Consider the following 70,236-nt stretch of genomic DNA (forward strand, 5'->3'; position numbering starts at 1 on the left):
ATAACAATAAAGGTCAGGGAGACAGACAAATGCCAGGGCTGGGAAGACAGCACAGTCAGTCACTTTCTGAACACAGAAAAGGAAGCCAGGTGTGTTTGTGTTCCATGGCTGTGAGAAATGCATGGCCAAGAGTGACTTGGGGAGGAAAGCATTTATTTCAGCTTACAGTTTGTAGTCCATCGAGAAGAGAAGTCAGAGAAGGAATTCAAGACAGGAACCTGAAGGCAGGAACTAAAGCAGAGGCCATGGAGGAACATAGCTTAATGGCTTGCTCTCCATGCCTTGCTCATCCTTTCTTATTCAACCTGGGCCTACCTGCCCAGGTAACGCCCAGAGTGAGCTGGACCCTCCCACATCAATCAAGAAAATGCCCCTACAGACCTATTCATAGACAATCTGACGGGAGAATTTTCTCAGTTTCCCTGGTTATCCCAGCTTGTATCAGGCTGACAAAAACTGAGCAGTGCAACTTCTTTCTCATGAAACGAAGGGGTTTTGCACAAGTAGGGGCTCCACATCTTGTCTACTTGGGGTATCAAGGATTCAGAGCACATGCCAGTTGGAATATACCCTCTCCACTGCTGCTTTGTCATGACAAAGAGGCACGCTAAGGGCAAGTGAGGCCCACTGAACCATGTTACCTCTGGGTCCTGGGAATACAACGCAAAGCTGGAGCAAACGCTGTCCTAGCCTCCTATCACACAAGATACAGAGAGCTCAAAAGCACAGGTCACCTCCTCACCACCTCCTCATTGCTCCACTGCAAAGGCAAGTTGAGCTGCTCCAGCAGCCCAGACTTTCACTTGCAATTGCCCCCTAAGGGACATCTTAGGGTGGGCACAAAAGGCTGCGGATGACACCCCCAACCCCCTTGAGGGGCACCACAGTGTCAGTAAAATTGATAAGAGGAGTCTTTCTTGTCCTCCAGATGGTGTGCCCCCCCTTATAGTTGAACACCCCAGAGTTTAAACAAAGAAGTGACTAGGATTCCCTGTTCCAGATTCCCTGTTCCAGAACCTTCTCGCTTCCCCATCTGAGAGAGAAGCGAGAAGGTACAGTTTAACATCAAAGCCTAACTGGGAGGTTAAACTATAACTGTGAGTTAACTAGCTGGCTACAGAAGGCTCTGAGTCCTACTGCTGTGCAGTTCTCCTTCAGCTGCAGGGGGCTGGCTTCAAGATCCCTGCTGCCAACAGACACCAAATCCTTAAATGCAAACTGCCTTTTATAAAATGATGTACAGCATTTGCGTACAACCTACACACATCCTCCCACAAACTTTAAAGTTCTTTCTCTCTTCCTGAGCTTTCCCCCAGCCTCTCCCCTACACTTTAGTGTAGAGGAATTTTAATTCAGAACATAGCTGTTCTGGCAAGAGATCACATCCAAAGCTTCTAAGTCTGTGTGTTCCAGCTGGCATACAAATATGCCTTCAATCCAGGAGGCAGAGGGAAGCAAATCTGAGTTCAAGGAGAACCTGGTATAGAGCAAGTATCAGGTAAAGAAAAGCTCATGTCCAGGTGTAGTGGTAGAGGGTAAAATTAGTTTGTAGAATAAAGCACCAATGTTTGAAAGTGATGTTTAATTAAGTGGGAGAAAAAAGTGATGAATCAGAGAAACATTTGACAGACTAGAATATGCCCAGCTCTCACAACAAGAGAGAGGAAAGAGAAGCTACTTAAAGGGCAATGCAGAGAGAGAGGAGGCAGTTTTACTGGGACATTAATAGAGGGAAAGGTTGTAGAGAGATGACTCAGGTGAAGATTGAATGAGCTAGAGAATGAGAAGGAGCCAGGAGATTAGAGCAGATTGCTGGAGTTAGTTTGAGGCCATGCAGAGCAATTCAGGGGCTGAGAGCAAAAGACTGAATAAGTCAGCTGGGAGAGGAGTTTGAGCTAGAACAGCTGAGTTGAATCAGCCAGCTCAGTAAGAACAAGAACATAAGAATGAGAAAGGGTGAGCTTATTAAGCAGTAAGTCTCAGAGGCTGAAAACATTCTAGGCCCAGGTTAAATTGTATGGAGGCTAGAAGCTTCCAGGACTAGGCCTAGGTTAGCAAATGAAGTCAGTAATTCTCCCAGACAACAACTGAACAGGGGAATAAAAGTTACTTTTACACTTTAGATTAAACCAGATTCCTTGTTGTTTTTAACACAATCTCAGCTATTAGATTTTACCAATAAAGACTTGGGAGCCAGATGCTGAGGTGAAAGCCTGCTAGCTCAGAGTGGCAGAGAAAGTACCTAACTGACATTCTTCCTCAGCCAATGTCCCAAAAGCAAAAGGGGAGTTCTCCCTCTCCACGCTGCTGTCTCAAAAACTCCTCAAAGCCAATGTCCCTCCCTTCTGCTTCTGGTGCGTCTCTCTGTCCATCCACCTGACTTCCTCTTAGTCTCTATGATTTTTTTTTCCTATGATTACTCCTTGTCATACTAGTTGCTTGCTTAGCTTCTTGACTTAGGGTTCACTTTATTTAATCCAGTTTACAATACTCAATCGGAAAGCTCTTGGATTAAAGGTGTGTGCTAGGGCTGAGCCACACCACAACTAGAAACAGGTTTTTCCAGTAACCAACACAATCTGAAAGTTCACAGTGTGATCAAATATCCTCCAACACGTTGCAATACCTAATACAAATGCTACCTCAGTAATTTTTGTGTTGTGCTGTTTGGGCACCAATGACAAGAAAAGCAATCAGTATATGCTTGGTACTGGCATAATTTTTATTTCTACAATTTTTAAAGACTTATTAAAGAATAATTTTTTTAAATTTTTAAACATTTTATGTATATGAGTATCTTGCTTGTCTATATGTATGTCTACCGTTTGTACCCGGTGCCCAGGGAGTCCAATAGGGTATCAGATCTCCTAGAACTAGATGGTTGTAAGTCATGACACAGGTCCTCTGGTAGAGCAGCCAGTGCTCTTAACCATCTTTCTAGCCCTAACCCACACATATGTTTGATCCAAGGTTGACTGAGCCAATGGATGCTGGAGTCCAGTGAGAGAAGTCTGTCTTATATAACTGGATCTTTTATAACCTACCCTGTAATAAACACTATCTTTTGGCAACTGTTACAATAACTTTACATTTAATGTCAGCAACTTGAAAATCAATTTTAAAGATTTATTTTATTTTTTAATTATGTGCACATGTGTCCAGAAGAAGGCACTCAGTTCCCTGGAACTGGAGTTGCAGGTAGTTGTAAGCCACCAATGTGGGTGCTGGAAACCGAACCTAGGTCCTCTGCAAAAGCAGCGATAATTCTTAACCACTCAACACCTATCCAGCCCAAATTCTAGCATTTTTAAAGTTAATTTAAAAGTTAGGTAGAGAGAAGCTGGGCAGTGGTGGTACATGCCGTTAGTCCCAGCACTTGGGAGGCAGAGGCAGGCAGATTTCTGAGCTTGAGGCCAGCCTGGTCTACAGAGTAACAGCCAGAGCTACACAAAGAAACCCTGTCTCAAACAACAACAACAAAAGCTAGAGAGACAGTAATGGATTTCTCTATGGCTCTTTCAAACATATATCATTATACTTGGTGCTTATTCACCTCCTCCCCCTATGCCGTCCTCCTCCCTCCCTCCCAGAAATTCCTTGAGCTATATAAATAAGTTTATCCTCCATTTCCCAGTGAGGAAACTGAGGCAGCAGGAAACTGTATTGCTTCCAATACAGTACCTGAGCCTGGGTTTGGATTCCAGAGCCAGAGTTTACAGCAACTGGTCCATGCTATACCATTTAAAGATTTTATAACACGTAAGTGTCTGGACCAGCCATGTTGTGTTTAGGCTGAGACTGTTCAACATGGGCTGTGCAAATATTGCCGTGTAGCTGTTTCCTTCTCCCTGAAGCTCTCTGCTGGGGGGAGGAGGGAGGCGAGACCCTGATTTTCCAAATTTTCAGGAAGCTCAGAATTTTCAAGATTCACAGGATTATGGAAGCAATCGGATGCCGGGAGAAAGGCCCCTCTGACAGCTCTAGCACTGCCACCAGTTCTGGAGGAAGTTCCCGGGGTGCTGTGAGTCATCACTGCCTGTGAGTCGCCCCCACTTCTCCAGGCAGCCTCACGCGACTCTGTGGTCTGCCAATCTAGACCTAGGTGGACACGTTTTGGGTGGACACGTTTCTTTGGTCTGCGGTTGGTGCCCTATTTGGAATATTTACTTGCATATCCCCAGGAAAAGTCGGACAATAAGTACCCACTCTGGGGCTCTAAAATTCCCCTGCCTAGGAAGTGTTGGCTCTTAGGGTTCATTTTTCATTTTTTGTTCTCAAGTTCGCTGAATGAGCTGAAAAGCATGTTTTCTCTCTGAATTACATGCCGCATACAAATGACCTCATTATTGACAAGACAGTCATTGTTGAAGGTTAAATGTTTGGCTCAGCTCTCTCAGTCTAAAAGTTACTCTCTATAAAATATTAATCTGCTTTTGTTTATTTTTGAGATCCAAAGATACTTGAGTAGTCAGACACAGCTTCCTCATCTTATATAAGAGAAAAAAATGAATTTATTTTTATTGGCAAAACGTATCACAGCTTATCTGGTCCAATTCCTCAACTGATAGAAAAAGAGGGCTCTAAAAATAGCCGGACAAAAATAGAAATTTTATAAGCTGAATCACATTTTTTTTTCACTTATCCAGCCAGCTCGCTCTCAGAGCCCATGTAAATGCTTCTGAAAGGGGAAGTGTGACTTGTGAACAATCAGCAGCTATTAAAGCCTTCCCTGCAGGAAGGGTCCAAACTGCTCGCTGACAAATCACTCAGCTTTTGAAGCGATCTGTTTAGAAATCACAGCTTGACTGAATGCTCACTATATACTTCAAGGCCCGAGCTCGGCATGATACTGTACTCCTCCCATGTCCCCCTTGCCGCAAACCTAAAGGCAAGTGCTGTGAGTGTCCTGCTTGTAAAAATGGGGCTATGAGCTTGAGGAGGTTAACGAAGGAGGCATTCGCTGTTAGCTGTTGTTTGTTTGTTTGTTTGTTTGTTTGTTTGTTTTGAAATGGGGTCTCATACAGTTCAGTCTGCCCTTGAAGTTCTGGTCTACCTGCTTCCTTCCCTTCCTCTTTACTAGTCCTGGGATTGCAGAGATGTGCCACCACATCCAGCATAGAGTATGATCTTTTAAACAGCAAATCACACACAACAAAATTTCTCATTGTAATGTGATTAATCTCACTTAGAGCTTAGAGTCTTTGTTTGACTAGGAGTAGAGTGGGGGAATTCCACTTGTATACTGAATCTAAAATCCTGAAACTCTTAATTAAAGGAATATGATAGAGAATTAACTAGTGTGAACGTTAGGTTGTGAGACAGATATTGGGAGCCTTGGAGGTTGCTAAGAATGACCCTTCCTTCATAATCAGCTTTGGACCCCACCTCTCATTTACCTGGTACCCCTAGAAAGGGAAGCTTTACAATTGTCCCTCCTTAAGATTCAAGATACAGGGGCTGCAGGATGGGTCAGAGGTTAAGCATATGGCTGCTCCTCCAGAGTTCAGGTCCCAGAAACCACATGGTAGCTCACATCCATCTACAATGGGAAATGGGATCTGATGCTGTCTTCTGGCCTGCAGGTGTATGTACAGATAGAGTATTCACATACATTAAATAAATAAATAAATAAAAGTCTTTTAAAAAAATACTTAAGCTACAGAACTGGAGAGATGGTTCAATGGTTAGGAGCACTGACTGCTCTTCCAGAGGACTGCACTCACGAGGCAGCTCACAACTGTCTGTAATTCCCATTCCAGGGAATCAGACTCCCTCACAGAGACATGCATGCAGCCAAAACACCAACGTACATACAATGAAAGTAAATTATTAAAAAAAAGACAAGATACAATATGACAACGTAAGGGGGCTTGGTTGAGTCCTGCTGAAAGGAGAGCTGCTCCAGGCCGGGGTGATGGCTCAGTGGGTAAAGGCATGTGCTGTGCAAGGCTCCTGAATGTGTGCCATCGCCAGAAACCATCCTGTGTGTGGCAGACGTCTGTAATCCCAGCACTCCTTCCCTGAATGGGGTGGTGGAGACAGGAGAATCGTCCAGAAGCTGAGAACCAGCTAGCTTAGAGTAAATGGCTCAGTGGCAGAAACGAGAGACCGTGCCTCCACAGGAGGGACGGTGAGAACAGTCCTGACGTCCACACAATCACTGTGCCACACACACAGTCAATCAGCTATAGTAATAATAATGAAACTACTTCCCCCTGATCAAAAGAACAGGATTTGAGTTTCTACCTCTGACTCTAGGTGGAGCATGACATCCTAAACTGGCCAAAACAATATATCCAACCATCTTCTCCCTTAACAACGAATCCAACTGAACCTGTCAGTCACCCGACCAAGAGACCATCCTCAGAGAAGCTGATTCACCATAGGCACACTAAGGAGATGGGAGGAGTAATTGTCCCTTTGATGGCGTAATGCACTTATACACCCAGGAGCCCTCCCTCTGGGCAGTTGCCCACAGTTGCTTCACTCTGTCTCAACTCCCTCACCCCTAAAAGAAATGCTAACTCAGTTTCCCTCACTTCCCCTCGATAAGAAGAAAGCGACCCCAGAAAGGCCAAGGGTCTTTCCCATAGGTCCAGTGAGGCCAAGACTGCATCCAGTTCAGCCATTCAGCGTGCAGGGTGCTAGGAGCCCTACCCTCAGGCCCCTGTCTGACCAGGGACAAAATGAACTATACAGTCTCTGAGGCCATCTCCCAGTGAGATAAGGATGGTGACACCGCTGTCTGTCAATCCGAAAGCTGTCCTGCCATCTTGGAATCTTAAAGGCTGAGCTCATAGAGGGCTTGGTAGGAAAGAAGCTGGTTTGGGGTGACAGGTTGGGCTGACCTTCCTGGGGAGCTCAGTCATTTCAGAAGAGAAGGGTGTAATAGAAGTTGGTTTTTGTTTTGTTTTGTTTTAATTCAGTTATGTTATGTAAACATGTTTTTGTTTTAATCCCAAGTGTGGGGTTTTAGTTTGTCCCTTAGTTTGTCCACATCTGATAATTACCTCGTGCAGGGGCGTGGTCTTTGCCAGTTGGATTTAGTTGACTTCTAAGGACCCTGAGGGGTATAAATACAAGAGCCCAGAGAGAGAGGCACAGTGGCTTGGAGGAGATGGGCAGAGGACACCTTGTTGCATTTGCTGGTTTGCTGGTTACCTGGACTGCTGGATTTCTTGACAACTAAAAAGAACCCAATGACCCTACCCAAGTAGGAAGAAGTAAAGACGTCTATGTCACCTTTCCCCTCTAACCTTTTTTTCCCCTACCTAGAGTTGGGGGGTTGGAGGGAGAGGCTTTAAAGAACCTCAAATAAAGTGGATTTTGAAAAACTAGCACCAACAGTGTGACATAATGTCTTTTTAAGGAAAAGAAAAGAGGAGAGAGAGCAGGAGTCTCCAGGCCAGCATTTCTGATAGACGTGTGTGCCTCCTGGTGGCCACTAGAGACTCCATTTCACCTACATCCCTGGTTGTTTGGTCATTCAAGACAAGGAAGTACCCGGATGTACCTAGATATATGTGGTTTGTAAAGATGCAATCAAACTGCGGAGCTCATGGGTAGCCTCCATCACTGCACTGTAGCCTTGGTACTATCATGCTGGCACCTGGGTATCCAAAAGGCTGATGTCACTGCCCGGGTCATTTCATCATCTCTGCACAACACGGGTGATTGACTGTCACCTCTGACACTTTGTGGGACGTTTGCCTTGGTCTCTCTAGGCTGCCCCTGAGCAAGGCTGACATAGTTTTCCCTTGGCAGGCACACACAGAGCTGCACCTTCTCTGAGCAAAGCCCAGGCCCTTGGTCCTCCTCCAGCTGGCTTGCAGGAGCTTACCTAGCCACCAGTGTAAACTGAGGTTAGGGTCCCGGGAGGATGGCACAGGCAGTATGCAGCTTGCCTGACTTCTAAGCCACCTATGTTTGGTTGAATGTGTTATCCTAAGCTCACAGTGGACCCTGGATGGACCTGATGGGCCTTATAGCTTGGTAGACGTCACCAACCTCCAGATCTTAATGGATAGTTTGCGCTGGATGGTCACTTGACGCCCTGTCAACATTTTCACTTTGTTTTACAGTATCGAATATATATTATTTAGTGAGGGAGGGAGGCATACATGTGCCGTAGCCCAGGTGTGGAGGTCAAAGGTCAGATTGCTGACTCAGTCTTCCTCTATCAGGTGGCTCCTGGGGGCTGAACTCAGGCCATCAGTCTTGACAGCAGCACCTGCTAAGCCATCTTGCTGGCACCATATTTTATTTTTAAATTAATCTTATTTTTATTTTATGTGCATTGATGTTTTGTCAGGTCCCCTGGAAGAGAAGGTACAGACAGGTGTGAGCCCCGCTTGGGTACTGGGAATTGAGCCCAAGTCCTCTCAGAGAGCAGCCATTGCTTTTAACTGCTGAGCCATCTCTCCAGCGCCTGTATTTTATTTTTGACAGATAGCTGTCTTCCATAGATAGCTTACTTGCTGGGTGGGGTGGGCCCACCATTTATCCCTTCAGTGCTTTGGCGTCTTCGGGGTCGAGGCTCAGCTAACGCACGGCTTGGAGACACTAACAGAAGGCAGCCTGAGCAGCCGAGCTCTAGTGAATGCAAGAGGGAAAAAAAGAAAACAGAGCTGTCCCCGGCTGGATTCTCGTGTCTTTTAATCTTTTTCTTTTACGTTTATCACTGTTGTCTCGAGGATTGTTTTGTTTGAGTCCTGATCTCCCGGCTGGCTTGGAACTCACCGGACTGGTCTTAAACTTGTGGTGACTCTCCTGTCTCTCCTCTCACGTGCTGGGATTACAGGCCTGGGCCACCACGCCTGGCTTATTTGGGGTCTTCTGTGACCATACCTGCCTAATAGCAAATTTCTCCAGGGCAGAATGGGAATTCTAGCTCCTCCACCCACTGCTGTTTGAGCCTTTCCACTTTCCGTCATCCCTGAGCCTTCTTGTCCTCCCTAAGAAGCTGGGACAGCAATTAGCCCACAGCGCGGTGGTGGGCAGGTCCTGCCCTGCCCGGCACTCCCGAGAGCCACGCTCCTTGCCTCTGACTCTCTAACAAAAGCTCCCCCCAGCCCAGCCTCAGCACCTAGTAAATCTGTCCATGTGCCCGCGGGTATGGACGAGTGCGTGAAGCCCTCGGGGAACATGTGGTTGACACATGTGTGTTTTAATGGGGCTCTTTTACAGCGGTTCCGACGTTGTCTGGGGCCACGAGGCTTGTACTCTCGAGTTGTAAACGCACCGCTACCGGCTCTACATTCTTCCTGAGTCTACGCAGCAGGATGTTGGGAATGCGGCGCATGCGCGCGTGTGCTGGTTGATTGGCTTGATTGGATTTGCAATCACCTAGGAGACACTTTTCGAGGGCTGCGAGGGTGTTTCTAGAGAGGTTTAACCGAGGAGGGAAGACTTATCCTGAAAGTGGCTAGCGCCATCAGATGGACTGCGGTCCCAGATCAATCAAAAGAGGGAAAGGAGGAAGCAGGTTGATGATCCCTCTCTGCTTTCTGACTGCCTACGTGACGTGACTGGGAGCCTCACACTCCCACAGCCTTGCCTTCCGCGAGATCACCGACTGCACTACTCGGACCGAGCCAAAATAAGCCTTTCCCGGCTTAAAATGCTTCTTGTCGGACCACAGCTAAGAAAAAAAGTAATAGTGTATATTGTTCACGTGATGCGTGCAAGGACGCATGTCATTTGTATGGTGCATTTGTATGTACATATGTGTATAGATAAAGGAAGTAAAAAAACAAAACAAAACAAAACAAAACAAAACAAAAAAACAAAAAAAAAACAAACAAAAAAAAACAGCCTCCGGGGCTGCCTCTCTGGACTCTCAGTCCCCCTTTGGACTTACCAGTGGGCAGTAGCTGTGCCCTGACCTCTGCGTGTCAGCACTTAGCCTCCTGCTTTGTGCTAAATGGGTATTTCTGCTCACTGAAGGTCGGGGGCGGGAGGGGCTGGGAGAAGAAGAAAAGGAAAGCAGGGCCCAAAGCAGTAGGAGAGGTTTCTCAGGGCAGTGTTGGGGTGCCCTCTAGTGAATTTTCTCTGAATTATTTCTCAAGGCTTGTTTGTGGCTCCGGGTCCTTGAGCCCTGGGAATCCAAACGCTTCTACCTAACTCTCTGTTAGTCATTCCTCTGCCGGGCAGCTGGTGGGACTCGGTAGACCTGAGCCTTCGTGAAACTATGTAGAGGGCTGATCTGGGGGAAGCAGACTTTTTCTTGTCATTCCCTTTGTGGAAAAAAAAGGCTCCCACCGTGCCTGTGTAGAAAGAGAAGGAAGAAATAAATGTTTACACGGTCAGATATTTTTAGAAGCGGTTTGTTGAAAAAAAAAATGCAGTAAAATATGAAACAAAAGGGTAGAAACGGGGGGAATGGCTCAGCGGTTGAGTGCTCATACTGCTCCTGCAGAAGATCAAAGTGCAATTTTCACCGCTCCTGTCAGGCAGCTCACAACCTCCTAGACTCCAGCTCACTTTAGGACCCCCTCCATGGGCTCATAGCCACATTAAAACCTCAGCAGGCCTAGAACCCCTGCACACATGTAGCCCATGGTAGCTCAGTCTCCAAGTGGATTCCCTAGTAAGGGGAACAGGTACTGTCTCTGACATGAACTCAGTGGCTGGCTCTTTGATCACCGCCCCCTGATTGGGGGGGGGGGGAGCAGCTTTGCAAGGCCACAGAGAAGGACAATGCAGCCAGTCCTGATGAGACCTGGTAGGCTAAGGTCAGATGGAAGGGGAGGAGGACCTCCCCTATCAGTGGACTTGAGGAAGGGAACAGGGCAATGGGAGGAGAAGAGGGAGGGAGGATGGGATTGGAAGGGCATGAGAGAGAGGGCTACGGCTGGGATACAAAGTGAATAAACTATACTTTAAAATTAATAAATTTAAAAAACCTTAGCAGGACAGGAGTGTGGAGCCCAGCCTAGCACCTCACCACCCGGGAAAGTTGCCATACTCATGTGGCCAGAGGCCAGAGCTCAGAAGTGAGAACAGTCTTTGGTGATTTTTATAAGACTCCTAAATGGAATACGAATGAAGTTAAAGATGCCTGTTTTAGTTTTAGTTTGGAAGTGTTATTCCTGAGATCCCTGGATCAGAATCCCACTCTTATCCCTCAAGAGCTGAGTGACCGTGCGTGGCATCTATCCTGTGAATGGGCAGAGGCAGCAGACAGAGGAGGTGAAGGGCAGGAGGAGAACGGGGGGGGGGGCATCCTGAGCTCTGCACCTGCCAGGAAACACCAGGAAGAAGCAGGGCTGCCTTTGGAAATCTGTAAATGGGCACATGTCACCAGCTCACTCCAGATCTGCCCACGAGACGTGCCCCAAGTCCTGCTTTCACGTCAGGGTTTATTGCAGAAGGAGCCAAGATCACACTTTCTGGACAGAACACACTAAATATCTGACAAGCAAATGTGACAGACGTTGAGGTGAGCACTGTGAGAGCCCCCATTCCAGAGAAGGAAGTTGTCAAGTAATCATATCTAAAGCCACCGGAAGCCAAGATTCTGGAAAGCCCAAGATGAGCCTTGTGTGCCCACCACCAGCTAAGACAGAAAACACTCCAGACAACCCACGGCCACTGTATTCTTCCTGTTGATCCCCACACTTTCCCGTCTCCCCACAGCCACTGCCCCAAATCTAGTTTGTTTCTGAAAACATGTTCAGTATTGTTGCGTTAGCCTAGCATGTTTCTGGACCTTTCAGAGATGACAATAGTATTGCCCAGCAGGGATCCTCCCTCAACTACGCTTTCCTCTGAAGCGTTCCCGACACAGGTGGACCCACACCTTGTCAGGATTTGCTGTTATCTTTATTTTGTTGCTGCTCTGGGCACCTGCTCAGCTTCTGAGCTCCACCTCCGGCTTGCTGATGGTTTTCTGAAGCCGTGACCCTGTTAAGGGCCTTCAGGTTGCCGGGTCTTTATTTGCAAATAACGCTGCTATGAAGGCAGGAACCCTGGAATGCGCAAGAGCTCTGCCAGGGCACACACGCAGGAGGGCCCTCTGGGCTGCGGATAGGTTCTCTGGGTCTGTCATGAAATTGACTCTCATGCCAGCCGCATGCCAGTTTCTGCTGCTCCATAAGCTCTGGATATCGAGAGATCATGTAGACAAGCCATATTCTTTCACACCACTTAATCGTTCTTTGTGCTTTACCAAACAAAATAAAACAAATAAAAAACAAACAAACAAACAAACAAACAGAGATCCCTGGAGAACAGCAGCACGGAGATGCACACATGGGCTGTGGTCTGGGTGATCCGAGGCTCAGCAGGTCTGGATGGAAGTGACTAAGGCAAACCGCCGCTGTTAACGCTGCATCCTGTATGAAACCTGACGCAGGGACTGTAGTGGGGGAGCGGTTTGGAAAGAACTTGTTGGTCAACTCAACCAACGACCTGCTTCGAGGCACCATCCCTCTGTCTTGGACGTTTATCTGACCGATGAGTAAGGAGTCTGAACCGGGTTCGCCTCAGGTGGTGGCTGTCCGAGCCAGTTGGTCCGGTGTGACCGCCACTAGCGCCTCCTTCCACTCTTCAGGTGTTCAGGCTTGACAGACGATTTATATAAGTCGTCCGCTAGAAAGGGGGCGATTCAGCTGCATTCCCCCATCGAGTGAGGCTTCGCTGGCGTCTGCTCTGACTTGATGGTTGCGTGGAGCTCGTGGGACACAAAGCACGAGAGACAGAGGCTGGAGGCTTTGGACCCTACCGGAACTCATCACGGCCTGAGGAGCCCAACCCTGAAAACGCCTGGCTCCATCGCTCTGAAGCCCCAGCCATGCTTCCTAGTTACTTCCCTTCCACTCACGATTCCACCTTATTCTACATCTCCTCCAGTCAAAATTCATTCCAGGCCCCTAAACAGAGCCTCTTGCCAATCCTTTCCTGAGAGCAATCCCTGGGTGCACTACGCAGAGGATGGCCAAGCTCTTGCGACACCTGGAATAAAGGGATCCTCTGTGGGAAGCGGGCTCCGGCCAACCGCATGTGGATGGCTGGACTTCCTCTGACACATTCTTTTCAACACACCCACCCCTACCCTGTGCGTGCCCCGTCCAGTTGGTTTAAGGCAGTCTGGAATCCTCGAAAACAATCCAGCTATTTGATCAACCTTAAGAGGAAGGTTAGAACGGGCCTTCCAGCATCAAAACTTCCAGAAGGAATGGCATGACACAATGGGAGATGTGTGGGAGCCATTCCCGGTGTCAGCGGTGTCCCGTTCCCTTCCAGCACTGTGTGTCCACGGGACAAAGGCTTGTCCTTAGAAATAAATTCACCAAAGCTTCCCGCCTAGGCAGCCTCGGAAATCTAAGCACTTACTTTGAAGAGTAGGTCCATTGAGAATTTCTCCTCCTAGTGAAGTTTCAAGACTCCTCTGCGGGTCATCAGCTCAAAAAAAAAAAAAAAAAAAAAAAAAAACCTTTAAACCTTTAGCAGTCTGACCTCTTCTGATGCTGCCTCAGATAATTGTACCATCTGCTGTTAAGGCTCTTGCAGGGAGAGGGGGCAGGAGCACACACATGAACAGCATATGTATGCATGTGTACATATGTGTATGTTCTGTAACAGCATAATCAGTCTCTCAGGAACAGTGAAGCCACTTTACTCTTTTTTATATTCCCCTTCATGTTCTAGTAGCACAATATTTTTTTCCACAAACAGTTGGGTTAATCTTCTGATAGTGGGGGAGTTTAGACCCAGAACCAGACTGGACAGGAAACTCAAATGATCCTGTTGTCTTTTTTCCATCTCCATTTCTCCTGATTCTGTTATGATAAATGAGTTTCTTTGTGTTTGGAGAAGGTGGCCAACTCCAAATTAAATCACTTCAGTTCTGGGGGAGGAGGCAACTCAGTGGGCTCTCTCCTGTGTCCCTCTATCACCCTTAAGGCTGTGGAGTAGATAAATACCTAGACGCTCCCTACTGAGACCCAAAGGGCTCTGCTTGGCCTGAGCTGCCTGTGACTGGGGATCAGACTGTGGTTGTGTAGTTGCTGAAGGACAGCTGAGAGGAGGAGAGGGAAACAGTAGCCATGGTACTTAGAGCTAACGGTCCATCGGTGCTATTATTATCTCCATTGTTCAGGCTAGGAAATGAGCCTGAGGAGGCAACATGACTTGCTTGAGTTTGCATCGATAGTGAGCGAAGGCCTATAAGCTCAGTTGGCAGAGCCCACATCCTTTTTGAGGAGATTGGGCTTCTGGATTGTTGAAACGATCCTGCTCTGTAGCCGGGGCTGGCCTAGCACTCACCACCCAGTCCTAGCTGGTCTCAGACTCAGGGCAATCCTGTTGCCTCAGCGTTCCAAGTGCTAGGATGACAGGCCTATGTCACCACTCCTGGGGGAGCCCACATCACTGTGAGCTGCCTGCCCAAAAAGAGATAGGGGGCTTGCAGGGATAATTCATTTCATCACTGTGGCAGTTTGAATGAGAAATGCGTTCTCTCCCTCTCTCTCCCTCCCTCTCTCTCTCTCCTTCATGCCAAGGTTTCAAGCTGTGAGCTCTCAGCTTCCTGTTTCTGCTGCCATGCCTGCCAACCATGAGGGTCCTTATCCCTCGGGAACCGTAAATCCAGATAAACTCTTTCTTCTATAAGTTGCCTTTATCGTGGTATTTTATCATAGCAACAGAAAAGTGACAAATCGGGTCACAAATGCTAACTTAACAGCGTCAAAGCACGCAGGAACCAGTTAAAAGGAAGTTGTAATGCAGCGTGCAGGAAAGAAGGGATAAGCCACCAAGGCAGTAGCTATGGTGGCAAGACTCGGACAACTGGAGGCCAGCGAGGAAGAAAAGGATGCTGTGGAGCCACACTCTGCCGTGCTTGATAACTAACAGGGACGGGGATCCTCAGCTGTCTGTTTGGGGCACTGTGTTAGAGTAATCTTTCACCAGGCCACAGAAACCTGGGGAAGAGAATCTGAGGTGGGGATATCACAGAGATGGATATGATTCACACATGCTTGGTTTGAGGGACCTGAAGGATGCTCAGATGGAGATGCCCAGGAACAAGGGGGTGTTCGAGGTCTGGAGCATGGGAAAGAGCCTTTCATGTAGCTGTTTTCCCCAAGGGTAGTGTGTAGCATGAAACTCAGAGGACTGAGGACAGGGTGTGGGGACCACAGCCTTAAAACCTTGAAACAGTGTTTCATTCATGCGAGTCAGTGTGACGCTCCTCTTCCTGTCCTACCTACTCTTTCCACCTGCCTTGCCCACGTCAGTCATTCCTGACAGTTCATTCTCCACAGTGTTTCCCCCGGGTCACCTCATCTGGCCTCCCTTTGTAAACGAACCTTGTTATCACTGTAGTCTAACAAGTTGATGGTATCAGCAGCTGCATGAGAACAGAGAGCACACCAACCCTGCTCACTCTGCTACCCTCTTAGGAAGAGGAGAGGGGCCTTCTCTTAGCCTCTTCCCTTGCACCACCTCCTCTAAACACGTTAAATTGCCCACTCTCTGGGGAACATAAGGAGAACAGAGTCACCATCTATGAGAAGTCACGCGGCCGTGGCCTTCCGTCTCCATCAGCCCCACTGGGTCAGTTCTTGGGTACAGAATTACACACTGTGTGCAGGGAAGCTGCGTTCTAGCCTGCCCTAGAACGTCTGTCAGCCAGCTGAGCAGTTAGCCTGTTACCTAACCAGGAGTGGAGCTGGGAGGTCTGACAGTGACCTCTAAATGACCCTCAGGTCTAATTAAGTTCTCTTAAACTGCCTGCATGGGGGGAGTTCCCAGCAGCCCTACCTGCTATATCCAGAACCTCCCCTTTAATGAATGAATGAATTAATATTTTAGGTAGGAGCCAGGCAGTGGTAGCACACACCTTTAATCTCAGCACTCAGGAGGCAGAGGCAGGTAGAGCTCTGAGTTTAAGGTCGGCCTGGTCTAGTGAGTTCCAGGACAGCTGGGGCTACACAGAGAAACCCTGTCTCAAAATAACACCAAACAAACAAACAAGCAAAACAAAACAAAAAATAAAAAGTAAAAAGATTTCAGGTAGAGAGCCTTACTCTAGTTGAGGTTGCCCTAGAACTTACTCTGTAGCCCAGGCTAGCCCCAAACTCACAAGAGCTTTTTACCTCTACCTCCTGGAACATTGGAATTACAGGCATGAGCCACTGCACCTAGCTCCTCCTCCTTCTTCTCCTCCTCTTCTTCTTCTCCTTCTTCCTCCCCTGCTCCTCCACCTCTTCCTCCTCCTTCTTATTTGATAAAAGAGAATGCTAAAGCTCAACTTTTCAGAGCGCCCAGCACAAGCAGGGATAGTGTGTAGCATTAACTAACAGTAATCAATGTAAATAAATAGTAAACGGCATTATCTAAATACTCTGGCCATTTGGGGCATTATCTCTCCTATAATCCTGACATCTGTGTCCTGAACTTGGTCTCACTGTTTCACACACGAGAAACGGAGAATTACGAAGATGAAGGGGTCTGGAAATCACCATGGGCCAACTTCCCCACCCACCCATCTCTGCACCTTCCACTTCCTCCCAGCTGGTGGCTGAGATGCGGCCCCAGGCCCACAGGCCCGAGGAGAGAAAGGTGAGCAGGAAAAAGCAGTCAGGCTTGGCCTTGGAAGCTGGGAAAACAGAGAGCGGCATCTCCCTTCTAGTGTGCACACTGGAGGGAGAAGCTGTCCTTTTTGTCTGTGCTGGGAAAGAAGGCCCAGATGGAAAGACTTGTGCTTGGGCAGGTGCTGGGGAGTGGGGCCAGGAGGGGAGAAGGAGCAGGCACTGCAGAGGACCTTCGCCAGAGGCACTCTTCGCCAGAGGCGTCTGCAGCGGACCTGAGCTTCCAGAGACACAGGCAAGGGTGGCGCAGGCTGGCCGCCTCACCCTACCCACCACCGCTAGGAGGCTTCCCCGGGCAAGAAGCTAGGCATGGAGCTCTCGAAAGCCCCTTTAGCCCCGATGGTCCTGAGGGAACATTCTAAAGGCTCCTACACAGCACTGAGGGGAGGGAGAAAGAGGAAATACAAACTGAAAATTCTCCTACAAGCACTATTTTACTAAGCAATAAGCTATCTCCTGCCTCCGCCTGAGGCCTTAGGACCTGTCTATTGTGGCTTCCTGTGTCCTGACCCAGAGGACATGCTACTGGCTGCTGTGCCCATCTGAGCTACACCTCCTACCCTACAGCATATATTTTATGGGTACTCGCCTTTTGGTTTTTATTTTGTTTGCTTGAGTGTGTGCGTGCGTGTGCGAGCACATGCACTCATATGAAAAGACCAGAGGTCGCCATTGCCTCCGCTTTAATTTTTGAAATAGATTCTCTCGCTGAGGCTAGAGGCCAACAATTGGCGATACTGGCTGCCCAGCCGTCCCCAGGGGTCCTCCCGTCTCTGCCTCCTCAGTGACTGTATCCTGGGCACACAGCTTTTTAAAAGGGTGCCGGGGATTCGAACTCAGGTCTCAGCTCAGCCCCAATCCCATTTTTCTTTTCTTTCCTTTCTCCACCCCCAACATTAAAATGAAAGGGCAGCTCACAGAGCCTGCCTCAGAGCAGAATCAGCATTCTTCCTTCGGGACCTACCAGTGAGTCTGGGTGCCCTGCGGTACAACGCATGCCCTACCTGCCTCCTCTGAGTCCCTTGCCTCATTCAGGTTTCTTTATGCTGCCTCTATCCTGAGGAGGCGTCCATGGACCTCACAGGGAGCTGGATTTTGACTAGATCGGGTGGCTGTCTATACATGCTTTTTCATGTGGTGTCCGGTGTTTATTCTGTAAATTCAACATCCCACCACCCCACCCCCAGCTTCCCTGACATAAAGTCCTTTGTCTCCTGGTTCTTAGTCACATTTCTGTACCTGGCTTATGATAACTGTTTAATGAACTGATTGAATGTTAAATATCAGGTTGAAATCTGTCTTTCTAAAAACTCCCTCTAGTCCCTGGCATTCCCTCCTTCTTAAAATATAAAAGCCCAAGCCTTCTCCAGTTCTTAACTTTCTTAAGTGGTTATGGGTATTGGTCCTTTATTAGCACCTCTGAGTCCCCCTGGGTTCTCCCTGTCCTCCTGAGCAGGTATCTCTTCCTTCAAACATCAATATTTCTTCAAATAGCTCCTAGGAAAAAAAAACAAAAACAAAAAAAGCAATGGGCCTCTCTGCACAGACCACTTGCAAACTGCGCAGGCAGATTCAAAGGCCCCCAAGGTGCTCTCCTCTCAGGGGAAGATGTTTAAAGATCCTCTATCCAAGAGTACAGGAAAGTTCTATTGATACTCAACCATTTCCTTCTTTGCCTTTCCTCAAGGGAAGCCCAGACTGAGCTCTTGCTTCAGGAGTAACACACAGAATAACTCGAAGAGAGAGTGGTGAGGGTCAGCCAGGTTGGGTGGGGAGGGGAGAAAGGCAAGAAGCTGGCACGAGGCATTCGCAGGCTTTGGAAGAGCCAAAAAGCCCCTCACCCAAGTGACTCAAGGCAATTTTTAAAAGTAACTGTGCAGGGAGAGGCCTGTGTCACCTCCTTTGAATGGATGGCTAGGAAGTAGAGAAAAAGCTAGAAATGTCCAGGGCCAACTGCTCAGAGGCTCTCAGGAAGCCAGGCCATTTGCTTGGAAACCATGCTCGGGTATAAGGAAATGCTAGCCTTCTCATCTTATTCTCATGAAGGAAGAGTTGATCGACTGGTCTGCAGCTCAATTAAATGCCAGATGCAGTTGGCTGCTCTTTGGTGGGTTTGTGGCTCCGTGACTGACTTTTCTTTCTCTGAGGTCAGTTTCCTTATCTAAAAATAAGGGGATTTTTGAAGCAGATATCAAAGATCCCTTCAGCCTTTCCTTTAGGAGAACTGGTGATAAAACAGCAAAGCAGAAAAGCCCTGGAGTGGGTATGACTCAAGAGGATAATTGGACCTGAGCCCACCTCCCATCTTGGATATAATGCTTGTCAACACAGTAGTGTCCAGACTTGGGGTTCAGATACAAGGGAGAGGTGAAAAGGTTATCCCCAAGTTCTGTATGAGGTGTTAAATGGAGGCTGGTGAGGCTCAAATGGATTTCAAAAGACTCAGGCAAGGCTATGTAAGGAGCAACTTGGATTAGCAGGTGGTTACAACTTCATACGCCAGTCCTCTGCAGGCTGGCAATGGCTGTATGGAACAGCACATGGATAAAAGAGTCTGGGATTAATTAAAAATGTCTGCCTCTAGTTTGGGCCAAGGAAGTGGCTAAAACTACCTGGTGCTTGCATATGTACAGATTCATATAGTAAGTTTAGTGAGCAGGTGCTTTATAAGTATCTGCTTGTTTAATACTCCAGTATAAGAACACTGGTTTTTATACTGGAGATCAGTGGCAAATAAGTAAAGTCCTTACCCTCAGAAAACTCATGTTCTATCAGGGAAGACAATTATGTGTAAGCTAATGGTTTACACATATGTGTAAATTGTAAGGGCTTTTCTATGCCTGCCCTTGCTCTGAATAATGACATGGAGACCTTTATATCTATTGAACGCTTCAGACACTATAGCTGGGAAGATTCTCAGCTACTTTAACCTGATAATACTGGCCTGGCCTACTTCCCAACCTGCTGGCCCATTACCTACCATCTTAGTCTTACTCTGGCTGCTCCTGCTTCATCCGTGTCTCCTTCAGGCCCCACCTGAGACCCTCTCACTGGGATTGGAAGTACCGCCTTAATTCTCCAGCCCGGCTATTGGCTTTGAATATACAGTGCACACACACACACACACACAAGCCTCTAACATAGTACTGTAATCTTAACCAGCACAAATCATGCCATTGACTACCCAGTCATGGTGTGAAGAGGAGGGAAGAAAAACAAGGGACCAGACAGGTGACAATTAAATGATATCCAAATACTAAGATGGAAGTACCCCCAGAAAAGAGCTGAAGGAAGAGCACCAGGCAAAGGGAACAGTCAGGGCAAAAAGCCTGAGATAGAACTTCCAACTACCAGGGAGACTGGATTTGGCTGCTCAGAGGACAGAGAAGGGTCAGTAGAGGAGGTGGGAGTGGAAATGTGCCCGTATAGTTGTCTGAAAGCCCCCCCCCCAGCTCAGCTAGCACATACAGAACAACCCCCCATCCTCGCCTGCATCACCACGTCATCTTCCTACAGCGAAGCCCGCTCATTTTCAGATCCTTCTATCTAAATAAGGCTCCCATCTGCCTTCTCGTTTGGACCACTGTGGTACAGCCCCAGCCCCGTCTCCAGCAGTTCTCATACCACTTTTCTCCACTGCTCCACTCTAGTCTCTGATGCCCTTATCAAACTAATTCCAGCACCTCTTCCTGCCTCTTCTCTTTCTCTGCATAATCCTTACAAGCAAAGAGCAGAAGCGTTTCCACCTCTTTAAAAAAAGGCTGGGGTCGTTGACTGCTGCACACTTTCCTCTAGTCGGCTCCAACACCAACAGAGTTTGCAGAGAGGATCTGGGAGCTGAGCACTTGTTATCAGAGGGGCCACTTATTTTGGTTTCTCAGTCAGGGCATCACCTTAGCCTGGGAGGAAGGGAGGGAAGATCTTCACTTGGATAGTCGGGCTCAGAAAGTTCAGCCTCTTATTATAGACCCCACAGCTGCTGAACGTACGGGCCTGCCAGTTTGGACTCAGGTCCTTCTGAGCATCTAGCTTCATCCTAAAATCAAAGGGGCATACGGTGACGTGGCCAGAGAAATGTTTTTACCACAGCCTAGCTGTTCCCCCTCTGTCTCGAAGGCCAAAGCGGGGACCTGTTCGCTGGTTCCTTGGCACCTTAGCTTGGAAACACGAGAAAGTTAGGATCTTCTGTGTATTTGGCTTTCAGTTCCAGTGTGTCCACCTGCCCCTGTCTCCTGTACCCTTTGTAGCCAGCTCATCACCTTTTTACGGTGGCTGCTGCCGCCAGAACTTCGGAGCTCTCCAGTCTGTCAGGAAGCATTCCCGTGGGAACCGTGGTGCCAACATCCGGTGGGGACAGGCCCCCATTCCCTGCTTTTGCTATCAGACCCGAGAACAAAGGAGCTTGGTGCCTGCCGCCTGGTGGGCTGTTTGTCCAGGGCGAGGCCTAGCCTGGCACAGATGTTGAGTAAACAGAGTGCCAAGCTCACAGCTCTGCCTTACAATAAGCAAAGCTCTAAATGGGATGTGTCGCCCCCAGGCCACCTGCTGAAGATCACAATGGTCAACACAACCAGCTTTTTCCCCCGGCAGAGAAGGCTACAGGAGGAGCCTTTCTCCACCTCGGGATCTCCAGCCCCACAACTGAGAGTTGGATAAGATGGTTTCTAAGAGCCCATCTGTGCGCTAGAGCTTTGCTAGAGGTTTCCATAAGCTTTTGGAATCTAACAGACAGGCCCTCTGAATAAGGCATCCCCTCGCCCTCGCCCCCACAGCTCCCACACACGCCTCAGTGCCTGCCCAGGGAGACTAAGCTCTTTCAAAGCAATATCCTTAGGCTCTGGACTCATGACCTCATCCACCTCACTGGGGTTTGTCTGAACTGGAGTCTTAGGGTGCTTCATGGTCAGAAGAACAAGCTTCTGAGGCCATCTCGAACCTAACTCTCATTCTTTGGCCCAGAAGACAGGAGCTAGGTAAGGAAGTCTCTGAGGGACCATGGAGCGATGGTCCAGGACGGTGAAAGGATGCACGCGGCCATGACTTCAGAATTCAGTACACTTCAGAAAACCGCCCGCTTGCCAGAATGTGGAATCCTGCGCTCAGAAATTCTGAGTCCTGACAGCTGACCTGGGGAAGGACACACATGCAGGTGTGCCTTGGTGCTTCCGTGAAGTGTCCGTAGCCATGCAGTCCTGGGTCCAGCTCCTACCTCCTTTCAGCTGCACGACTTGGGACAAGCTGCCAACCCTTTGTACACATCAGTTTGTCTCCGTATTTCCTTTCCTTTCTTCAATTTTGTCTGCAGACTGAGGCCATAATAACACCTACCTTTAATAAGCGTGAGCTATTGTCTCAGGGCGTTTATGGCCCCTTGTAAATGTTCTAGAAGGGAGCCGGCAGAAGTCCGCTGCCGGAACCTGAAGGTTCTCCTTGATGTCTCCGACTGCGCCTCTCCCGCTCACCTAGTCACAAATACCCTTCAAACGTGTCCGTGCTGGCTCCTCCCTGTGGCTCTAGTCCCAGTCACCACGCTCCCCACCACTGAATAGGCCCCGGCACTAGCCCCCCAGGATTCTACCATTGCCTCTGCCCGTTCATCCTCCCCAGGTCAGCCACGCCAATCTGATAAGGTAATGGCCCCCTGTTTCAAACTTCAGCTCTGAGGAACGCTATCCCGCGAGGGCGAGTCCAAAACTTTATCCTCCGGGCCCCTCCACCTCTGCTTCTCTTTCACCCTCTCTGAGCACCCAAGCTATTCTGAATTTTCAGAGGCCTCAATTCTAGATCTGAACACGAAAGTGCATGGCCTCTGCCTGGAGCACTGCCTCCCACCCCCTAACGCACTAGTACTTGTCTCTCATATGTCATTTTCCTTAGACCTAACGGTTGTGCTTCGAAAAACTAGGTTCTTTCCCGGCAGGAACGCTTGTTAGCCCCGGTGTGAGCTTTAAACCCACCTCCACCGCTCACAGGGCTCACGCCGCCATACAAGCTTCTCTGCCTCGCCACTTTGATACCTGTGGGTGCCTAAGTGTCTTTATTAAGAAACGAACACATCCGAATAGACGAATCAATAAACCCATGAGAATCTCTGGGAGCGGGCTCTGCCGGGGTGTGTAACCCCCACCTCATTCCCTGCCCCACTCCCTAAGGCCTATGCTGGGTCTGGAGGTGCATGAGAAAAAAACGCCGCTTGACAGAGTCCCAGGGGTCTGCTAGCCACAGGGGGGCGCCCCCAGCTCGTTCTATCTGGTTCTCACCTCCTAGGACTCGAGCTGGTTACTAATCGCCAATGGGCGAAAGGGGCGGGGTCATTCGGCTGATGGACGGTGTGGCTCCGCCCAATCTAATTCATCTTTTCCGTGGCTCCTCCTGCTGCAAGCCCCAAGACGCCGAGGGTGGGCTCGGTGGAAGAGCGGCCAACTGAACTCCAGCAGAGCGCCCTCGCAGCAGAACCAGCTGTCTGGGCGTCCTGTGAGTGGGCGGCGGGTCTCTGGGGGTGTGGCCGGACCGTTGACGGGCAGTCGGGAGGCCCCGCCCCTCTCGCCCAGAGCGGCCGCTCCAACGCGAGGACCAGCAGAAGTGAGTACGTGAGCGGCGCAGCCAGGACCCGGCTCCTACCCCGGACGGCGCGCGCACCCGGAGCCCGGGATCCGAGCTTGGCCCGCAGCGGACGGTGCCCCGAGAACCGCGACCACCTGCGCCCTCTGGCCCCGGAGTCCTCCAGCGTCGAGCCGCCCTGCTCCCCGGATCCTCCTGGACCGGTCTGTCCAGATTCCCGCGGGACCGACCTGCCGGCATCTCCCCGGAGCGCCGGGTTAGGCGACACCTCGGTGGCGGAGCCGCCCGTCTGCCTCGCGCGCCCTCCCTGCCGGAGTCTCTTGGACTGCGCTCGAGCCTTCCTCCTCGGGCGCCCCCAGCCCCGCCGGCGCGGCCCGGCTCGGCCCCCCGAGCGCTCCGGGCTATGGCCGGAGCCCGCCCGCCGCCGGGGCTTCTGCCGCTGCTCGCTCTGCTGCTGCTGCTGCTGCTGGCCGCCGGCTGCTGGGCGCTGGAAGGTGAGCGGCGTCGGGGTCCCGCGCGCTCCCGGGGAGCCCGGCTGTGCGGGGCCGCGGGCTGAGCGTACGTCCGGGAGGCTCGGGGCTCGAGCCGGCTCCGCAGCCCTCTGTGGGGGACCTGCTGGCGGCTGGGCTCGGCGCCGGCTCCCGGAGGCTGCAGGTCGGCCGCGGGTGTTTTCGTGGGAGTTGCCTACACTCGCAGCAGAGAAACGAGACCCTCGGGGAGTCGCACCTCCGGAAAGCGAGGAGATGTGGGCGACGCGGCGTCAGGGCGGTGTGTGCGGGACCGGGCGCTTGGGTGGGGTGAAGCGGAACTCCGCGGGTCGGGGGGTTTGCAGGGGTTGGAGTTAACTGTGAGCGTGATTGTGTGCACCCCGCTTTGTCAGGGGACGGCCGCAGGGGCGGAGAGGCGAGGGGCCTGTCATTGTTTAGGGCTCCCCAAGCGCCAGCAGCGCATGAGGTGTTGTGTTCTGTTGTGAACCTTCTCGGACCCACCCCCACCCCCGCTCCTAGCAGGACCCTCGGACGGCTTGGGTTTCCATTGAACCCCACAAACGCGGGTTTGCCCCGGTAGCACCTGAGCCGAGCCATTACTAGTCATCGGCGGCGGGAGGAGGTTAGCCTTGTGTGCTGGCTCTGAGAGCTGCTAAGACTGCTTGCTGGAAAGAAATCGAACTTGGACAAACAGCCTGAGGAGTGTAGCTGGCCCAGACAAGAGAGCTCACTCCTTCCCCGCTTGACACAGCCCCATGGGAAACACGGGCACAGGTCACTAATACAGGCACACGCAGTGCCCTGGTGTTATAAAAACTGCGAGCCCATTAAGTAAGCGGTGAAAACCCTCTCTGATGGGAAGGGAGGGCCGCACAGAATTTGAGGGAAATTTGGAATGTAGGCAGTACTTAATGTTTGGTATCTTGGACAGATCTGGAAGCCTTTTTAGTTGACGAATAAAAACACGAGCCTCGTGCAGTGAGGTTCCTTCCTTAAATTCACAATGTAGACTTAAGGGTTGGGAGGAAAAAGAAAAAAAAAAACAGTCTCTAAAACAGGTCAAAGAGGTTTCTGGCCTTTGGGATTTTCTCCAGTGGGGAAAATACCTCTTATTTTGGTGCCCACTGTGCTGACAGATTTATTCATATGGGTGGACACATGCAAATTTAGAAAGATACACGGAGGTTGCACCCACACTTAACACACGCTCACCCACATGAGTGTGATAGGATCTCAGGCGTGAGAACCCAGTGTGAGGCTTTGTTGTTGATTGTCTTAAGGGTGTGAGCCAGGCAGCCTATTGAGTTCCCAGGTCTGTGACCGTCCCAGGTCAGGAGAGACAACATTGGCACATGAACCCCGGGACTCACACTTGACAGTGCTGTGTGTCACCCGCGTGTATCAGCAGGCCCTGTGGCCCCTTTTGTAGGGTGTGGTAGGTGTAGTGCAGAGAGCAGGGTGCTTTGTGGGACATGAGCAAAAGGCTACCTGAGGGTCTCTTCCATTGCTCTCTTTCATCCCTCGCAATCCTCAGACCCCCTGAAGCAGGCCCTAGCTGGTCTCCAGGTTGTCTGGGCCAAGGAGCTGACGGTGACAGAAAGGTCCTTGTGATCAGCTGTGAATGGGCGTCAGAACTAGTGCCAGACTGAGGGAGGCTAGGCCAGTGAGGGTGTCTCTGCAGAGTAGCGGGGCCTACAAGTGTGGCTTTCATCGTTTGTTCGTTGGTTCGCTTTGCAACACCTCAGATCCTTATGTGAGAGAGAAGAAAAAAGGCACCGGTGCCGGGCAGAGCCAATCCTTACACCTACCCGCTTTCCACTCCTCTGCTCTGACATGGAAAAGGTACCAAGCAGATTGAATCGTTACTGTGTGTAAAGGGCTTAGCACAGTTGCTGCTACACAACCACGAGCTGCCGTTATTACCATTATTACCCTAGGGGCTGCTCTTTGGGGACCAGTGAGAAGTGCCTCTATCCTGCTGGAGGGGCGGAAAGGAAGGAATGATGGGGGAAAAGGCTGACTGGAAAGTTGGGGCCTATCTCCCTGCAGCTCCGAGGAGGAAAGAGGGGGAGCGAGCAGGGTCCTGCCTAAACATCAGCTGTCTTCTGGGAGCACGTGATGGGTGGACTTCAGGCCTTGGAGGCTGTGTCCGAAGAGCAGGGCTCCGGGATTCCTTAGGCTTGGTGGTATGTCACCAGCTCCCGTACTTTTCAAGCCGTTTGCCCTGGGTTATGGCTCTCTGCAACAGTGTCATTGTCGGTAGACTCCGAGACCCTGAGCTGTGGGTGCTGCCCCTAGCGTACGCACGGGCTCCCCACACACACACACACACCTGGTTCCTGTTCATTCTCTGCACACTTGGAGCTTACCAAGATCCCAGGATGTCATCTCCGTTTTCCACTTGGGAGGAGTTGGGATGTTATCAGTCCTTCCTAGCTGAAAAATTACCACTCCCGCCTTGCTCTTGACTAACACACACACACACACACACACACACACACACACACACACACGAGAGAGAGAGAGAGAGAGAGAGAGAGAGAGAGAGAGAGAACATGGAGGGGGGAGGGAGAGGAAGAAAGAGCGTGGGACCATCTCATCGCTGACTTTCTTCCTTTAAGGTCTTTTCCCCAGTTCTCCCCAGCCCAGCTCGTTCTAAACAGTCCGTGGAAAAGAGGTGTTCAGTGGGGTGGAAAAGCTAAGGATGGGACCCAGGAGGAGGAAGGCTGTGTGAGCCACAGGTCCTACGTATTTAAGAAAGGATAGGTACGTCCCAGCTGGGAGAGGACCTTTCTGTGAAGAGAGAAGTTCCCAGCCTGTTGGTGGGGTGGGGACATCCCGCTTTGCTCTGCTAATTAAGTCCTCACTGCAGGGTGCCTGGCCCCGGAGGGGGGGGGGGGAGGAGGGAGGTAAGCAGCAAACCTCTATCCTCTGAGGTAGTTGTTGTGACCCTGAGAATGTGGGAACTGCCAGGGGACAGCCCTGGATTGTCATGGATTGCTTTACTACTTCTTTTCACCCGTCTCTGGTATTCCTCCCCACCCCACCCCCGACCCCCCACCCGACCTGTCCTTGTTTGTCACGGCCAGAGTTCACAGTGGCAGGCATCTAGGAGAAACAATTTGTCTGTCTCTCATTGCCCTCCTCTCAGCCAGAGCTGCTGCAGCCGCCGCTGCCACTTTGGCCCAAGCAGCTTGAGAGCTAAAGCCTAGGTTGTTGTGGGCAAGGCCTCCGCCACTAGCCTTCCACTAATTAAACAGCAGAAGAGGCTGAATCACCAGGCCTGCATAGTTTGAAAATTGTAGACCTGCCTGTTGTGCTGAGTCAAACTGGTTTGTCGGGCTTGGGGGGGGGTGTACTGGGTACCTGATGGGGTGGGAGTGGCCCCTTGGCCCAAGGGCTATCCTGAGGCCAAGTCTCTCCCATGGCCTTCTGCCTCAACTCCTGGTTGGGCCACTAGGGCCGGCATCCTGGGGAGGGAAGGAGGCCTCATGCCAGGGCCAGCTGTCCATAGTCCAGGCTGGCTGGCAGGGACAGCCCAGGGTGGGAACATGGAGGCTTTGGGGCTCCCTGCCTCATGCTTCTCCCCTCAGGTTTATTTAATTACAAATCCCCATGATCTGAGGGGAAGAATGAAAAACAAAATGTGTTCACTGTTCAGAGATGCTGCCCTCCCCACCATCCCTGATGTGGGGACCAAGGGACTGTGGCTAAGGAGGGGAAAGTGGGAAAGTGGCCCTGGAGAAGCTGGGCAGCTCAAAACAAAGCAAAAACTGAAACAACTGTTTAAAACCCACACTACAACTGCCTGTGTGTGCACGCACACACCTCTCAGACCCAAGGGCAGAATTCCCTCAGACCCTTTTCCTCTCAGGCCTTCTCAGCTGGTACATGCGTGAACACAAGCTGACACATGACTGGAATAAGAAACTGGGAACGTGATCCCCTGCTTGGGTGCAAGATTGGGACTCTCTGGGGGTGAGGGCAGCAGGGGTAGTTTTCTCCCACCTGTCAAGACTTCAGGGCACACTCCTTTCTGCCCAGACCCGCCCCCCCCCCCCCCGTGCCTGGCCTCACGCACCCCCCCCCCCAGCTTCCCTATGCTTGAAATATGACCTTTCCTACCACCTCAGAATCCTTGGCCTGCGTTTATGCCAAAGTCCTTGGTTCTGTCTCATTGCTTGTTTGATGGTTCCTGGGCCTCGGTGGCGCTTCTGCTCTAGGGTGTAATTCTGGGTGCCTTGGAACCCAGGTTCTGTGGGGTCTGGCAACTCAATAAGGTTGAGTAGGCCTGGCCCTTCACCAGGGCAGGCAGCAAATGCTGTCGGTTTGTGCTCTCGCACTAGTGTGGTAAAGTGAGGTCCTCCGAGGCAGGCCAGGGTGTCCACAATGTCCCCGTCATCCCAGCTCTCCGACTTTAAAGGTGCCAGCTCCTGAGCCAAACTGCTGAATGGTAGGTACTTCCCTCCTTGAGGCTTAGTCCTCCACACACTGCCGGCTTGCTGCCAGGGAAGTGGCTTGCTGCTTAGGCCTGGGCTATACCTGAGGAGGCCGCACCCAGCCACACCCAGAATCATCCCAATGCCCCTGCCCTGCCCCCAGCCTTGTGACCTGACTGACAGCTCGCGCTTTATTGAGGACAACAGGAAGCAGAGCCGGGGTTGCCTTGCCTCTGTGAGAGGCAGTGTGAGAGTTAGCACCTTCCTCAAACTTTTCCTTCACTCTACTACAGATACCCCAAAAGGGAAGCAGGCCCGAAGTGTGTGTCTGCTGGGTGTAGAACCCCCAAGTTGTTACACTAACTTTAGTGATTGATGCTTTTTCCCTGAGAAGGGGTTTCTCTCAGTGTAGCCCTGACTGTCCTGGAACTCCCTCTGTAGACTTTTGCCGGCCTCAAACTCTTAGGGATTATCCTGCCTCTGCCTCCCAAGTGCTGGGATGAGGACGGATGCCACCACCGCCTGGCTGATGATTGGTTCTTGTTTCTCGTTTCCATGCTCCTTCGTGGGACTGTGAAAGAGCGCGGTTACAGATCAGCGCGGGGAAGCCAGTGCTTTGTGTTTGTACTCTGCAAGCTGCCCGGCTAGCCTTGCACCGTGCAGCTGGGTGTGTGAGGAGGATGCACTGTTGGATTGGGCGTGCCTGCCCTTAGAAAGGCTGAGAGTGGGTCTGCCTCGGGGCAAGCTGGATCTATGTGTGAGAAAGATTCGCTCTACGTGAATGTCTAAGGAGGCCAATCTGTTTGTGCCATATGCATCTGTGTATCTGAAAAAAAAAGACAGACTAGCTGTATGGGGAGGGGGGGCATGTGCGTGTTTGCGGGTGGCTGTGCGTATTTGTCCACCATATGTGTTGACTTGCCCTTCTTTGCTCCCAGTGGTGGGAAACAAGCTCAGGCCGCTGAGAACTGGGTCCTGTCTGTGCAACTGTTGTGTTTGTCCACAGGTGAGAGCCTCACAGTCGCTGCCACAGACACTTGCCGTGGCTGTGGCCCTGTGGAAAGCTGAAAGGGTGTTGTGTCAAAACCCCAGTTCCAGGTCACCAGCCTGTGATAGCTTCCCGGTGACTTTAGGGGGTGGCCGTCCTTTCCTACCTCCCTCCACAACCACCTGGTTGGGGTGTTGGCGAGTGAGCATCAGCTAGGATATTTGGAGGTTTCTCGATTTGCTCTTTTGTTCTTTCATAGCAGAGAAAAGGTCTCGCTCCTGGTACCATGGGCAGATGGGTGCTAGAATCCTCAGTCAGTCCCTCTGAGGCCAGGGCACTGATACTCAGCCTGCCCTAGACCTCCCTCCCTAGCTTGGGGCAGACTGCAAAGAGCTGGCCCCTCCTCTCCCAAGAGAAGTGGGGAAACCAGAGCGGCCCACCTCCTCCCCACCCCGGTGACCGGAGCCCGAGCCCTTCCTCAGGCACACAGGCCTGGAAACCCAAGTCCTCTCCTCATTAATGGGAAAAATGTGCCGAGATTGAGCGATGGCCAAAGGCTGATCCCCTCCCTCCCTCTCCAGAAATTAAACAGAAATGAAGAGCCTCCCTCTCTCCCTCCTCCTGTGCCCGCCTCCAGCCCTCCCCTCTCTCCTCCCTCTCCCCTCCTCTCGGAGCCAGCGCGGGGCTTGTTTTAAACTGTGGAGGAATCTGGCTGGAGCGGGGGAGGGGGCTGAATATTTGGGTTTAAACAGTTCCAGATGGGTTTGGCACAGGCTGAGCAGAAGGAAGTGAGGGAGAGGGAGGAGGGAGGCAGCGCGCGGGAGCAGCGGGAGCCCTTGCCTGCTCCGGCGGGCGGGCAGCGGCGGGCGGCGGCGGGCAGACAAGCAGGCGGACTGGCCGGCTGGTTGGCTGGGGGAAGGGGTGCGCTTGGCTCAGCCCGGTGCGGCTGCTCTCAGGGACAGGAGTATTCCAGGCTGCCGGCTGGGGAAGAGGCCACTTGGCAATCTCCTTCTCTGTCGATGTCTCTTTGGGCCTCCTTGTCTCTTCATCTTACTGTCTGTTGTAGTACGCTGCCCAGCATCCCGGCTGTCTGGTCCCAGCCTGCCAGAGTCCCTTCAGCTTGGCCCATCTTCTGGTCCAGCTAAGCTTGCTCTCTCTCTCTCTCTCTCTCTCTCTCTCTCTCTCTCTCTCTCCCCCTCTCTCTCTCTCTGCCTTCCTATCCCTGGGTCCCTGCTTCTGACCTTCTCTGAAGGACCACCTGCCAACTATGTGTCTATTGGTCTGTCTGCCAGAGGAGGCTGGGATAGCCTGCCATGCAGCCAGCCCGGTAAAGGACCACCAGCTGCTGTAGTTTGAGAGCCTGGCTCCCTCAGTGCCTGCTGCGCTCTGCCTGCCCCTGGTGCCACCCATCTGGGCCCAGCCATCACTGCCCTGTCTACCCACTGTGTTCTCTGATGGCTTCTGCAGCAACGTGTGGAGTTCAGGTCTTCCCAGCAAGGATGTGACAGTCTCTAGAAGTTCTGGGGCATCCCTGCCCCTTCAAGCCCAGAGTTGAGGCTGCCTTGACTCCCAGGCTACAGGGAAGAAGTTGGGGGAGGAGGGGTCTCTTCTCTTCCTGGTGTCTGATCTTGAAGCTCAGAACCAGATTCTAGGGGTGCAAGTTCATGTCTGGAACATTAAAGTGCCACTCCCATGACTGAGCAAGTGGAACTGACAAAGAATCAGAGCAGAGAGGGGCTGGCCCTGACACACGGAGGAAGGCGGCTCACCTGGCCTGGAGACCCAAGAAAGGCTTCCTGGAGGGAGAATGTTTGGCTGGGACACACAGCCACACAGTTTTCTAAGCTTGTTGTTGAGACAGAGTCTCACGGTGTACCCCAGACTAAGCTGAAACTCCACCCCCTCCCAGCCCCAACCTCTCAGGTACTAGGATTACAGGCATGGGCCTCCTCACTGGGTCCTCTTGTCCCTTTAAAGGGGTTTGTTACTGAATCAGCTGGGCCTAAACTTGAGCTACCTTCAGCCCCTTGCTCCATAACAGTTTCTTCACCAGAAAACACCAAGTCTGTGCAGGCATCAGGCTTCTGTAGAGAGCTGTGAGCAGTGCCTCCTCTAAGGTTTTCCTGAAGCTTTGAACTAAGTTCTGGGCATCAGTGGTCCATTTGCCTCAGAGCCCCCACAGGTGGCTGAGTGGGAGGCTGGGAGCAGGCCCTGGCCTGCCACCACTCTTCCCTTCCCCAGGGCAGTGTGTGAGGCTGGGCCTTTGTGCTGGGAATGGAGTCAGGGGAGGCCCACGCTGCAGGGTCTGAAGCCCACAGCCCTTTGTTCCAGGATAAAGGCCCTGCTGGCCCCTTTGTGTGGAGATTAGCAGAGCCTGAGGTGTGTGAACCAGCCTTTGCTCCAGCCTCGTTAACCCAGGCCTGGGGTCAGAGGCAGACAGCCACCCCTAGCCAGCCAGACTGACACCTCTGGGGGTGACTTCAGGGTCTCTTCTGGAGAAAAGGAAGGCAGTCTTTGGAGACTTGAGAGGTTGTGCAGGATGGGAACTGCTTTCTTAAGTCCCTGTCTTTCCTGGGTGACTTCTTCCTCATTCTGAGGTTAACCCCTGACCTTCTTTTTTCCCTCAGAGACCCTCATGGACACAAAATGGGTGACATCTGAGCTGGCGTGGACATCTCATCCAGAAAGTGGGGTAAGAATTTCCCCTCGCCTCTACTGGATATTGGTTGCTCTTATGTCTTTTTCCGAGGCCCAGACAGGGGCTGCCTTTGTCCTCACCACCTGTGGTGAGCTCATTGTCTCCCATTCGTGCTCTTCTTAGCCTTAGTGTGTGAGTGTTTGTGTTTCTCATTCTGCTGTCTGCTGTTCCATCTTTCTGCTATCACCCTCACCTAGCAGTCCTTCCAGGTCTGTCCAGAATACTCCCCCTCCCACCCCGGGGCCCCTGGAAAGAGTGCTGACTCAGGATCCAGCCGAGCATGGTGGCTGGTGCATGCCTTTAATTGTAGCACTTGGGAGGCAGAGGCAGACAGAGGCCTGTGAGTTCTAAGACAGCCTGGTCGATGTAGTTCCAGGACAGCCAGGGCTGCATAGTGAGATCCTGTCTTTTAAAAATGAATGAATAAAAGGTAAAGAAAGAACCGGAAAACCTGGTGCCCGGACCTCTAACATGCTGTTCATTTTTGAGCAGGGCAATTGACTTTTCTGGACCTCTGTTTCTTGGCTATTAAATTCCGAGCATTCTGACATCTCTCAGATGTTGGAATTAACTTCCCCAGGTGGCCTTCATGGCTGGGCTCAGCTGAGCCTTGGAGGCCTGGGGTATGGTGACACTACAGGCTCTGCAGTCATCAGGCCAACTGTGATGCAGGCTGCTCTGTCTCATCTAATAAGCCTTGGATTTCTTGTGGAATTCTTGTGATGATGAAACGTGTTGGTAGTGTTGACAGCCAGCATTCAGGAAATGCATTCTCTCAGTCAGGCAAGATTAGCCAAGCTCCGCTGTTGAGTTCCCCCACAACCTCATCCAATTCCAGGCAGCCCCGCTGTGCAGGTGAGGAAACTGAGGCCTGGAGATAACACACAGGACTTCCCAACATTGGGCTTCCCAAGGGCTCAGCCCTGTTCCAGGTGCCTTCTTCACTTAGTTCTGTGTTCTAATTATCTCTTGGTGTCAGACCAAGAAACTGAGGCACTGAGACGTTAAATGTAGGACACCCAGAAAGCTGAGCCCACATACGCATGCGCAGCCCCTCACCACAGCCGCCTCTGCGTCGTCAATGCGGCAATCCCAGACACTCGGTAAATGGCTCATTCTCTTTTTTCATTTGGTCCACACCCAGTGGGAAGAAGTGAGCGGCTACGATGAAGCCATGAACCCTATCCGCACGTATCAGGTGTGTAACGTGCGCGAGTCCAGCCAGAACAACTGGCTCCGCACGGGGTTCATCTGGCGGCGGGAAGTGCAGCGCGTCTACGTGGAGCTCAAGTTCACCGTGCGGGACTGCAACAGCATCCCCAACATCCCCGGCTCCTGCAAGGAGACCTTCAACCTTTTCTACTACGAGGCGGACAGCGATGTGGCTTCGGCTTCCTCGCCCTTCTGGATGGAAAACCCCTACGTGAAAGTGGACACCATCGCGCCGGATGAGAGCTTCTCACGGCTCGATGCCGGGCGCGTCAACACCAAGGTGCGCAGCTTCGGGCCGCTCTCCAAAGCCGGCTTCTACTTGGCCTTCCAGGACCAGGGGGCCTGCATGTCGCTCATCTCCGTGCGCGCCTTCTACAAGAAGTGTGCGCCCACCACCGCAGGCTTCGCACTCTTCCCCGAGACCCTCACGGGGGCCGAACCCACCTCGCTGGTCATTGCCCCCGGCACCTGCATCCCGAATGCTGTGGAGGTCTCCGTCCCGCTCAAACTCTACTGCAATGGCGACGGCGAGTGGATGGTGCCGGTTGGCGCCTGCACCTGCGCCACCGGCCATGAGCCGGCTGCCAAGGAGACCCAGTGCCGTGGTAAGCAGGGCCTGAGGAAGGAGGGGAGGGAAGCCTGACCGTAGCCAGGCTTCCTGTCTGACCCGGCGTGATCTCAGGCGTGGATTGGAGGGCAAGGAGAGGGAGGAGCAGCTGTTGTGACCGACAAAAAGGGACACCTGGGGGAAGAGAAGAGGAAAATGAAGTTGAGGATGTGCTCAGAGGTGGAGCACTTGCCTGGCACGCACAGGCTCCCTCTGCAGTCCCCAGCACCAGAGAAGGAGGGGGTGTGGGGAGAGGAGAATGAGAGAGATAAGAGGCTTTAAATCAAGAGACCTTGTGGATGCTTGACAAGTTAGCACTGCAAACCTGGGCAGGTTCGAGGCTGGCAGGGGTGCCCTCTTCCTCTTGGTCCTGTCCCGGACGTATACTTCACCTTGGGCATTCTAGAGGGGCTCTCAGAGCTGAGGGGGTGATGCTGTGGGCCTTAGGGATTCATGTTTCTTGAGAGTCAGCGGTAGTTACAGACCATAGTCCCTCTGGTCCCAGCTCCTCATTTGCTACTTCTGTGAGCTTGTGCAAGTTACTGGACCATGCTACTCGTGGCTTCTTGGTACAAAACTGGGCAGTAGTAGGGACGTTTCCTAAGACTGTAATGGGCATAAGTAAGGGAAGCCCTGCCCTAGGACGTCATGTCACCATCTGGTGGGAGCCAATGGTCCCAGCAGTGGGGAGGCACATGGAGTCCTCCTTCGCCAGACTTGCTGAGTCTCCTAAGACCCGGTGATGTACCGGCTTCCCAGCTCGCCGTAAAATCTTCTCGATGAGATGGTCTCATTTAAGCCTCCCCACTATCCTGCAGAGTGATTTCCAGTTTTCTCTCTATTTTGCAGACAAGAACATTGGGTCTTCTGCACTGCCGGCCTCCCAGCTGTGGGCTGTGGGAGCTGGCATTAAATCGCCACCCAGGGCTGAAGTAGGGCAAGGCGTGAGGGTCTCGTCTCTTCTCTCTGTCCATTTCCCCATGTGACTGTGACCATACTTCCCAGAGTGGGAAATGGCTCTTATCCTAGCCTGCTGTATGAGCAGTCTGGCCCATCACCACCCGGCCCTCCTTGTGAGGCCCCAGGATTGGGTGGCCTCAGTGGCCCCTCTCAGCTTCTCTTTAGGAACCTGCTGGAAACTTCCTCTTCCCAAGTGTAGAAAGCCGGTGGGGGTGATGAGCCTGACAGCCTGAAGAAGGGCTAACACTCTGCAGGTCCCTGGCAGGAAGTGCAGGCTGGTTCCCATAGCAACCAGGCTGGCCTGGCCTCTGCCCCCCTCCCCCACCAGTTCAAAGAGCTAGGATGGAATATCACCTTCATGAGGGGAGATTAAACCCTGAAGAAGGGCACAGCCCCAGCTACAGGCATGGAAAAGCTTGGTGACCCTCTCCAGAGGTCACCCCATGGATAACTGACAAGTCACTTCAGTGCATCCGTCCAGGACAGTCTCCAGTTATGCCCATTATGCTGTTACTCTGGTCCCCTTTCACTCCTTAAATAATTCTGATTTTGAATAATAAATATTATGGCCACCCTACACATGAAGAATATGCAGAGCTGGTACCACAGGGGCTGAGTGTGGCTGGCAGAAGAGATGAGAACAGTGTTCAGGCCCTGGGCTCTGGGCTCACTTCAAGACAGGTCCCCTGGGAGGCTTTGAGGCCTTTGAACTCCAGGTGACCCTAGCCTTCATGTTGCTTTCTTACAACCCCTTCTGTTGTAGGTGATGATTAATATTTACTGTTGATGTATCTTTTAGTAATGCTGCTGTTAGTCCTAAACAGCTGTATAGCCAAATCACCATACAGAGACTGGGATTTGTTTAATTAACCTAGAACACAATGCTGGGCAATTGCTACTCCATCCTAAACCTCCAAGCCCTCATAGTTTCCTAACATTTAGATTTTACCCATTATACTTGCTTTTAGTGAAATCTTAGGTCTGCTTCATTCTCCACATCGTTCTAAGACCTCTCCTCCAGCTCTGCTCTCCCAGCTTTCTCCTCCGCCCTTCTCTCCTCCTCTGCCTCTCATCTTCCTGTCCCCTGGCTCCTCCTTCTCTTCCTGCTTCCTTTCCCTTGCTCAACACTGTGGCTAGTTGCTTTATTTTGGCATGTTTACACAAAGTTGAGGCAGGTGATGCTTAGAATAAATATCACAATGCAGAGTCGGGATTGAAACCAGAGAGTAGGGGAAAGAAATCAGCATTTGAATGAACAAGGGTAAAGTGTATACATTCCAAACTGAACATTATATCAACACCCTCCCTCCTTTTTTCACTCCTGTCCAGCCCTCATTCCTGTCCTGCTCCTACATGGGTGGGGCAGAGGTTTGCTGGTCACCCTCTGCAGAGGAGGCTTTAACCTAGCTATGGCAGTATCCTCGAGGCTCCTCAAGAATTAATTACTCTCTCAGGGCGTTAGGGAAGGCTGGGGCACCTCCAGAGAGTCCAAGGTGCTGAGACTCAGTGGTGGGCTCTTCTCGTCCCCTCCTCTTCCTCTTCTCTGCCCTGCTTCAGCAAGCCCAGACTGTCCAGGTGATGAGCTGATGTCTCCCGAGGCACACCGGGCAGGGGAGGGGAGGGTAAGAGTAGAGAAGAATCTGCTGACATGGGATTCCTGTGGGGCAAAAGGGCCCTTTGCAGTTGGAGTTGGGCAATACCAGCATTGCCCGCATGGTCTGGGAGATAGATAGATGGGGCTAAGACATAGGCTGGGAAGCCCGGCTTCTCGCAGAGGAGGGAGATAAGTATATGGCATCCTCTTTTTCTCTTGCAGCCTGTCCCCCTGGGAGCTTCAAAGCCAAGCAAGGAGAGGGGCCCTGCCTCCCCTGCCCCCCCAATAGCCGTACCACCTCTCCAGCTGCCAGCATCTGCACCTGCCATAATAACTTCTACCGTGCGGACTCAGACCCGGCAGACAGCGCCTGCACCAGTGCGTGAGCTCCTCTGCTCTCCTTCCGGGGCTAGCCTAGGGAGTCAGTGAGATAAGCCCATCTTCTAGATGAGGAAACTGGAGTTCAGAGGGGGCGAATTATATGATGTGCTCAAGGTGTCACCGAGGAGGCGATCGCCCTTGAACTAGAACCCAGCTCAGCTGGCTTGTGCCATCTACCTGCATTTTAACAAGGTTCCACTAGCTGCCAGCGACATCCGGACAGTAGCTAGGACTCACCAGCTTGTTGCTCCTCTCGGCCAGCTCACTGCACTCTCGGCCCAGCTGTAGCCAAAACCGTAGGGTGTGCTGCCCTGCTCTCTTCCTGTCCTCGACTCTGGTACGCCAGGGCATGGTGCCAGGTGCAGGAGATAGGGGAGAAAGTGAGAGGTTGTCACTCAGGAGCTTAGCACCAAATTGCAGAAACAGATAATGACCGTGAAACACGCTAAGTGCTGGGCCTGGGAATGACGTGACGGGATGTACAGAGGATGGGAGAGGACAATCCAAGCAGGCTTCTAGGAGGAGTTAGCATTGCCTTGAAGGGTGAACAGGAACCTTGTCTCCCAGATAAGGAGGTGCAGGAACATTATTCGGCCTATTCAAGCAGTTGGTGGGATAAGTGTGCGAGGCAGAAGGGTGGTCCAACTCATTTCTCCTTCCGTGTCCCCAAAGCGGTGCCGTCTCCACCCCGGGGTGTGATCTCCAATGTGAACGAGACCTCACTGATCCTCGAGTGGAGTGAGCCTCGGGACCTCGGTGGACGGGATGACCTCCTTTATAACGTCATCTGCAAGAAGTGCTCCGGGGTTGGCGGCCCCCCAACCTGCTCACGCTGCGATGACAACGTGGAGTTCGTGCCTCGGCAGCTGGGCCTGACAGAGCGCCGAGTCCACATTAGCCACCTGCTGGCCCACACACGCTACACCTTTGAGGTGCAGGCGGTCAACGGGGTCTCGGGCAAAAGCCCTTTGCCACCCCGCTACGCAGCTGTGAACATCACCACCAACCAGGCGGGTGAGAAGGGGACAGATGAGGGGTCCCAGGTCACCTTGCCCCGGAGGCTGAGGCTGAGTTGCCCTCCAGGGTCCTGTGGGAAATGACCTTTAGGAAGGATGCCTGGGCCCAGCAGTCCTGAGTGGGCCTTTTCTCTTCTCCAGCCCCATCTGAAGTACCTACACTCCACTTGCACAGCAGCTCGGGGAGCAGCCTGACCCTGTCCTGGGCACCCCCAGAGCGGCCTAATGGAGTCATCTTGGACTATGAGATGAAGTACTTTGAAAAGGTCAGAATCTCCAGGGGCAGGCAGGAGGAGGCTCGGGGCTGCACGGAGACAACACTGCACCCAGATAGCGTTAAGGGCCTTCGGGATCAGATTCTCAGCACAGGGCAAGCGGCACTACGGATGGGGGTCAGTTGGCTCTGAGACGCCCCCTGAAGATGCCTCCATTGTCATGGCCTTGCAGAGTAAAGGCATCGCCTCCACCGTAACCAGCCAGAAGAACTCCGTCCAGCTGGACGGGCTGCAGCCGGATGCCCGATACGTAGTTCAGGTCCGGGCTCGCACGGTAGCAGGGTATGGACAGTATAGCCGCCCGGCCGAGTTTGAGACCACGAGTGAAAGAGGTACGCCCCTCTCCCACCGAGTGCCAGACCCCTGCCTCAGCTCTTCTTTCTCATCCTTCACTCGGCGCCCATCCTTTATCTCCAGGCTCAGGTGCCCAGCAGCTCCAAGAGCAGCTTCCCCTTATTGTGGGTTCCACTGTGGCCGGGTTTGTCTTCATGGTGGTCGTCGTGGTCATCGCTCTTGTCTGCCTCAGGTACCGGCAGGCCATGGCTGCCCCACAGGCTGAACTCACACTCCCCCTGACCGCCCCAGAGCTCTCCTGCTGCACTCATAAACCGTCACCTCCCTTCACAGCCGCAGCCATCCCGGGCTCAGGCTTTCCTTGCCGGGAAGGCCTACTCCAGTCCACCCTGTCTCCTGTGCCGTTTCCCTACTCCCAAGGACTTCCGCCCTTCCCCAGAAACCCAGCAGTCGCCATGACCACCAGCTGTGGGTTCCCACTCCCACACCCCGGCCTTGTTTCTGGGCTCCAGGGTCCCCTGAACGGAAGGCACTATCGCGCTTTGCCTTAGGCCTCCTCTGCTCTGCCCCTGCAGGAAGCAGCGCCATGGCCCTGATGCTGAGTACACGGAGAAGCTGCAGCAGTACAGTGAGTGTCCCCCTGTCCCCAGTGTCCAGCTCCTGTGGGCTTAGAGATGATTCTCCCCTCCAACTTCATCTCTCTAACTGGCTGCCCCATTTCCTAATCCCTCCCTTATCCCAGGTCCCCTGAGCTCTCCCTTGCTTGCTAGCCCCAGATTCTAAGATATAATAACCCCTGTCCCAACGACAGTAAGTCCTGTGTGAACAAAATACTACACACAGAGGAAACAGCTGTTAACTCCCGAGGCAAAGGACGCTAAGAGTTCAAAAAGGAAGGCTTCATAGAGGAGGTGGGGGCATGAATGGGGTTTGAGGTAGGGGAACGTTCCTGGCTCAAGGAGCCTTGGGAAGGAAGTATAGGGTGTGGAGGGCCCGGCTGTGTGCCCAGCTGTGGGGGTAGTGAGAAGATCGGTTTGACAGCTATGAGAATACCAGGCCAAGGAGTGCGGCCAGCCCTTTGGAGGGTCCTAAACATCAGACAGGGTTTGGACTTGACTCTCCCGCAGGTAATTGGGAAGGCTCTCAGGTGAGGGGGAAGACAGTGGGCGTATTGTTTCCAGGAAGACAACAGGGCAACCTGGTGGGAAAAGTGCAGAGGCAGAGGCCCAGCTAGGAGGCTGTTGCAATTGTGTTGAAGGCCTGGACAAGGCTGGGCAGTGGGAAGGAGTGAGGGGAGGGATGAACTGGAAAGAAGTTTGGACATGATGAGAGACTCGAGGGAGAAAGACGAGAAGAGGAATCCTGAGCGTCTAGCCCATGTGGTTCCTCGGCATTCTCGTGGGGGAGGGGCAGGATGCCAGGGCACAGCACAGAGGATGGGCCAGGCTCAGCAGAGAGGCGGTCAAGAGTGCACCCGACAGGACTGGTCCCTGATAGGAGCCTCCTGCCTATGGCTTGAAATCCATCCTCTTGTGTCTGTCTCTTTCCTCTGCAGTTGCTCCTGGGATGAAAGTTTACATTGACCCCTTTACCTACGAGGATCCCAACGAGGCTGTCCGAGAGTTCGCCAAGGAGATCGACGTGTCCTGTGTCAAGATCGAGGAGGTGATTGGAGCTGGTGAGTAGCCTGGGAGCGCAGTGGTGTCCTGCGAGGCCAGAGACGGGTGGGCTGCTGGGAAGATGCCAGGATCACCGGGTGACCCGTGCCTGCCTGTGCTCTGCAGGGGAATTTGGGGAAGTGTGCCGGGGTCGGCTGAAACTGCCTGGCCGCCGGGAGGTGTTCGTGGCCATCAAGACGCTGAAGGTGGGGTACACTGAGCGCCAGCGGCGGGACTTCCTGAGTGAGGCTTCCATCATGGGTCAGTTTGACCATCCCAATATAATCCGCCTAGAGGGTGTGGTCACCAAGAGTCGCCCCGTTATGATCCTCACTGAGTTCATGGAGAACTGTGCCCTGGACTCCTTCCTACGGGTAAGAGCCCACCCCGTTCCTCTTCTTTCTCCAGAGAGCCAGGTCAGGCTGGTTACCTACACTGTTAAGTCAGAGGCCCTAATCAAAGTCCCCACATATTCGGAGGTAGCATGGTATAGGGAAAGAGCTGGACTTCCAAGTGCCAGCTCTGCTTAAGTTGCCCGCGCGGTCTCAATCCAGCAAGATGCTGACCTTTCCTAGTCTCAGCTACTTCAGCTATAAAACGGGGCTGGTAATAATGACTAGATTCTCGCAGGGACCACTGGGATGACACATACAAGATACGTGATACCTAGTAGGGCAACTAACAACTGTTCAGCCCAAGAGAGGGCAGGCAGGCAAGCCACGGGCCTGTGGGGAGGCTGCAGACCGCCTCTGAGCCCACCTCTTGCCTCCAGCTCAACGATGGGCAGTTCACAGTCATCCAGCTTGTGGGCATGTTGCGGGGCATCGCGGCCGGCATGAAGTACTTGTCTGAGATGAACTACGTGCACCGTGACCTCGCCGCCCGCAACATCCTGGTCAACAGCAACTTGGTCTGCAAAGTCTCTGACTTCGGCCTCTCCCGCTTCCTGGAGGATGACCCCTCAGACCCCACCTACACCAGCTCCCTGGTACGGGAAGCAACTGGGAGAACCTGAGGGAGGAGAGGCCTGGCCAGGGCGGGGGGGGGGGCGCTCAAGGCTGGGGGTCAGCCTTAGCCACAAGGTGAAAGGCATATTTCCTCACCACCAGGGCGGGAAGATCCCTATCCGATGGACCGCCCCCGAGGCCATAGCCTATCGGAAGTTCACCTCTGCCAGTGATGTCTGGAGCTATGGAATCGTCATGTGGGAAGTCATGAGCTATGGAGAGCGCCCCTACTGGGACATGAGCAACCAGGATGTGAGTGGGGTGAGGGAGAGGGGTTGGTTGGTTGGTGGGAGTTGGCGGGAAGTGGGGTGGAGCTCATCTCGGGTTCCCTGCCACTCTCCAGGTCATCAATGCAGTGGAACAAGACTATCGGTTGCCACCCCCCATGGACTGCCCCACTGCGCTGCACCAGCTCATGCTGGACTGCTGGGTGCGGGACCGGAACCTCAGGCCCAAGTTCTCCCAAATCGTCAACACGCTAGACAAGCTGATCCGCAATGCTGCCAGCCTCAAGGTCACCGCCAGTGCCCCGTCTGGGTCAGTGTCCCGGCTCCCTCAGGCTGGCTCCCCTAACCCTATTACCTACCTCCCTGGATGCACCAGGTCATTCTCTCTTCCCCCACCCACAGCATGTCCCAGCCCCTCCTGGACCGCACAGTCCCAGATTATACAACCTTCACGACAGTGGGTGACTGGCTAGATGCAATTAAGATGGGGAGGTATAAGGAGAGCTTCGTCAGCGCCGGCTTTGCATCCTTTGACCTGGTGGCCCAGATGACGGCAGAGTAAGTGTTCCCTGCCCCGGGGAGGAGCTCTGGCTGCGCCCGGGGTAGCAGCGGAGAGAAGGGAAGGGACTGAGTGCGGTTTGGGTTTTTTTTTTTTCCCCCTCTAGAGATCTGCTAAGGATCGGGGTCACTTTGGCTGGCCACCAGAAGAAGATTCTCAGCAGTATCCAGGACATGAGGCTGCAGATGAATCAGACACTGCCGGTGCAGGTCTGACCCCGCGAGACTGCACAAGGATCCTAACCAGCCAGCTGGACTTTTGGGTGCCTGGCCTTTGGCTGCGGCCCAGAAGATGAAAGTTTTGGGGAGGACCCTCGCTGTGACTTCTTTAGGCCTGTGCTCCCTCCCAGGAAGTGTGCCCCAAACCTCTTCATATTGAAGATGGATAGAAGAAGGGGTGATGACCCCTCCCCCAGATGCCTAGGGGACCCAGGCCTTCCTGCTCTCCAGTGGGCAATCTTCACAACTCGGATTTGCCTGTGCTTCGGTAGTGGAGGTCCTGGTAGGGTCGGGTGGGGGTAAGCCTGGGTTCTTCAGGCCCCAGCCCTGGCAGGGGTCTGCCCCCACCAGGTAAGCAGAGAGTACTCCCTCCCCCAGGAAGTGGAGGAGAGGACACTGGGAATGGGGAAACATGGCTCCCCATCCTGAAGCCGGCTGGCACCTCCAGTTTGCACAGGGACTTGCTGGGGGCTGAGGGCCCTGCCCTACCCCTGCCCTTGGTGCTGTCATAAAAGGGCAGGCAGGAGCAGGCTGAGGAACAACCCTTGCCTCCCAGAGACTGACTCATAGAGCCAGAGACGTGTGTGTGTGTGTGTGTGTGTGTGTGTGTGTGTGTGTGTGAGAGAGAGAGAGAGAGAGAGAGAGAGAGAGAGAGAAGGGGGTTATGTATGTGTGTGTTGTGCACATGCTTGCACAGAGAGCATGAATGTGTACAAGCTTGGCCCTGTGCCCTGCAGTGGGGCCAGCTGGGCAGACAGCGAAATAAAGGCAATAAGACGACGCTCTTGCCCCTCCTCATTCCTCCTCCCAAAGTGGGATTCCTTGATTCCCTCCTGTTAATAATCCCTGGCTTCTAGACCTTCTCAGCTTCCCAGAGTCAGTGGGAAACTACACGGAGGCCTATGCAGGCCTAATTTCACTTGTATAATTCAGCCCCATTGCTTTGAGTGTCTAGCACTCAAAATGGTGAGCAAGCCATCCCAGAGTTCCTTGCCTCTGTGGCTTAGGGACAGGCTCTGGAGTCTGCATGGTGTTCCATAGAGTCCCTGTGGGAAAGCCAGGGGGTTAGTCAGTCCCCAAGGGTCCTCTGGTCAAGCATAAGAGGAGTCATTGATGGACAGTATGGCTCCTTGTCACTAAGCAGTTCGTGTGTCCAGTCTTGGGGCGGAGGGCTCCATTTACATCCACATCTTATTTCAGCTCAGTACCCCAGCCAGGAGAGGCAGAGTGACTCGACCACAACCCCCAGCCAGCACTAGAGGCAGAGGCTGGACTTCCTGCCTACTGACAGCCTGCGCCCTGGAAAGACTTGGGAGATAAATAACACGAGGAAAGAGTTTAAAAAACAAAACAAACAAAAAAAGAGCCCCAGAGTCAAAGGAAAGCTTGTGGGGTGTCGTGACTTGAGAATGAGTAGGGGACAGGGTTTCTGGGTAATGAATGAGCTTGGGTAAGTAAGTGTACATGCCCTGGGTCTGTTTCCCCACATGGTACCAGGAGGGTGACAGTACAGGGGTGGAGGAGCAGCATCTGCAGGAAGAGAGGTGCAGGTCCCTTTGGACCTGCAAACAGAACGGGTAGAGGACAGCAGATCTGATCCTCCGCAGTAACTGTCGGTGCTGCCTAGAACAGGCGAATCCTAACTGGGAGTATCCCTCACTGGGAGGGCCCTGGTAGGCCTAAAGTGTGGGTTCAGGTGGAGCGTGTTGACCTCCGGGCAGGGCAGGACCTCCTAGGAGAAGGCCTAGAAGGAGTCAGCTGACTCCTCTAGGCAGGTGACCCGGGGATTGCAAAGTTGCTGGCTCCTCCTGGGGCCCTTCAACAGCCGCTGGCTGAAAGGCTCTCAAGACTTCCTCTTCCCCCACGATACTTGCTTTCTGTGCCATGGAGCCTCAGCAGCCCCTGGGCACCAGGGAGGGGGGTGGGCAGGACTCCTCAGTCATGCACCTGAGCTGTCAGTGGTGTGAGGTGAGGCCACAGGAGACAGGATGGGCCTGGGTGGCGTCTGAACACTTGGTCCACTACCTACTCTTTCTATTCTGAGGGAGAGGAGGGAACCTCTGGATCCGTGAGGGTTCTGTGGCTTGTGTCTCCTGAGGTAATTTTTACTTTGTTCCCCCACACACACACACAAAATGCTGACCTGGGGTGAGGGAGGCGCTCCACCCACAGAGGGAGGCCAGGATCTTCAGGGCCAACTGAAGCCCAGGGGTACGCTAGTGCCCCCGTGGCTGTGTCCAGCCCGGTGCAGCCTGCGTCTGTCTCTGCACCAGTGTGCAGATGTCTTCCCCAGAACCCACCCTGTCTCTTTCTGCTCTCAGAGGAATCTCAGCCAGGGCACATAATCGTACTCAAGCCCATTCCATCACCCGCACACCACTCGCATTACCCATTCTCATGCCCACAGTCTGTCCGCCCGGGCCCCCTTCCTAGCCTGTGCACCTCCAGGCTTTCCCAGGACTCAGAAATGATGAGGGGGAGGGACCTGCGAGGCCCGCTGCATTCCTGCCAGCTGATACAGCCAACTGGTGTTTTGTCCAGAGGCCTAGGGTGCATTCAGGCCCTAGAACCTCGGAACAAGGTTGCAAGGGGAAGCAGAGCCTTGGCAGAGGAAAAGAGAGCACCCCAGGAGGGGTCTAGCTTCCCTGCAGGCAGATAAGGAGTGGGGGTGTGCGGCAGTTTTCAGTCTGTCTAGTCTCTGTTAATTACACACTCAGGGGCAGAAGATTAGCTCTCCGCAGTCAATGATTTAAAAGGAAAGCCAGTGGGGGAAGGGGAGGGGCAGGCCCTCTCCCGCCGAGGCCAGGTGCTGGGTAAGAACTGGAAGAGCTAGGGTGGTGCAGTGGGCAGCGCAGCCCACGCAGAGCGCAGGCAGGTGCGGGGAGCCGAGGACGGGGCTCTTCCTTGGCAGGTCGACACCGGTGCCATCATCTGTGAGAAGTTACGTGAATCATTTCTATCCCGTGACACCGTCACAAGCGTCCGCATCTGGGACAGCGGAATGTGCTACAAAACGTTAGCTCTTTCTCGTTATTCTTTATTAATGTGAAACTTGGAGAAAAAAAATGTACGAGCTGGCAGAAAAATAGTGGCTAGTGCCTGGTGCAAACACAGCAAGGCGCTAGGGTTATGACAGCCTCAGTCTAGGGAAGAAAAAGGTGAGGAAGCTAAAGGAGGGAGGAAAAGGGATCCTGGACGGGATTAGCCGAGCCCCAGCTGCTGGTTGGGCTGCTGGGACCTGGGTAGTTTAAACTCACTGAGAGTTAAGAAGCTGACTGAGGGCAAGTTGCTGAGGGAGGAACTGTGGGGACTCACTCTGTCAAGCTTTGCTGGATGTCTGTCGCACTGGGACATGCACTAAAGACACTGAGAAACCAAGATGCTTCCAGGAACCTGGAGAACGGGACAGGAACATGATTCCAACAACCACGGAAAGGGCTGTGTGTAATTACAAGTCCAGAAATGCCGAAGAAGCAACGTCGAGTTTTGTGGGAGCCACCGGCAAGCCTGGGGGCTCTAACCAGTTATGGGATGCCCAGCAGAGGGAGCTGAGGCCCCCATTACCATCAGGGTGCTTCTGACCTTCCTGTGTCTGACCTTGAGCATTCTCCATTCACTCCCTCATTCATTTATTCAGCACACACCTGCCACAGGGGTGGAGGTGTGGCTTCCTCTACAAACCAGTTCTAGTTCCAGTGAGGGAGCTAAGAACTGGGGCCACCCACTTCTGTCAGCCTAGAGTGTCAGTCTCTGGCGTTTGAAACCAGCAATTTCACAGTCTTCCTTGGGCTTGATACTTGGCAAGGAACATTTGTCTGTGACTGTTTCTGAGCTACTCTGTCTATTCTGTATGTGGAAGAGCTCGCAAAGCCCAAATCCCAGTCCAGGTCAAACTGTCCACAATTCTGTGCTCTTTCCACTGTGACGGGATTACCTAAAAGAGAGCCCAGGGAACACGGAAATGCTGCACCTGGTGGCCCTTAGAGTGATGCCTGCTTCCAGGAGTGGGCTCCAGTCGCCCAAGGGCTGTCTCCCTGTTTGTCTTTTGGATAGGGCAAAGGAGGAGCTGGGCAGCCAGGTGTGGGTGGAACTTGCCAGGAGCACAGGCCAGGAGTGAAGCAGGTACTGGCCTGAGGCACTTGCTCAGAGTGGGAAGGCTGGGAGCTCTCTCCCTCTGCTTCTCTTCCGTGCCCTTCTCTATTGTTTCTCATTAGTCATTCCCACCTCATGGAGAAGGAATGAAAACAGACTCAGGTTCTGGCTAGAGGTGTGCTGTGACATCAGTCTGCAAGGACCCGCCTACCTGGGACAGAGGGGAGACCGGCAGAAGGCAGCTCTTCCCCCAGACCTTTTTCCTGCTGTGGAAACTGAACTTGGGGCAGATGGGAAGCATAGAGCATGTGTGGAAACTAGAGCTGGCTTCCCCCAGACTCCATTGTCCCCTACACACTACTTTTCCCACCACAGCTCCCAGGCGAGGCCACAGTTCTCCACACATCCCTTCCACTGACTTCCGAGGGCCCCTCCATTGTTGACATTGTCCCAAAGTTTTTACCGTTTCACCCCAGCTGGGCTTCTGAGACTTGGTACCTGATAGATTGCTTTGGGCTCCGGCCCCACGGCTCTCACACCTGCATGCTGGCTGTTCATCTCCGACGCCCTCCCGCCCTCCCAGGATGCAGTGCTGCGTGTGACACCTGCCATCACTTTGCCGGCTTCCTCCAGAACTGCCGCTCTGATAACCTTGGCTTCTATCAGTTGTCCCCTCAGGAACTCCAGCTCCACACAAAATCTTGCCACATTTGTCTTCCTGTAGCCCAGACAGATCTCTTCCTCAGTTTCCCTTTTTGCTCTGCTCTAGGAGGGTGTCTCACTTTACCAGCTCTCTCACATGCTGGCCTAAATCACCGAGAGCTGCCAGAGCTCTTCCGACTATATAATGAATGATCTTGCCCCACCAGCGGGTTCAGCAAAGCCACTAGACCTCCAGGCCAGTCTCCAGGTCTCCGCTGTATCAGCCTTTTCTTTATCTGTTCTGTGGCCCAGACCCAGGGAACCTCGGCTCAAACACAGCGCCCCTTATTCCTGGTTTCCTCAACAGCACCTGCCCCTCCTCTGTGGCCTACAGCCCCTGCTATTTGTGGGAACCTCAGATGGAGATAACCGGGTATTTCTAAAGGCTCTGATAACGCAGTCCCCGAGGGACTGATTCCCTAGTACTGTTTCAGGTCACTCAGGCTTTGCCTTAAGGAGGGATGGGGAGTTACATCGCTCAGTTTTCCTGCCTCCACAGCAGTCAGACTGATTCCACACACTTCCAAGCCCCACAAGACAGGCTGAGACAGGCTTTCATTGTCTCACTGATTATTGTCTTCCCCAACAGCCAGGTGGTGGTGATGCATGCCTTTATCCCAATACTCAGGAACAGAAGCCGGTGGATCTCTGTGAGTTCGAGGCCAGCCTGGTCTACAGAGTGAGTTCCAGGACAGCCAGGCTACACAGGGAAACCCTGACTCAAAAACAAGCATGCTAACTAACTAACTAACTAACTAACTAACTAACTAACTAAAAAGGCTTCCCTAATTCCAGCAGTTCAAATGCTAAGTGTTTCCTGATCACACTTGCTTCTTGCCTTGGAGAATGGTTGATGCTCCCATCTGCACGCTGAATTACAGATTTCCCCTCTTTTTCTATTAAAAGTTGGACTTAAGAGGCATTTTTTATTGCTTGCTCTCTTTCTCTCTCTCTCTCTCTCTCTCTCTCTCTCTCTCTCTCTCTCTTCCTCTTGTTTATCTAGTTTACATGCCAAATGAGAGGCTAACACAGAGGTTCTCCTTTACACAGCAAGCTCCTCCTTGGCCACAGAAACATTTCTTCCTTCCTTTTTTTCTTTCTCTATCCCTCTTTCATTCTTTTTCTCTTTCTTTCTTTTTTTTCCTCTTTTTTTGAGGCAGGGTTTCCCTGTGCAGCCATGGCTGTCCTAGAAATTGCTCTGCAGACTGACCTCAAACTCAGAAATCTGTCTGCCTGTACCTCCCAGTGCTGGGAATAAAGGCACGTGACTCCACCACCTGGCTTTCAGATACATCTCATTCAGTTTATTTATTTATTTACTTATTTATTTATTTATCTATTTATTTATTTATTTATTTATTATTTTTCTAGGCAGTGTTTCTCTGTGTATTAAGCCCTGGATATCCCAGACTCACTTTGTAGACCAGGCTGGCCTCGAACTCACAGAGATCTGCCTGCCTCAGCTTTCTTAATGCTGGGATTAAAGGCATGTGCCACCACGTCCAGCTCAGACACATTTCTAACTCCTCACAACAGCGACCAGGCAACCTCTGCTGCTGTCTGCTCACCTTCTCCACCTTCATGCACTAAACTTAAAGCATGCGGTGTTTCCTCTTATCCTTTAACTGTCTTCAGAGCATTCCCACTGATCAAGCAGGCACGCCACCTCACACCACACAGATGGAGACTGCCACCGTGGGACTCTTCCCACAGACACTCCTAACCCTGATGGCTGAGCTTTAGTTCCATGTGTCCTAGCACAAAGGTGCATTGGCACACACCACATAGGAAAGAATAACTCTGTTATTCCTTGCTGATGCCACCTTTTCAGGCTGCTCAGCCTCAGATGCATCTCTCGCTACACATAGCCAGACCATTCACACACTCCTCCTTCCTCTCTGGTTCTGTCACGTTCCCGTTCGGGGGCCAATTAGGTTGTGCAACAAAACTTTCCTAAGGAGAAGAAACCCACTCTACTCATCCCAGATAGAGAACCCACGACAGACGAAAGGACGTATACCGCCAAAGTCCAGCTTGGCGAAGCATGAGTTTTACTGGAGTTACTTACAGGAGTATAGGTGAGAGGTTACTTCCAGGAGGAGCGATGACTCAAACGCATCACCAAGGTCCACCCCAGCATGGGTGACAGCTCACAGGAATGGGGAACCCGGAGCACAGTGAACAGCCCGCAGGCAGCTCAGCGGCTTGAGAGTGGCGGTGTCTTCCCCCGCTTAAGGAGCTCCCCTGCGGGGTGGAATGTTTTCATCTCGGATGTTACACAACCCTGGCAAGAGTGACGTAAGACCGTCAAGGAATCACTGATGTATTTTGACAGAGTGACATCGTCAAAATAGGGTTTTGAGGCGTGCAGTGAACCAGGAATGGGATGTACCGAAGGGCACAGAGATGTTGACAGCAAAGCAAGGACGTAAGTCTAAGTAAAGGGCAATTGGTCCAAGTCGGAGACTGGATGAAGAGGAGGTACTAGAGAGGTGACACACATGAAGGGCATCACAATGTTAGGTAACCAGGAGCGTAATAGTGGAAGGAGCATGGGACAGTAGAGAAAATGGATGTCTAAGTCTGAGTGATTCCGGGGCTCACAGTCCCGTATACTTCATTGTCATTTATGGATGCAGAAAACACACAGGAAACAGAACCGTATGTGTGAAGGGGTCGGAGTTCAGCCTGAGGCTTCTAAGGAGAAATGCCCAGTAAGCTCTGGAGTAGGAGCTGAGCTGGAATCAGCAGCCACAACATGGGGATAGAGGAGGAAATTAGGTGGACGAAAGGTTGCCCAAGGGAAAGAGGACAGTAAAAGGAAGGGTAGAAGGGAGGGGAGAGAGGAAAGACAGAGCATGGTGCTTCTACATCTACAGGAGTTGTTCGTGCCTCTGCTGGCTGTGTGCTAGTTGTAATTCTAGGTGTTTGCATCTAAAGATGTGTTTACTCTTCAGAACAGCTTTTGGGGGTGGGGAGGTAAGGAGGTAGGCCCTCTTACCATCTCTGCTTCACTGAGAGGAAAGCTTAGCTAATCACAGTTAGATAACTTGTCTGAAGTCATAAAGTCAGTGAGGGGCAAGAGCCAAGATTTGAATCTAGAGTTGATCTTTTCACCCCCATAGCACTCTGCTTCTCAGATAAAATCTTAGGATGAGAGCTATGACTACATCTGTGCTAACCCTGTGCCAAAAACTTTGTTGGTTATTGGATTTAATGCAGATAATTTAGGAAGTCAATAGATTGATGGATAAGGGGTATGGTATCTGGATGGATAGGTGGCTAAAGTATGCTTATCTTATATCTCTGGGCAGATAAATAGATAGGTGAATGGATGGTTAAGTTAGAAAAGATGAACAGAGGAATAGACAAACAAGTGAGCATAGTATGGATGAAGAATGGTTGGGTGGTTGAGGGATAGGTGCACAAATAAGCAGAAAGAGGAATATGTGAATGGATGGGTAGATAAATGACGGTTAGGATGAATGGACTAGAGACAGATAGTAAATGAATGAGCAAATTCATGGACAGGTGGGTGGATGGGTGTGTAGAGGATGCTGTGTAGCTGTTTCCTCTAAGTTGAAGCACTTCCTCCTGGAAGGAGGAAGGATGCTCGTAAGAATTAGGAAGTGAATGAAACCTATAAAGCCCGGACAGCTGCTGAAAGATTCACAAGGCCCTCCCTGAGGCTGTCTAAACAGTAATAACTGCTAGGTTGAGCGGCCCTAGAATCCCTGGTGGAGCTGTCTACAAGTTGTGCAAGGGGTTCCAAGAATGCAGCTTTCAAGGGTAGTCACTTGGAGTCAGACATGGTGTCACGCTCCTTTAATCCCAGTATCCCAGAAACAGAAACAGGCAGGTCTCTGGAAGTTCAAGACCAGCTGATCTACCAAGGTAAGTTCCAGGTCAGATAGGGCTACACAAGGAGACCCTGTCTTTAAAAAAAAAGGGGGGGGACTTCACCAGGGACTGGAGGACTGGGGAGATGGCTTGCCAGTTAAGAACACTTACTATTACCTTAGCAGCCGCAGCAGGCGGTTCACAACTGCCTATACCCTCTTCTGACCTCTGTGGGCAACCTTGCTCATGCATGAGAATACACACACACACACACACACACACACAATTAAAAATAGAACCTCAAGAGTCCTCATCTATGCTGGAGTAGGCTTTTCAATGCTGCAGCTGCCTCTGAGCGCTCCTGTAAGTAAACTACAATAAACTCACCAGTTCACATTAGGCCAGATCGGAGTGAAATCATTTCATCTGTGCTCTCTCTGGGATGAGTGAAAAGGCATCTGTTCACAGCTCTCCAGCTTATCCAACAACAGGTAAAGAAATAGACAAATGACTGGATGGGAGGGTGGACTGAGGAATGGAAAGATGCTGTGTTTAAGCATAAATATGCAGATGAGTAGGAGAGTGGGTTGGTGAGTAAATGAATGGAACGGTGGGTGAATAGTAGTGAGGATGCATGGGCAGAAGGCAGTGGAGCCAGATAAACAGATGGTTAGACGGCTGAGTAGATGGATAAGTGGATGGACAAATAGGTATTTGGTAGTGGGCTCAGTGAAAGAACCCATGTGCTTAGACCTGGGGACATGAATAAGAGAAGATAGAAACTGTCTTTCCCAGTCCTCTCTCCTCTAGCGCCCCCCAGAAGGGGGAGAGGGGCAACCAGGTTTGATTTTTGGCTCTGTTGGTACAGACATTCTAGGACGGTTTCCAGCCATCCTCATTCTTTCTGGCTCTTCTGTCTTGATGCTTAGGGGAAGTGCTTTCAAACAACCAGCCCAGGATGAAGGCAAGTGGTGATCGTGGGGGAGATCTTCCTTCTGTTCCCTGTTATCTCTTGAGCGTTTTTAACCATAGATCTCCGTGAACCAGGGGAAGTCAGGGCTAAGGTTGCTGTTCGAGGGGAAGTCCTACTCAGCACCCCAGGGGGCTCTCAGGGAAATCCTTTGGGAAGCAGCATTGAGGCAGAGTTAGAAACCGGAAGCAGAGGTGCAGCCTAGCCCCAGCCTGCAGTCCAGAGAGGCTGAGCTGCAGAACTTCACTTCAGTTCTACTACCTGGGTCACGAGCAAGCTTGGGTAACTCATTCTTAGCCTTCCTGACTCTACCTCCGCAACAGGAGCCAGTTGCCTCATCTGATGGCAGAGAATGACAAGAAGCTGCAGAGAAAACCCAAGGCTGCCAAGAAAGAAAAAGCATGTAGATTTCCTGGGAGGACTAATCTTAGGAACCCATGCCCTGGGTCTTGTTTAGAAAGATGTAAGGGGCTGATAACACCCCACATCCCAGGCCTAGAGCTCCTGCAGCCACTGGGCACCGATCCGGCTTTGCCGGGCCCACCTTGACCACGGGGCACTGGCCAGGCTTTGCAGGGCCCAGCACATTCTGAGAAGCACATTCTGCCTCCTGCCCTACAGGCTCAGGTCCTTGGAGATTTTTTTCCAAGGCTTGAGTTGGGGGTGGAAGGGTGGGGGATTAGGGGCAGGGGAATGATGGGTTGAGGAAGTGGGGGTAAGCTGCAAGCAAGGGAGCATCCAGGTGCAAATTGACAGGGGCTAGCCTTGGAGCCCCTCCCCCAGTCCAGTCCCACCCTCCCACCCCTATCCCCTCACGCCAGGTGCCAAAAGGCAGGGCACCCTGCTCCTGGAGTAAAAAAAAAAAAAGTAAAATAAAATAAAATAACCTAAAGAACTGCTGTGGTAGAGGACAAATCATGGAGAACCCTACACTTGGACCTCGCCTTCCCTCTGCTTGCTTTCACCTTTCTTGTCTATCTTCTCTCCACCATGATGACCTATTTCCACATGGGAAAGTGTCCTGGAACTTGTCCCGGATATCTGCAATATTCAAATAGCCAGACTCGATCTAAAAAGCATAATTTTCACTTTATTTTCTTTTTCTCAAAAGGCAGTTTTTCTTCTCTCCTGAAGAATCCAGCTCTGGGGCTGGAGAGATGGCTCAGTGGTTAGGAGCACTGGCTGCTTTTCCAGAGGACTGAGGTTCAATTCCCAGCACCCACATGGCAGCTCACAACTGTCTGTAACTTTAGATGCAGAGGATCCGACACCCTCACACAAATATGAATACAGGCAAAATGCCAATGTACATAAAATAAAATAAAATGAAAAAAAAAATCCAGCTTTTGGTGGGCAATGGTGGCAAATGCCTTTAATCCCAGTACTGGGAGGGCAGAGGCCAGTGGGTCTCTCTGAGATCAAGGCCGGCCTAGTCTACAGAATGAGTTCCAGGGCCACACAGGCCAGCCAGGGCTACACAGAGAAACCCTTTCTCTAAACAAACAAACAAACAAACAAATAAACAATCCAGGTCTTCGACTAAGTTTTTGTGGAGGTCATGGAGCAGAATCAGCAGGTTTAAATCCAGGTACAGTGTTTGGTACTTTCAGATTCCTGACCCCCTTGCTGTGGGTGGCAAAGTTCATGCGGTAACACAGCTTGATGCAGAATTTAGGAAACAGGTAACGCAGAGGACGCTTGCTTCAGAAATGTCCCTGATATCAACGGCCTCGTCTGTGTTTCAAGAGACAAACTTTTCAATGGCCTTGTCCTTGGGCGTGCATTGGGCGTTCATTGGACAGTCTGTACGTGGTACAGGCTGCACTTGAACATAGCCACTTGTGGCACAATTTATTTTATATTTGTTTTTTTAATTTTATTTTTGGAGGGTACCTTGGTCGCTGCTCTATTGCTGTGAAGAGATGTCATGACCACAGCAACTTTTCTAAAAGAAAGCATTTAATCGGGGGCTAGCCTCCAGGTCAGAGTCAGCCCACTATCATGGCAGGGAGCATGGCAATAAGCATGGCGCTCCAACAGTGGCTGAGAGCTCCATGTCCTAATCTACAAGCAGAGAGAGACTGGGCCTGGCATAGGTTTTTGAAACCTCAAAGCCAGTAACATAGTTCCTCCGACAAGGCAACACCCCTAATCATTCTAATCCTTCTCAAATAGCACCACTCCCTAACGAGTAAGCATTCAAATATGAGCCTATTGGGACTATTCTCATTCAACCACCACCGAAGCCAAGACCCAAACAAGGTAACTTTAAAACCATAAGACAGCCAGGCCTGGTGGTGCACAAATCCCAGCACTCTGGGAGGCAGAGGCAGATGGATCTCTGTGAGTTTGAGGCCAGCCTGGTCTGCAGAGTGAGTTCCAGGACAGCCAGAGATACACCGAGAAACGATGTCTTGAAAAACCAAAAAAGGAAAAACAAAAACAAAAACAAAAGAAAAAACAAAAACCAGAGCCTGAATTTGAACTCATGATCCTGATTAGAGTAAGTGACTTTGGGAGGTGGCTCTGAAGGTCTGAAGGAAGAGACCGACTGGGGCACTGCTTGGCTCTGCCCAGCGCCAGGGCTCCTCCACAAACAGCTTTGTGTCAGGAGCCCCAGTGCTGCCTGAGTGGAATGAAGACGCTGAAACAATGCCAGCTGGACCAGCGCTGGCCCGGCCCCCACCTGAGAGCTCAGGAAATGACACACCTGAGCTGTGACGCAGGTTGTTGGACCAGGCATCTCCTCCCAGGGGAGGGGTTTGGGGGTGGCTGCTCTAAGCTCCTCGGCAGGGGGAAGGCCAGACTTCCAAGCTGTTCTCCAAGCTTAACTGCTTCCCCCCTCCCCCAGTGCAGTGTGTGGGCACACAGCACGTGGGGGGGAGGGGGGGACCTGGACTCTGGTCCTACTGTGTGCACCTAGAAAATCTGCTGAATATCTCTGGGCTTCCTGATTGCCTATAAACCAGAAATTGTTTTCCTGCCTGCCTTCCGGATGAAAGGCTTGAGGAAAGATATCCCCTACCCCTGGGATCTGACAGTGGGTCAGGACATGCTCTTCGGAAAGAGGTGGGAACGCATACTCCGCATGGTGTGTCTGTGAGAAGTGTTAGGAAGTGTGAAACAGCACCCTGGGGACCGTCTGTGATTTATTTTCACAAGTATAAGCTGCTCCTGAGGACAGCTTTCTCGGGATATCTGAAACGACAGCCTTTTCAGCTCCTGCAAGACGGGGAACGTGTCAAGGCAGGGCAGGGTGGGAGCGGACAGTGATGGGCAGTCGGCCCTTCTGTAGATACAGCTGTGCAGGGCTCTAAGTTCACCTGCTCCTGGCCCAGGTGGATGGACTAGGCTCCGAGGAGGTGGGGGTGGGGGTGAGGGTGGGGGTGAGGATGGCCAGCGGAGCTCAGGCTTTGGCATGCTCAGGAGGGAGACACACACGGACGGAGTGGCTAACTGTTGGGGCCTGTGTTTGGGACTGCTGGGGCAGAGCAGCGTGGAGGTCCGAAGTGAAGCGTCACTCCAAGGAGATTTGCTCTGGGTTACCCCTCGCCCACACCAGCCTCGGCTTGGCAGGAAGGAGGCTGGGGGAGGGGTGGGCAGAACCTTGCTGTCGGGGGTTGGGAAGGGGGGGAGGAGGCAGGAATTCTGTTGGAAATCATTCAAATGAGGCTATGAAACCAAAACCCTGTCTCAGAACAAATTGGCCAGATTTGGCCTGGAGCCGGGGTGCAAACGGAGTGGAGGAGGTTGGGCCCTGGCTGAGGCCAGGAGGGGTTGAAGAGAAAGAACTCCAGTGTGTGGCCCCGGGGAGCTTAGGCTTCGGAGAGATGAGTAAAAGGGACAATTATCTCTGTTTCCCCTTCTGGCCACCTGTGAGCTGCCTGTCAGGGCAGAGGAGGGAAAGCTGGGTGCCACAGCCACCTCTCCGGCCCGGCCTGGAAGAAGGGCCTGGCCTACCACAGATGCCCTCTAAGACTGCTGTGACAGTCTATATCTCTTTCCTTGTCCCTGCTCCAGCTGTCTGCTCCCAAAAGTTCCCCACCTTCCCGACAGAATGAATCTGGCCAGGGGGTAGGGAGGAAGGAGCTCCCACTTGAGGCTTTAGAGATGCCAAAAGCGGGCAGGGTCTCACTCTTGTGCCACAGGGAAGGTGCCATACACTGGCACCTAGCACTCCTGTCTACAGAAAGCCTAGAGACAAGCACAGGGCAGAAGTTGGGGGGGGGGGCGGGGGAGACACAATAGGTCACTGGGGCCAGGCAAGAGCAGGGGTGAAGGAAAAGCAAAGGCTTTGGGCTTTACCAGAGGAACGTCTGTATGAGGGAGGTCACCTTGAAGAGATTACTCAGGTTTGTGCTCCCCAGAGAGGGAGGTGAGCGACAAGGTTCAGGACAGTAGGTTCCTCATCTGGTGTTAGCTCCTACCCAGTTGTCACACTGTGTGTCTGAGACTCTTCTGAGGGAAAATAGGCTTCTCTGGTGTGCCAGCCCTGGCACTCCTCTCCTCCACCAAGGGCCAAGAAAGACCCAGCCTCAGAACCAGGCAAAGCAGGCCTCTGACACAAGCCACTATGCCCTGCCTTACCAAACGTTCATATTCTGCTGCCACACTGTGTGTGTGGGGGGGGGGGGGAGGGTCTGCTGTCCTCCTCTGCCAACTCTACCCATCATTCAAGGTTCTGTTTATGTCCCGTGACAAGTCCTCCTGCTTTGTGTCTCAGCCTGTAAGCCCTGCTCATTCTTTTCTGAGCCACCAACCATCAGAGAAGGAATTCCTCCCTGTCACCTCCATAGCAGGAGTCCCACTGCCTCCACACCTTTAGTCCCAGAAGCTTCCATCCACAAAGGCTTCCCCGACCTCCCCGCCTCAGAGTGTGGGTCTCAATCTTGTTCACTCCTAAACTACCCCAGAGAGTTCCCAGGAGTCTCTCTACCTCCTCCAAGTCCCCTGCATAGTTCCCAACCGAGCTCCTAACAGGAACTTCTCAAGGAATGAAGAGACCCTCTTGACTCCTGATGGGTGGGACCTTATTTCTGGCCCTTCCTCTGGGATCAGGCTGCGCTTAGACTTCTCCTCTCAACCCTTTCCTTTAACCAAGGAGGGCCACAGGGGCAGTGAGAGCGTTGGAGGGGAATGGGAGGGGTAACAGAGGTGGGTGTTGTTTTTGGCCTGGAGCCCCCAGCCCCAGGGAAATCCCGACTCTGTGGAAAACTGAGCAGGCAGGCAGGCAGGGGAGGAGTTGGGGGAAGAAGAGGAGGAGAGGGAGGAGGACCAGGGCTCAGGGCGAGGTGGGGACTCCTTTCATAAATCAATCCCACCAGCCTCTCAGGCCTGACAAAAACCAGAGACCCAGGATCCCTTGGGGGTTAGGACTGGGGAAGGGGCACAGACCCTTGATGGTCTGCAAAGGAGAAAGGGCTCTCTGAGGACAGCGTGAGCTAGCAGCACCCCACCCCTACACCAACAACAGGTGTGTGTGGTGGGGGAGGGTCTCAGAAAACAACATCACGACTACCAGAAGAGCTGGGGTGGCTGTGACAGATTGACAGGGGAGAGGCCCCAGGGTCTGTCACTCAGAACACTTTTATTGCCCCAATCCAAACCTGGCTCAACGGCTAAGGCATTGACGTTAAGTTATTTCACCTTTCCAGGCCTCCACCTCCTCAGAGTGAGAAGCTGCAGTCTGTGGGGCTGTGAGCCTGGAATGACTATCGCCAGAGGCAGAATCCCAGTTTCCCATCCTGACCTGTTCTGGAACTTTCTCCATCCTGGTCAGAGGAAAAAGATCATTGCTGACAGCTAACGGGTCAAAGGTTAGGAGTCTAGACTTCAGCACTTGGTAAGGGTGGCCTTGCAGACTGCTGGAACCCTTCAGATTCCGTTTATGTTTGTAAGGTATGCCAAAATACCTCTTTGGCACAGCTGTCTGGCCGGTGTGATGCTGTATGTGAGGGGCTGTGGCACTACACATCCCCAGTGTAAGGTCATTGGTTTTCGGCTTCCATCCCTTAGTTGTCTGTAGGTTTCAACCCTCTGAAAGTGGCTTCTCTCCTTGAATGTCCGATCATGCATGAGAATCAATTGGCTATTGCCTGCAGATCAGTGATATAGGGGACCATTGTGGCCCACTCCCTTAGTTCCTACCACCCTTAGGCGATCTATCGGTCTCCTGCTAACACAAATTACACCATGGCCAGTGTTGCCTCTCAGGACGGAGCAGCTCTGGGTTGAGCCTTGATTGTCATTACCAAGGTGTTGCGCAATCAATAATCGCACGCTTGGATACGCGCTGTCCTAACCAGCAACTGGCCTTGCCTCCCAGGAGTGTGGAGCCTCAGCCATCTCCCAGGTCCTCATCCTATGGAACTCACTATGTAGATCAGGCTGGCCTCGAACTCACAGAGATCAGCCTGCCTCTGCTTCCCAAGTGCTGGGGTTAAAGACATATAACACTACAGCTGGCATAAGATCCCATTCAAGCTCCCCACTTGGTCCCACCCGGAGTCTTGCGGTATTTGACGTAGTCACTCAGTACCACCTTGCAAAGCCTTCCTGTCCCGTTTAGATCTGTGCCTCACTCAGTTTCAACTGCATTCTTCATAAGGGTATGCTGAGATAGCCCATCAGAAAAGAAGCCCGCTTTTCAAGTCTATACTCTTCCTCTGAGAGGAGCACGGTCACATATTTAGTCCCTACATGATAATGTTTTCTTGCAACTACGTTATAACGTGACCTTCCAGGAAAATGTGGCCAACCCATCTCCTGTCCTGATCCCCCTGGCAGGGTTCCCTTTCTCTACAGCCTTCAGCACTCTTTCTTCATGAGAATACTTTGGGGTGTATATGTGAGTGGTTAGTGGGCAGGCAGACACTGGTTCTGGCTACTGTAGGCCCTTTACTTTTGAGTTTGAATAAGAACACTGGGCCAAGCTAGTTCAGGTGAAGATGTCCAGCAGGGGGCTGGTCCAACCTCCTTAAATCAGTTGGAATCTATTGCTAGATCCTTATCCAGAGTAACGCTGGCCTCTAGGACTCTACACACTGCTGCAATCCCAAGGGTCCGTGTCCTGGGGTGCAGGGGGCAACAGACTCAGACCCATGGGCCTCCTGACTTCTGACCCTCATATAGGACAGGCTGCAGTGGTTTGACGGTACAGGCTCTTAGTGGTTGTGGGCATGTGAGAAAACCTGAGGAAGGGCTGGCTGATGGGTGTGAAAATAGTGCTTGCCCAAGTTTGTCTTGTCACCTAGATGCCAGGCCCTGAAGGACGATGGTCGATGGTCATGCTGGCCCTTTGGTTCTTTGGGTCCCTTGTCTGCAAAGTTTCACACTGACTTGGGTTGCCCCAGGTCTCTGACTCCTCCAGCCATCTCAGCTGTGAATGGCTAAAGAAGCAAGGTCCCTCTGCAACCTCCACAACAGGTGGTCTCCCAGACTTGCTCTGTCACTCCTGGGATGGGACACCCACTGCCTGTCATAGGCAGCTCCCTCCGTGGTAGGCAGCTGAGATGACTGAGGGGTTCAAAGTGGAGAATATCCAGCAAGCATTTATTTCTGATCCCTCTGTGGAAGTGGAGAGGGGTCAGAGAGCACAGCTGTGGCTAGACACCCATGAGGGAGGGCGGGCGGGCAAGGCTGCCTGCTTTGGGTGAGGCCCAGGCTTCTGGCAAAGAGGCTACAGCCTAGGAGACAAAGGACAGGGCTTGAATCACCAATTCACCATCTACTCACTGTGTGGCCCTACACAGTTCCTCCTCCCTTCAGCCTCAGTTTCCACAGCTGTAAACGTGTAGGGATAGGCTTAGGGACATCTAGGGATCTTCTGTGGTTGAAAGCCGCTCTTCTGTAGTCTGAGTATCTGGCACTGGTCTTCAGGGGCTGGGCTGCCTAGAGAGAATGAGCCCAGTGTGGGGTGGGACAAGGTCCCCTTTCATTTCTCCAGGCCTTGGCAGGAGCCTACAGACCCACCCACCCCCAAGGTCAAGCAGATACTGACCTGTGGCGGGGGAGGGGAGCATAACTGCCTTGAACAGTTGGGGTCACGAGTTGGCATTCTGAGCTACATCAGGGTTGTTTACTTCCTGTTTCTCACAGTGATTCCAAGCCTCTCTTTCTCTGACAGGGCCCCACTGGCTTTAGTGGTGGCAGACAGGCCTGCTAAGGAATCCAGACCAGCCACCTACAAACCCAGTGACCTTAGGCAGGTCATTGGCCCTCCTTATCTGGGATTTAGTAACTCTGATGGCCAGCCTGCAGGGAACAAGCCACATGCCTATAGGCATGCTCCAGGAAGAGCTTCTGTGCTGATCAACATCAGGGAAGCCTCCTAAGCAGAGGTGCCAAGGAGCTAGGATGAGCCTGGACCTGCCCCTGCTCTCACACTTCTCTGTCTCTCTGCCTGTTTGTCTTTGGGGCACTGGGGGCTCTCGGTTCCAAGGCTCTAAAATCTGGACAATTTAAGGTAGTCAAAACAACCCCCCCCCCCTACTTGGCTCTATTTGTGCCAAGAGAGAAAATTCTCCCGGCCTGATGGGTTCCAGGTGTGCTCTGTGCCCTCCCTGGTGGATCTGGCTGTGGCGATAGTGGCTCCGATGTTGACCCACTGGCTGGGAAGGCTTAAGGAGGCCAGATTTCTCTACCTAGCCTGGCCTCTGGCCTTCGCAAACTGTACAGCCGGGTCAGGCCCTACCCAGGACAGCGGGATAGATTACAGCCATGTGCTCAGAGGGCCAGTGGCTCAAAGCCAGGAGGTGTCCCTGTACCCAGCAACACACAGGGAAGGGTCCAGACTCCTGCCTTGACCTCAAGAGGTGGGAGCTGCCCAGACAATTTTCACAGATCCATAAAACTCACTTAGCGGGAGGTCAGCTGTGGGAGTGGCTCCAGGAACCAGGTGGGAGCCCAGAGGGCACCAAGGAGGTTTCCTTTATTAGCTATGTATTAATTACTGTGTGACAGCCATTGCTTACTAACTGGTATGTGGCCTTGTATGTGATCACGATGGCACCTGAGGGGCTGCCTCAGCCCTGCTCCTTTTGAAATTATTACCATTATTAGGTTTAGCCTCTGCACTCTCAGTGGTGATGGCATCACACAGCGTTATTGCTACAACCTCTTAGCAAAGTGCCTGCTAGCTACAAGTGTAACACCAGGGTGTAATTACAAACATCTTATATTTACATTTGGCCAATCCTGCCTTCCTCCAGACTGTAGGCTCCCAAAGGGCAGTTAGTTGGGCTGCGTACTAGTTTCCTGCACGGAGCTAGAGGGGTAGGTACAATTTTGGTGACTGTTTATGAATGAACAATTGAAACCCGGTCAGTAGGAAGGTACAAAGAGATTAAACAGGACTACAGATGGAGACCGAGAAAGGGGACAGTGGACAGTGGGGGGGGGGGATGCAGCTTTTGGAGTCTGTGTGGACCTGAGCGGAGGGCACATCCACCGTCTGGTGGAGAGATAGCATCCTTGGTGACGCAGGGTAAGAGTTGCTGGGCAAAGCCTCTTGCTCCGCGTGCAGCGGAACTGTACCTCCTGCCCCAGGAAGTCCTAGGGAGCCTGTGGATCCAGGTTTATCGTAAGACCCTCATAGCCCAGAAGGGGTACCAGCAGCAGGCTTCCACGCACGCCCTCGAAAGGGCATCTGCAAAGACAGAGGGAGGTCACAGAGCAAGGTTCTGATTCCTGAAGTGTGGGGTGGCTCTTTCTCAGCTTGCGTCCCTCTGTCTTTACTCACGAACCCCCCGATCTCCACTCTTTAGCCTTGGGAATGTGGAAAGGGAAGGCTCTTGGAATCCTGAAGACTTGGGTTGGAAACAAGCTCTGTCCCCTCCAGCCCTGGAACCTTGAGCCCGCCTAGCCTTCACGTCAATTCCCTTATCTCTACAACGGGGCTGATAGCCCCACTTCGGGGTGTTGCTGAAGGGACAGAGGAAGACCCCACTGCTATGGGCCTGGGCTGTATTCCTGCTCTCACCCACCAGCTATGTGGTGTGGGGTGGGACTTACTTCCTGGGTCTCAGCTTCCACATCTGTCATATAAGAAGGGTGGCGCCCATCTTCTTGAAGTCCCCTTCCAGCTCCGACTTGCTTGGTTCTATTCTGAGAAGGGAGCCCCACCTCTGGGGAGGGGGGGAACGTGAACATTCTTTCAGCTGCGATTCAACCCAGGCACATGCTCACCCGGCCCCATCCTTCACATTTAGCCCGTAGCTGTTGCCACCATGGGCACACCCTTGGCACCGCGCTCTCTTCCCTCCCCCACCAGCCAGCGCCACAGGTGGGTGGCTCTGTTCTTGTGGTGCGGGGCGCAGGGGGGGGGAGGGGTGGAAGGACAAAACAGGAGGATAAGAGAGAGGAGGGACCCGTCGAGGGGCTAGAATTGAAAGGGAGGGGGCATGTCCTTGAATACTTGACTATAATTTCAAGCCTGTCCCACGGAAGCGAGTGTTCTAGGATAAACGTTTTACTAACCTTTTGGGACTCCGTTCCCTCTTCTATGAACCAAGGATAATAAGGACTTAAAAAAACATTCGATTACCGTGAGGATTAATTGAAAGAATACTTGTCAAGTGCCTGGCTTACGGGTAGTTCTGTTCTCTGCAAGCCAGGCACCACACCCCCTTTTTCTGTTCCCTGAAAGCCCTGTGGGGGCGCTTTGACGACTCTCCGAGACGCGCTAGAGGCAGCCGGGCCAGCTCACCCTGGTGACAGTCTGGGTCCCGGGCCGGGAGCCTCAGCCTGGGATCCTGGCCTGGCCGCTGGCCCTGCCGCCCCGCCCCCACCCGCCCCCGGCGCGCACCAGCGCCTTTGATCTGAAGCTTTCAGCGGGATTAGGAGTCGGCGAGCTGGGCTCCCCGGGTCCCCGCTCCCCGCTGCCTTCTCTCCGGCCCGAGGGCTGGCTCCGCCGCCGGTGGTCCCCGCCGCTCCTCCGGGCAGGCCACTGGGATTCCCTGCTCAGGGCTGCGCAGGGCGGGAGCGGAGGCCCCGGGCGGGAAGCGTCCTCCTGGACATTTTGGCCGGGGATCCTGTGTAAAGTGTTTAAAAAGAAAAACTCTCCGGAGGAGGACGTAACCTTTTCTTAACATCTGGGGCTCAATTAGCTAATGACAGCAAAGCCTTCTCCGGTGTCGCTGACCCCTGGGCAGCAGGCCGACTCCCCCGGCCCCGGTATTTATACAGCTGCGGCCCCTCGCTGGGCCTGGGGGCAGGGGGCTTGGCTGGGTTATCTCGGCGGAGATCCGCCGCCCACCCCAGAAAACGAGAAAGGAAAGGCTTAGCAGGCCGTCCCACCGCCGGGCCCCTCCGCTCTCCCGGGCGTCGCGGCCTCTCCCTTCCCGATCCCTCGCGGCCAACCTGCGCTCCTCCCTCGGCTTCTCCCTTCCCCCTTTGCGCCCTTCTTCCTTTCTGCTGCGGCTCTCTGCGCCCCCCCCCCCCCTTCTGCTCTCTCTCTCCCCGGCTCTTGGGTCTGAGTTTCTGCCGGAGTTCCACACTCCTCCGCACTCTCCCCCACGGCCCTCTCTCCCCTCCTTCCCTGCCCCTGTCTGTCTGCCTGTCTCTCTTTCTCCCTTCTTTTCCGTCTCTCCTCTCTCCCTAGAGGCCTCCCCTTGCTCCGTGGCCCTCTGAATGGCTCCCTTGTTCCCGCCTGGGTTCCTGTCTTTCCATGTCCTCTTAGAGCTTCCTCCCCACCTTTTCTCTCCCCGCCTCGCCCTCTGAAAGCCTCTCTGTCTGCCGTGAAGGTGCCTCTTGCCCCGGCAGGCTGCCGGACTTCTGCCCCAGGGCACAGTCGTAGTGCTGTGGGTCAAGCGTCCTGCCCGAGCCCTCTATGGGTGGACACTTTGGGAGCGGACTAGGGTCTCGAGTGTGGGATGTTTGGGAGGGTGGCGTTTGTCCCAGTTATGGGTTGTAGGGGCTGTGTTTGAGCTGTGTTTGAGCTGTGTTTGAGGCTCTCCTGGTTACAGCCGGAGGGGATCCCAGGGCTTACGAAGACGCGCAGTGGCTCCAGCTGCTGGAATCTCACTTTCCCTGCCTGGGCCCCGGGGCCCCCACGCCCCCACCCCCACCCCCGCCCCAACCTGCCTATTTTGAACCCAGGGACACTTAAGACACTTCCCATTCCGTTTCCCTCAGCACAGTTAAAGCAGGCCGTAGGGCTTTTTGTTTTTTTGTTTTTTTTTGTTTGTTTGTTTTGTTTTTTGTTTTCATCATCTTCTTCTTCTTCTTCTTAATCACCAATACCAAGGAGAAAGTGACAAGTACAGAAATGGTAACTTGCACAAAATAGTCACACCCAAAGGCAGTTCAGAGGTGGGGGGGAGGAAAGTACAAAACGTAGAATGCAATGGGCGGATCCATCATTAGCGCCATTGTTTCCAGAAGTCTGTAATCTTGGGGCGTCACTTTACAGGCCTCAGTTCCCTCTATAAAATGGGTCTGATCGTAATTAAGCAACAACAAACCACATTGCTTGTAAAACGGTAGTCACTGGAAACCGCTCTTTCATTTGGGTTTTGCTTCCTGGGAAAGTCGTGGCGTTTGGGATCCCCCTCCCCCCACCCCGCGCGCAGAGCGCCGTTGTGTTCCGAAACTCTTCCTCTCTCGCTGTTTAAAGCACATTGAATTCTCTCATCCCTCCTCTACCAAAGGGGCGAGGGCTTCGAGCTCTTTTCACGGAAAACGGCGGGCACGGGTGACGCTGTTGAGCTCTGCCCCAGAGTTCTTGAAGCCCTCCGGATGAGGAGGCGAAGGCCCCGCGGCGTGCTAGCGGGTCTTCGGGAAAATCAGCCAGCCAAACAACCGAGGTTCGCACGTGGGAAAACCAGAGAGGCGGCCTCGTCCAAGGACCACCGACGTCTCCCAAGAACGGGCACCGGAGATCTGGATCCGTTCTCTGGTTGTGCCATGGTGCAGAAGACAGGGTGCTTGGAAACCTTTGGTAGCCGGCTAGAGCCGCGTTCGTGGGGGGCACAGCTGTCACCCCTCTTGACCCTGAGCTGGCTTGGGTTAGTTAGGAACTAGTGGGTCTGCTGAGACAGCGCCCTCCGGATGGAGAGCCCTGAGACGACTTAATTTGCAGGAAGACGCTCACACCGACCGACTCGTGTCCGGCAGCCCAGGATTCCGTGGGGGGTCGGACTGGGCTCCTCCCAGGCAGGACCCCTCCCCACGGTCCCGCCTGGGCGCGAGCGAGAAGCAGTGGCGGAAGAAACCAGAGCCCTGGCGCCGTCGAGCGGGGGACCAGGCCTCTGGGAGCTTAGCTGCCTCTTGCCAAGGTCAATCAAGCCGCCCCGTGCTCGGGAGCGCTGTGAGCGCTGGGCAGCGGGCCCAGCCCGGGAGGGTACGCCGTGCCCGGGCGAGCGCTTCCCGAGCCTCCCGGCAGGTGCTCGAACCCTCGGAGGGCGAGAAGAGGATGCCCATCCTGAGGCCAGGGCTGGGCAGGGGCGCGGGCGTGGGAGCCGCCAGGGCGGAAAGAGTCCCACCTAGGGACGTTTTATGTTAATATGCACCTGGCTGGGCTGAGAGCAGGACCAGAAACCTTCTGGGGACCAGAGCGGAAGAAGTTCCGGAGAGCCGAGCCGGAAACTTCCGGAAGCTCTTGATTCCACGATAAAGGGCAATTCTACGGCTCGTTTGCTGGGTGGCCTTGGGGAAGTTACTTGGGGACGTTTTGTAGCTTCGGTTTCCTTCTCTAAGGGGAGAGAGTATGGGTTAGGTTTCTTTACGAGCTCAGGTACACTCTGCCAGCAAAAAGAGGGACACTCTGACCTTTGGTATCCTGGAGGATAGGGAGGGTCCGGAAGTGGGAGGTGTGTGTCACAGAGTGGGGTCCTGGGGGGGGCGTGACCCAGAGGATCAAGTCGGGGAAGCCAGGGCCATATTCCCAAGGGCCTTCCTTCATGGTTGCCAGAGTCGTTCTGGGGAGACTGAATAAAGGTCTCTAGATTGATGGCGGTATGTTAGAAGGGGGTGTCTTGGCAGTAAAGGCTCATGGGAAATGGTGTGGGAGCAGAGGAAAGAAGGGTGGTGTGTGGTTTGTGTGTGTGTACATGTGTGCACACACAAACGTGTATGGGTATGTGTGTGTTCACCTGTGTGAAGCCTGAAGGTGGACATCATGTGTTCCATCCATGCCGAGACAGGTTTTTTGCTACTCTGGCTAGCTAGCTTCCACTGGGGATCCTTTGCCTCTCTGCCTCTGTGGGCCACTACACCCACTTGACTTCCCCTTGGATTCTGGAGATCCAAACTCCAGTCCGTTTACCCTTCTTGTGAAGCGATTTGCCAGTTCCAACAGTATTTCTCCACTAAACTTCTTTCACAGTTTCTAAGTTCTCAGAATATGTTTTAAATTTGGGTTGAAATATCAACAGTACTAAATATTTTGGCAGTTATAAAGACAAAGCTTTTTGCAGTTAACTATTAACCATTCTTTCCTTACCCCACCCCTCTCCAGGGTGTCACATTGTCCAGACTGGCCTTGAACTCCTGACCCTCTTACCTCCAGGCATGGGCCACTATCCAGGTGTCAGTCAGACTTTTTCTTAGACTAGAATTTCAGTCCCTAAGGTTGGCTGCTACCCCATTCTGAGTCTCTGAATGGCTTGGGGAAGGTTAGTCAGATGTGAGCTCTGTTCTAAGAGGGTCTTCCCAGCCCCCTTAGGGTGATCAGTGTGCCGAGGGCCTAGCAATCAGACCCCAGGTCACTGCAGGCCTCAAGTTCCTCAGGGCTGAAATTCACTCACTCTTTCCCACTTTGTACCTTTCTTCTAGGCCTATGCAGATGCTGGAAGGAGTGGGGACAAGTGCTGATTGAGTCCTTCATGGGAAGCGAAGTGCTTAGCAGAGCGGCCTCTGGCAGAAACACTTCTGAGGCAGAAGAGAGTGAGGGCTTCTGGGATCTTGTGTGTCTTGGGAACATTCTCTGGGTTTTGTAGCAGGTTTGGCCATGAGCTGAGCATTTAGTGCAAGGATTTTGGTCCAACAGGGAGGAGCAGGAGAGTATGAAGGACAGAGAGCCAAGAGCTATGTGTAGTGGAGTGGACCCAATGCTGAGGAGTCTCACGGTTAAGGCTCACTCTTTAAGGGACAGGGGACCATCATGGCGCCTGTATGGTCAAAGGCCTTCTCAAGAGAATACCACCATTTGAGTCCCTTAAAGCTGAGTTCCCAACCTCAAGAATGTTTTCAAAGCTGGGTGCAGTGGCACACGCCTGTAATCCCAGCACTCGGGGAGGCAAAGGCAGGCAGATCTCCGTGAGTTCGAGGCCAGCCTGGTCTACAAAGTGAGTCTAGAACAGCTAAGGCTACACAGAGAAACCTTGTCTCAAAAAAATAAAAATGGAGTGAAGAATGCTTTCAGGAGACCAGCCCAAGACTTGTCCTCTCCCTCCACCCTTCGCTACACAGTCCGTAGAATTACCCATGGACTGCAGCAACCCACATCTCTCCAGGCCGCTGGGCTCCCAGCCATCCTGTCCCGAAGCCTGGCTATCATTTTAATTGTATTTCCAGTCATCACATCTTTGCAGAAACCAAGGTGGAAGAGATCTTTCACTCAACATTCAAATTCCTCGTCCTTCGGCTTCAGTAATAGAAGCCAGAAGGGAGGCTAGGGAGTGGTATAAAAGCCAGACCTTGCAGAAGACCTTCCCTGGCTGCAACTTGCACAGCTCCCTGGCTGAAGGCAGGACTCAGCATCAGCATCCGTCTGCTGACAGGTGCCTAGCTTTCCGTCACAGGTACCGATGGTCGGCTCTGGACCCTAAAGCTTGGCCCTGGAAACTCTGCTCCTCTCAGCCTCTTAAGAGGCTCTAGCCCTTCTATTTATTATTCACTCTGTGGTATTTTGTTACAGCAACAGAGAAGACAGTCGGTCACTCTGTGCACTCTAGGTTCAGTGGTTGCTCCCATGATGACTACAATCACTTCTACACTGCTTCCGTCTTCACCACCATCGCTCCTCGCATCTCCACCACAGGCGGCGCTCCGAACTCCATACTCGGCGGAACAAAACTCACATTACCGCCGGCTACACCCCAGTCATCACCCAGCTCCACCACTGTCAATACATCCTCTTCTACAACCTCCATCTTTGTCAGCATCACCAACCTTCATCACCAGAACCCTACACCTCACCTCATGCCATCACTACCCAACCACTGCCATCTCTGTAACATGCCCATCTCCAGCCCTTCACCCCTCTCACCTCCTTGAGCCTTCCGTTGTAAAGCAAGCACAGTCACCCACCCGCTCTTGCCTCTGCCCATTTTAAACTCATGGATTTGCTCTCCCGAGAATGTTCTCAGTTGTTATTTGGATTGGTCCTTTAGTCTCTGTTCATTTACCCAACCCCAGAAGGGCCAACTCTAAATGCTATTGCCCTGGTTTTTCCTTTGAGACTTCCCATGGAAGGTGAAATTAAATGCCTTGCTCTTTAAGTGAAGGAAGATTATGTGTCTCTTGCCGTTCCTGATTTACCAGGCCCATCACTCTGTCCTAGAAGGAAATTGGATTACTCTGACAGAATGTGTTCTTTGGAAGGCAGTGCTGGTTATTACCTAATTCCTTATGACCTAGTGTTTGTAGATTGATTTTTTTGACGACGTGTCCCAGTAGTTTTCTATTATAGCTGCTCAGTTGATAGGCCCAGCACTTCCAGAGGCATCTGCTTTCTCCTGGGGTTAAAGGGAGGCGGGGACAGGCTGCCGAGTCTCTTTGTCTCTAGGCTCCTCACCAGTTCTCCATAAATCCCCCTCCAAGTGGGAGCCAGTGATTTAACTCCAAGAAGAGCCAATTCCTTAAGCACCTAAGCGTGTAAGTCATCGGGGCCTGTGGATGTGCACACACAAACTCTTCCCTCGTCCTCTTGGCGTCCTGCCCTCTCAGGCCTCTATGCGCCGCCTCTCAGGTTTCAGATCACAGCTGACCTTTCTAGGTGAAGAAAAAACGAAAAGCCTGTGCCTTGTGGTGTCCTTGCTCATAGACTCCATCTCTCCCCCCGCTAGACATGATCCCACATCATCTGTCCCCTCTCTTGGCCTGTTATAGTCAGAAAATGTCTTTCTTAGCCTTTCGCTGTCTGTACAGGTCCAGTCTCATTCCTTTTCCTGAGAGACTCTTCTGATCCTGTCTCCACTGCCCTCTGTGGTGTCTTTGTGTGGACCCGTCCTCTGTAACGGGGCCTCCTGTCCACTTTCTTAGGCATGTCCGTTATCATTTCAGTCTCCGGGAAGCCTTCCGCAGGCCTCACCAGGAAGGCTTCTTCAGTGTGTTTTTCATCTGGAGAGTTCCTTCTTCTGCCTGGGTTGCGATTCATCAAGACTCACCCGTGTGACTCATGCCACGTGCTTTGTCTTGGTTTCCAGAGCCTGGTGCACAGGGCTTCAGCAGAGCCAGTGCCTGTGTATGAGTGGTGTTTGTGTTCCTGCTTTTCTTCCTTCCTCGTAGGTGACAGCTTTTCCCAGTCCTCCTTCCTGTCACCCAGCACTTATACCATGGGTGTCCAGCTTGGCCAGCACTTCCTCCCTAGGTCCTGGCTCAGTAACAATGAGGAGCAAGGAGCGTCGGCCTCTGACCTGCTCCCCAGAGTGCAATGCTTCTCTCCATCCTCATGTTCCCATGTCATTTGCTGTCATCTCATTCTTCTCAGTGAAGGCTTTCTCCATTCAACTTGGTCAATCCTGAGAGGTGGCTTGGGCCTTGGACCCTTCACTTTTCTCATGGCCACAGAGCTGAGAACGAATGCTCTAGAAACCCTTCCTGTCTGCCCACTTTCTTCTTCCCCAGGACCCGAATAGCACCTATGTTAATTACTTTTCTTACTGCTGTGGCCAAACACCTGACACAAACCAGACAGTGCTGGAGAGATGGCTCAGTGGTTAAGAGAACTGTCTGCTCTTACAGAGGACCAGGCTCTGTTCTCAGCACCCAGTGCAGCTCAGGATTTTAACTCCAGTTCCTGGGGAGCCAACAATCTCTCCTGACTTCTGTGGGCACGAGGCACGGATATGGCGCACAGACAACACGGCACCAGGCACAGATGTGGTGCACGGCTAACGTGCAAACAAGACATTCCTATACATCTAATAAAATAAATAAACACAAAAATAAAATGTAAAGTGGTTTAAAGAAAGTAACGTTTATTTTGGCTGGCAGTTTGAGGATGCAGTCCACTGTGTCAGGGAAGGCAAGATGGCAGGGGCATGAGGCAGCGGGTCACATTGTGTGTGCAATCAGGAAGCAGACAGTAGACAGGAAGTAGGGCCAAGCTCTAAAACCTCAAGGCCCATCATGGAGGATCCACTTTCTTCATCGAAGCTCCACCTCCTTCATCGAGGCTCCACCTTCTTCATTGGGGCCCACCTCCCTCATCGAGGCTCCACCTCCTCTATCGAGGCTCCACCTCCTTCATCGGGGCTCCACCTCCTTCATCGGGGCTCCACCTCCTGAAGGTTCCACTCTTTGCCACTACAACATCCTCTGCTCTCTGTATTAATTTCTTTCTTCTTCTTTTTTTCTTCTTATATACCTCTGGCTGGGGTCTAACTATGTAGCCCTGGCTGGCCTAGAATTTACTAACGTTTTTTTTAAATTTTTTTTCTTATTAGTTACATTTTATTAACTCTGTATCCCAGCTGTATCCTGCTCCCTCATTCCCTCCCAATCCCACCCTCCCTCCCTCCTCTCCACCCTGCCACTTTCCAAGTCCACTGATGGGGGGGGGACCTCCTCCCCATTTATCTGACCCTGTTTTATCAGGTCTGCAAAGTCCTCCTCTGTGGCCTAACAGGACTGCTCCTCCCTTGGGGGGTGGGGAGGTCAAAGAGCCAGCCCCTGAGTTCCTGTTAAAAATAG

At 52.5% G+C, this 70,236-nt stretch overlaps 1 protein-coding gene across 1 annotated transcript; it reads left to right on the forward strand.

Moving 5' to 3' along the window:
* Positions 1–23,004: 23,004 nt before the first annotated feature.
* On the forward strand, positions 23,005–42,341 carry Ephb3 (EPH receptor B3). Its single transcript, XM_021638585.2, has 16 exons — positions 23,005–23,650; positions 31,699–31,763; positions 32,914–33,586; positions 36,365–36,520; positions 37,196–37,537; positions 37,681–37,805; positions 37,987–38,146; positions 38,232–38,340; positions 38,684–38,736; positions 39,664–39,786; positions 39,893–40,140; positions 40,539–40,754; positions 40,876–41,025; positions 41,117–41,310; positions 41,403–41,558; positions 41,666–42,341. Exons 1-16 carry the CDS (start codon positions 23,560–23,562, stop codon positions 41,772–41,774), a joined length of 2,970 nt encoding a protein of 989 aa, XP_021494260.1. The 5' UTR covers positions 23,005–23,559; the 3' UTR covers positions 41,775–42,341.
* The last annotated feature ends 27,895 nt before the right edge of the window (positions 42,342–70,236 follow it).

The sequence above is a fragment of the Meriones unguiculatus genome, chromosome 17, assembly GCF_030254825.1.
Source record: "Meriones unguiculatus strain TT.TT164.6M chromosome 17, Bangor_MerUng_6.1, whole genome shotgun sequence".
NCBI classification, from domain to species: Eukaryota; Metazoa; Chordata; class Mammalia; order Rodentia; family Muridae; genus Meriones; species Meriones unguiculatus.

Coding starts and splice junctions, on each gene's coding strand:
- Ephb3 (XM_021638585.2), top strand. CDS start 23,560: ATGGCCGGAGCCCGCCCGCCGCCGGGGCTTCTGCCGCTGCTCGCTCTG. Junction 31,764..32,913: donor CATCTCATCCAGAAAGTGGG/GTAAGAATTTCC, acceptor GTCCACACCCAG/TGGGAAGAAGTGAGCGGCTA. Junction 41,311..41,402: donor ACCGCCAGTGCCCCGTCTGG/GTCAGTGTCCCG, acceptor CCCCACCCACAG/CATGTCCCAGCCCCTCCTGG.